The 69410-nt window shown below is 50.4% G+C and overlaps 3 protein-coding genes and 1 non-coding gene across 4 annotated transcripts; 1 reads left to right on the top strand and 3 right to left on the bottom strand.

The window, feature by feature from the left end:
• Positions 1-3404: 3404 nt before the first annotated feature.
• Positions 3405-8864, bottom strand: METTL26 (methyltransferase like 26). Its single transcript, XM_056866407.1, has 6 exons — positions 8668-8864; positions 6643-6802; positions 5678-5737; positions 5195-5262; positions 4367-4445; positions 3405-3452 (listed from the first exon to the last, which is right to left on the bottom strand). The coding sequence occupies exons 1-6, from the start codon at positions 8862-8864 to the stop codon at positions 3405-3407; spliced, it is 612 nt and encodes a 203-aa protein (XP_056722385.1).
• Positions 8865-10519: 1655 nt separating this feature from the next.
• On the bottom strand, positions 10520-10590 carry TRNAG-CCC (transfer RNA glycine (anticodon CCC)). Its single transcript has one exon. It is a non-coding gene; the product is annotated as a tRNA-Gly (tRNA).
• A 4506-nt stretch (positions 10591-15096) lies between these two features.
• Positions 15097-24416, top strand: MCRIP2 (MAPK regulated corepressor interacting protein 2). Its single transcript, XM_056866471.1, has 5 exons — positions 15097-15148; positions 15449-15539; positions 19220-19350; positions 20564-20665; positions 24334-24416. The coding sequence occupies exons 1-5, from the start codon at positions 15097-15099 to the stop codon at positions 24402-24404; spliced, it is 447 nt and encodes a 148-aa protein (XP_056722449.1). The 3' UTR covers positions 24405-24416.
• A 6140-nt stretch (positions 24417-30556) lies between these two features.
• Positions 30557-69208, bottom strand: ABCA3 (ATP binding cassette subfamily A member 3). Its single transcript, XM_056866399.1, has 30 exons — positions 69147-69208; positions 65267-65540; positions 63323-63450; positions 62842-63007; positions 61411-61670; positions 60816-60932; positions 59381-59501; positions 57337-57510; positions 55812-55993; positions 54702-54848; positions 53871-54000; positions 53239-53393; positions 52200-52355; positions 51887-52097; positions 50625-50775; positions 49359-49457; positions 48350-48542; positions 46952-47255; positions 45595-45868; positions 44095-44299; positions 42931-43150; positions 42666-42824; positions 41724-41896; positions 39839-39973; positions 37312-37506; positions 36119-36306; positions 35666-35836; positions 34221-34408; positions 31893-31966; positions 30557-30804 (listed from the first exon to the last, which is right to left on the bottom strand). Exons 1-30 carry the CDS (start codon positions 69198-69200, stop codon positions 30673-30675), a joined length of 5136 nt encoding a protein of 1711 aa, XP_056722377.1. The 5' UTR covers positions 69201-69208; the 3' UTR covers positions 30557-30672.
• Positions 69209-69410: the final 202 nt, after the last annotated feature.

The following is a 69410-nucleotide window of genomic DNA, read 5'->3' as shown; positions in this document are numbered from 1 at the left end:
CAAAGGTGGCGCCCAAGTTAATGGCAATATACACAGTAATTTGAAATCAATTTGTAAGCCGGTTTGATTCTGCCTTAAGTGGTAGAGAAAGTCGCCATATAAAAACCAACTCTTCTTCTTCAATCGATTAGCTAACTCCAGGTTGGGAAAGCCCTGGAGATTTGAGGGTGGAGCCTGGGGAAGGTGGGATTTGGGGAGGGGAGGGACCCCAGTGGGTTATAATGCCATAGAGTCAAAGCAGCCATTTGCTCCAGGGAACAGATCTCTGCCGTGCGGAGATCCATTGCAATCCTGGGAGATCTCCTGGCCCCTCGTGGAGCTTGGCAACCCTGCGATCAACTCTGGCGTCTTCATTGAGCCTCCGGCAAATGGTCAAGAGGTCATCTCACATGATGCCAGGCAGGTGAGAAAAGCAAACTTAACTATCCTGCCCTGTTTTTATACCTCGAGACACCACCGCCTTCAGCACTGTCAATCAGACGGTCGTATTTTCAGCGAAGGGACAAGCTGCTGCTGAACGTCTTCGGATCCAGGAGTTCTGAACGGCACAGCGGAGTTTTGCAGCTGACGGACCTGGGTGACTTTGTTGGTCCCTTGCAGGTGAGCCGGGAGCGGGAGACGGTAGTAGCCAGTAGTGGTATTATCAGGAGCTGATGTTTGTAGTTGTGAACATTTGGGATTGGTTGTGCCTGTGGCGGCGGTACAAGAACCCTGCCAGGGAGGCCACTTGTGCCCATGAGGCAGACTGGGCAGGGGGTCTGTTGCCAGGTCCAGGTCCCTCTTTGCCACCAGTGGGAGGGTTTGGGGGTGGAGCCTGAGGGCAGGGTTAAGGGAGGGGAGGGACTTCAATGCCATAGAGTCCAATTGCCAAAGCGGCCATTTTCTCCAGGTGAACTGATTTTTATCAGCTGGAGATCAATTGTAATAGCAGATCTCCAGCTAGTACCTGGAGGTTTGGTAAACCAAAGTTAGCGTGCTGTAAGATAATTAGCAAACAAAAAACAGCGACAACCTGCAAACAATTCTCCTTTATGCTTCATAAAGCATTTAAAGATACATCCAGTATCTAATACAATAATGGACAATGTGGCCATATATGTAACCTTGGACATTGTCCATTATCGTATTAGATACTGGATGTATCTTTAAATGCTTTATGAAGCATAAAGGAGAATTGTTTGCAGGTTGTTGCTGTTTTTTGTTTGCTAAGTACCTGGAGGTTGGCAACCCTACACTGTGGGGTGTGGCTGCGGCTGTGACCTACTGAATCAGACCCTTGGTCCATCAAAGTCAGTATTGTCTACTCAGACCGGCAGCGGCTCTCCAGGGTCTCAGGCAGGGGCCTTTCGCATCACCTCCTTGCCTCGCCCCTTTAACTGGAGATGGCGGGGATTGAACCGGGACCCTTCTGCATGCCAGGCAGAGGCTCTACTACTATTACAACGGATCTCCAGCTGATAAGAGATCAGTTCCCCTGGAGAAAATGGCCGCTTTGGCAATTGGACTGTATGGCACTACCCCGCCCTCCTCAGGCTCCACCCCAAAAACCTCCCACTGGTGGCGAAGAGGGACCTGGCAACCCTATGATAAGTAGCGTTGTGGCGAGATGTAAAAAAGGCTTTTTTGCAGTCTTGAAGGCTGCCACACTGAAATGAGCCACTAGATGGCAGTGGAGGACCACCCAAAGCGGCTCCTGCCTTTTTATCTCCCCTGGGCTTCTAGATTGCAGATTTCTCAATGGACCTTTGGCTGAACGTGGTGGGTGGTGGTGGGGTTGTTCCACTGTCGCACCTGTGAAGCCATGCAAGCGGGTTCCCGCTTTGCGTTTTTGTGTCCAGCCTTACTGGGGGGTCCCCAAATGGTGTCATCTGCTCTGACTTTGGAACTCAGTACAGGAGCAAAGTGTATACAAAGTGCAAAAAAACTTTATAAGCTACCAAAATGACATAACAATTCAGCTATACACACTAGTGTATATAGTGTGTATAGCTGTATTGTTATGTCATTTTGGTAGCTTATAAAGTTTTTTGCACTTTGCGCACACTTCGCTCCTGTACTGAGTTCCTCATCCTCCCGATATTAGTACAGTGGTGTCTATTTCTCCCCCCCCCCGACTTTGGAAATAGCATCCCATTGCTGCCACCCTAAAAGCGACCTGCGGATGTTTCCGGAAACGGCCAGCTTGCGCATCTTTAATGTAGGTGGTGACTTATGGAGTCTGCAGAAGTTCCATTAGTTGGATTAATGGGAGTGTGTTTTGTTAACCGCTTGCAGCCAGGGGTGCAGAAACTGTGTGTGTGTGTGTGGGGGGGGGGTGTTGTCATTGTGTAGCTCTAGTCCTGAAAACGGGGGACCAGTGATGGGGAGGAACGTCTTCCAGTCCAGGTGACAAACGGGAATGCGTTGGCTGCAACACCCGACCTCCGGTCTCCTCCGAAAGCAGCACCACCTCCAAAGGTCCCCAAGGGGTGTTTTTAGGCCAAAGAGGCAAAGAAAGTGGCCGCAACCCGACTTACTTCTGGTCCCCCACCTATGAGTGACGTCTGGGCTAAGACAGGGAAAGGAGATGCTGCTGTTTGGTGGTGAAATGAAGAAACTGTTTGTCCCCCCAAGGGCATTATCTGGGGGGGAGGGGTGTCTCCCCGTATTTTCCACGCTCCCCACCACCAAAGGCTCTTCTCCGCTTGTCTCCCCAAAGAAGTGTCTAAGGAGAGAAATGTCTATCTAAGTGTGGAGACACAGGCAGATAGACACAGAGAAGGACAGATGGGGGGATGAGATAACAGATTACAAGACAGAGGAGAGAGATGTAAACATACATACAGAGAGAGATGGATTGATAAGAGATACAGATCCATCTGTATACCTATCAAGAGAGAGAGAGACTGTTTCTCAAAAGCATTTATTAGGCTTTAACAGTTGATTTGCAAAACATTCCCTGCAGTTGAGAAGTAAAATCACACCAGACAAACACACTTTTTTTATTTCAGTCATTTATTCCCTGGCACAACACAAGGCACAGCCACAGCCCTGCAATCTTCCCCACACTTGTCCTCTGGAAGTCATACACTGAAAGGTTCAAATAACCAACCGGCACCACTGAAGAATACCACGGTGAAGCCAGAAGGTTACGCTTGGCAACCCTTTCCCCCACAAACTGCCAGCTATAAGATGGGGGATTTTAGCCCAAAACCCTGAATGCCATAGCAAACCACATCACACACAAAGAAAGGAATTACAGTGAAGTTCCTCCTAGGGCAATAAGGTGGGGTGCCCAACCCTTCATGCCACATGAGCTCCTATGCACAGAGCTCCCATTTCCTTCCACCGTGACTTTGAACACGCATCTCGGCACCACACACAAATCTTCAGTCTAGCTTACGGTTTGCGGAACATGAGGCACATCACAGTTTACGGAACACGAGGCACTTGTTGTTTGCAGGCATGTCAACCTAGAAGCAGAAAGCTGGGCGTCAGCTTGCAGTTTACTACGCTCTACAGATGCAGGGCTAGAAAGCATTCCCATGCCCCTGGCTCACAAGCAGGACTCTGATTATAACTTCATGCTTCACACATCCCAGCCCACCTCTCCTTCTGTTTCCTGCATGCCACGTGAGAACACCCAACACAAAACATTCACCTCCACCTCGGCAAAAACTTTAGCGGGCCAAGCAGGGACGTTCTCTTGGAGAATAACTCCACTCATTCACACACACCCCACAAACTTATCAAGTTTCCTTTCCCAGTAGTCCCACACCTGCTGCAACTGTCCCAAACTTGCAGGGCCTCCTAGAAAATCATAGAGTTGGAAGGGACCACCAGAGTCATCTAGTCCAACCCCCAGCACAATGCAGGACATTCACCACTACCTCCACCCCCAGTGACTCCCCACTACATGCCCAGAAGATGACCAAGATGTGTTCCCTCTCATCATTTGCTTAAGGTTATAGAATACAGATGGTCATCTAGCCTCTGCTTAAAAACCTCCAGAGAAGGAGATCCCACCACCTCCCGAGGAAGCCTGTTCCACTGCGGAACCCCTCTAACCGTTAGAAAATTCTTCCTAATGTCTAGACGGAAACTCTTTTGATTTCATTTCAACCCGTTGTTTCTGGTCCTAACTCTCAAGTCTTTACAAGACACACCGCTTCAGCAACGTGGAACATCCGTACCGATGTGCTTCATTTCCCTGAATAAGCCAATGTTTTAGCAACATTTTAAAAGGAAGAAATCTGACTAATCCCAGCTACTGATTCAGTCACTTATGGGGTGGGTGGATGATCCCTTTTTTTTTTTTTTAAACCAGGGAATGCCAGTCAGGTAGGGAATCTATTTTTTGTCCCACTATAATCCCAATTCTACCTACCATCCTCTCCAGGTGCATTCCATTGACCTCGGCAAGTTGCTGCAGGTACGCCACGTCCCGGAGGCCCCAAGTTGGGTTTCTGTGAGGGGAAAAGAAAGTCACAAGCTAGGATGAAGACTCCCTCAAAGAACCCAGCATCTCTGGAAACATCACACTGGTATTCCGCTCAGCAGTGTTACAGTGGGACACCCATTTTAATCTTGCTTCCCCACCCATACTATGTAAACCTTTTTTTTTGTTAAACATAACAACAAACAGAAAAGATTATTGGTAACATTTCAGAATTGTTAACCATGAAGGAGAAGGAAGCTGTGATTCTGCTCATTCCATTACAAATCCTCTTTTATAGGATTAATATTTGAAACTTTCACGTTGCAATAAACAATTAGCACATAAGCATTCTTTCATTATTGAAACTAGAGTCTTATACAGGTTGTACAAGAAGAAGAAGAGCTGGTTTTTATATGCCAACTTTCTCTACCACTTAAGGGAGACTCAAACCGACTTACAATCACCTTCCTCTCCCCTCCCCACAACAGACACCTTGTGAGGTAGGTGGGGCTGAGAGAGTGTGACTAGCCCAAGGTCTGGCTTTGCGTATAGGAGTGGGGAAACAAATCTAGTTCACCACATTAGCCTCCGCCGCTCATGTGGAGGAGTGGGGAATCAAACCCGGTTCTCCAGATCAGAGTCCACCACTCCAAGCCACCGCTCTTAACCACCACACCACGCTGGCCAGAATCCGCTATCTAAAGAGTATGCGTATGCTCTTCCACAAACTACACCTCTGGGAAGCCCTCGCTGAGACAGCCCCGGTCCGGGTCTTACCTCTGCCGCAAGCAGCTATCAAAGTCCACGTTGCTCTGAGGGGTGACGCATCCATTGACCGCATAAGGCTGTGGACCGCAGGAGAGAAACAAGCGTTAGACCAAGGAAAGCCCAAACACACGGAGCACCCATTCCGACCACACACACAGGGACAGCCACACCTCCGCCAGGAGGGCCGGCTGACCAAGAGAACAGGGTTGGATTTTCAGGCCTGAAAATGACACAGCGGCTTTATCGCTTTGCGATCTGCCTTGACTGGGTGACACAGGCTGGAAGTAAATAAATAAAAGACACAGATTTAAATCCGCAGTCAGGGAACTAATCGTCTGTCCTGTTCAGTCACACAGCCGTCTTTTCCGGCTTGGCAGCTCAACACCACTCTTGACACCCACAGCAGAGGACCAGCCAAAAACCTCTTTCGTTTTAAGATTCTCACAACCCCGCCAGCACCTCATAGTGCACATCTCCCCACTGACCACCTACCCCATATGTGACCATCACGGCGCTTTGCTTCAGTAGCTTCCCAGCTCCTCTGAATAAGCCCTGCAAGGAGGCAAAGGGAGGGGGAAGAAAACCCAACACACTTTCATGCCCTGAAAAGGTTTCCAAGATTTTTTGGACAAATGAGAACTGTACAACCCTTCCCCACCCTACCCCCGGTGTTTGTTTTATAGCCAGCAGGGCACCCGTGACCCTTCCCCGCAAGCGACCAGAGACGTTACTTGACATCTACCTGTGACAAATAGATCACCTCTGACCATGGAGGTTCTATTCCGCTATCTAGGCTACTAATAGTAGATAAAGGTAAAGGTCCCCTGTGCAAGCACTGGGTCATTCCAGACCCACGGGGTGACGTCACATCCCGACGTTTCCAAGGCAGACTTTGTTTTACGAGGTGGTTTCCAGTGCCTTCCCCAGTCACCTTCCCTTTACCCCCAGCAAGCTGGGAACTCATTTTACCGACCTGGGAAGGTGGAGTCAACCTTGAGCCAGCTACCTGAAATCAACTTCCATCGGGATCGAACGCAGGTCATGAGCAGAGCTTGGACTGCAGTGCTGCAGCCGACCACTCTGCTCCACGGGGAGTTTGATGACCTCCATAAAATTGCCCAATTGTTTATTTCCCCTCACCATTTAATCTCCCCAACAACCCTATGACAAAGGCTGAAAACAGTGACTGGCTTAAGGTCACCCAAGGACCTCGATAGCAGAATGGGAATTTGAACCCAGCGCCGCCGCCCCCCATCCTAGTCCAAAGCAATACACTGCATTAAATTCCCATGCATGCAAGGAAGCGACAGCGTAAGTTACAGGGCGAGAGACTTCCGGCTTAAAGGAAGGTCAAAATTCTAGGGGTAAGCCTGGGACGTCCCACAAGACACCCCCCCCCCCACGGCTAGGGCTCCAAATCCCATAACGGGGCCAGCGGGAGGAACGACAGCTCTCACCTCGGTACAGCTGACGTCCGAAATGTGAATCATGTTGATGTTGACGAGGAGATCCAGAGAGCAAGGCCTCAGCCCCCACGTCTCCCAGCTCCGGGAAGAATCCAGGAAGATTGGCGGCTTGACATTCGGAAGGCTGAGCGCCGCGGTGAACGCCGAGATGCTGAAAGGCGAGGGAAAGAGAACTCAGCCAACTAGCACGACGAGCTTGCAGAAGGCAGGAAAGTGGGCGTGCGGCTTTCCAGGAAGCAAGGTCTTTCTGGCAAAAACAAATGCTGCAGTCTCAAAGGTGCCAGAAGGATCCTCTCTATCTTTGCCACACAGAGCCAGCGTGGCCTCGTAGATAGAGCATTGGGTGAGGCTACTGGGAGACTCGGAGGTCTGAATCCCCACTTCCGCCACGGCAGCTGGCTGGGTGAGTCTGGGCCTCTCCCAGACGCTCAGCCTAGCCTACCTTGCAGGGTTGTGTGGGTTACAAAATGGAAAAGGAGAGAACAATGTGCTCAGCCGCTTTGAGTCCACACCCGGGGACTAAAGTGGGACCTAAACCAACTAAATAAATGCAAACACATCAGACGAGCTAGGCTCAAATACAATTATAAAACTCGTCCAGGAGAAAAACAGTCCACCGGGCCTAATCTCATTCCCTTCATGTACAGCCTACCTGCTATTTGCGGCAGGCTCGCTTACACAAGAGGAATTCCTTTTGCCTCTGTCCATTATTTTTTCCCGTTTAGACATTAGGAAGAATTTTCTAACAGTTAGAACGGTTCCTCGGTGGAAGAGGCTTCCTTGGGAGGTGGTGAGCTCTCCTTCCCGGAGGTTTTGAAGCACAGGCTAGATGGCCATCTGTCAGCCATGCTGATTCTATGACCTTAGGTAGTTCATGAGAGGGAGGGCACCTTGGCCATCTTCTAGGCACTGGGTGTGTGTGGGAGGTAGTTCTGAATGCCTACATTGTGCAGGTGGTTGGACTAGATGACCCTGGTGGATCCCCTCCAACTCTATGATTCTTGCATTTGAGGAAGCGACCTGTGATTCAGGGTAACTTACAGCGGAAATAAGCTTTTGGGGGTTTTGAAGGTGCCCTTCGTCTCCCGCTCTTCTGCAAGCAGGCACGCCGACCCGGGAAAGGGAGCCAAGTAGGGTTGCCAGGTCCCTCTTTTTTGGGGAGCGGAGCCTGAGGAGGGCGGGGTTTGGGGAGGGGGCTTCAATGCCATAGAGTCCAATTGTCAAAGCGGCCATTTCCCCCCAGGGGAACTGATCCCTTATCGGCTGGAGATCAGTTGCAATAGTAGGAGATCTCCAGCTACTACCTGGAGGGTAGCAAATCAAAAACAAGGGCACCTCTGTGCCTATACCATCAGGTTTGGAAATTAGCACGGGAGGAATGGTACCAAAAAGCACACCTACGGGATACAACGTAGCAATATATAATAGGTGACAGTGATAGAAAAGACAAAGACAAGTGTACAACACAGAATCTTAACTACTAAGTTGCTAAATATATACAAAGATACAAGGTAAGTATGAAGTCATTTTTGGTGTAAATCAATTATGTAATTAATTTACTACAACATGGATGTAAACTATATTGGTGCTATTTTAAAATAATATATCTAAATATAGGCCATACTATGGGGCTGAAGCAAAGAATGTGAAATGGCCGTCCCCCAGTTTTTGGATTTATACCTGTAATTGGATATCCCAAAGAAACTGGTTATCATCGAAATCCAGAAGAGGACCTTTGCTTCTTGATTCACACCAAAAATGACTTCACACACCTTGTAGCTTTGTATATATTTAGCAACTTAGTAGTTAAGATTCTGTGTTGCACACTTGTCTTTGTCTTTTCTATCGCTGTCCCCTATTATATATTGCTACGTTGTATCCCGTCTGTGTGCTTTTTTGCACCATTCCTCCCGTGCTAACTACCTGGAGGTTGGCAACCCTAGAGCCAAGGCACAAAAAAACCCTTTTTTGCAAAAACCCACTCCCTTTTTGCAACCCCCTCCCCCGGCCCCTCACCTCTGCATGCACTTGGCGTCCACCTCCGAGGGCTGCCAGGCCACGTTGGGCAAGCCCTGGGCGAAGTGGGCGGCGTGCTGCCCGGTGCCCGAGGCCACCTCCAGCGCCTCCACCCGCGGCTGGGTGGGGCTCACGTACTGCCGCAGCACCCGCAGGATCGGCTCCTTGTTGCGGTCCGCCGCCGCCGCCACGATCATGCCCGGCCTTTGGCGAGCCGCCCCCGAGCGGAGCGTGCGACACAACGCGATTGCTGCGGGCCACCGGCCAACCGTGCAAGGTGGTTGTTTGCTTGTTTGGGGGGGGCAAAGCAGTCAGAGGAGCAACCCCCGTGCAATTCGCCTCTGCAGCATTGCAAAGCGTTCGCGGCTTCCCTGCCCACGTCCTCCTCCGTTGCAAGCCAGCAGCATCGCGCCAGGAATGGCTGCAAGACCCGGGCGAGGCGGAAGCGCGGAAAAGACTGCATCCCCCAGCATGCACCGCGCCGGAAGCTCCCTCCGCCCCGCCTCCTCATTGGTCCTTGCAAACGACTTATATTGTAAGGGTCCTTACGCGGGTCATAGCCATCTTATAATCATCAGCAGTCGTTTGCAAGCTGTCAACTGCTGCAGACAGGGTTGCTAGGTCCCTCTTCGCCACCGGCGGGAGGTTTTGGGGGCGGAGCCTCAGGAGGGCGGGGTTTGGGGAGGGGAGGGACTTCAGTGCCGTAGAGTCCAATGGCCAAAGCGGACATTTTCTCCAGGGGAACTGGTCTCTATCGGCTGGAGATCAGTTGCAATAGCAGATCTCCAGCCGCCACCTGGAGGTTGGCAAATACAAAGTAGAAAAACAAGCATACAATAAATGCAAAGTATGTATTTGTTCAATTTAGGCATTTAGTTAACATACAATTATATAATCATTGCCTGTGCAATATTGTGCAGGATAAATCATAAACAACTTGTAATTACAAATGTCTGAATCCCATTCAAAGAGTCTTCAGACATTTGTAATTACAAGTTGTTTATGATTTATCCTGCACAATATTGCACAGGCAACGATTATATAATTGTATGCTAACTATATGCCTAAATTGAACAAAGACATACTTTGCATTTATTGAATGCTCGTTTTTTTGCTATTTTGTATTTGCTAACTAACTGTAGAGCAGGCTAACCTTTATTTCCCGCCACCTGGAGGTTGGCAGCCCTAACCAGCAGTCGTTTGCAACGCTGCCAGATGCCTTTTGCACACATATGAATCTCTTAATCAGAGGACGGGGGGGGGGGAATCATTTCTGTTCCATTTCTGGAAAGGTCTAAGCAGACAACATCACAGGAGTGCAGCCCCTAAAGGGTCTTTACCAGGGAGGAAGCCCCTTTTGCAGTCAATGGGAGTTGCTTCGGAGTAACGGCCATTGAGTGCAAAAGTGGGTCTTTTGGGTCCTTCAGGGTCTGCGGCATCTGACCCGGCGCGGGCTTCGGCCCCCTTTCCTGGAGCTTCGTCTTACAATAAAGAAACGGATGCATGCTTTAAAATGCAAACAAAATAATAAAAGCGTCCGCCCGCGGTTCGAGTCTTGGTCCTTCCCGCTTGCATACAGCCCCGATCCCTTGCACGCGGCCCGGAAGAGCCAGCCCCATTGCAATCTGGAAATCAGGCCGAGCCAGCCCTCCTAGTACTCAAGAGCAAGCGGCAAAAAAATAAAAGGAGAGTAATCCGTTCCGTTTCCTTGCAAAAAGGAGCCTCTTTGTTCCAGGACGAGATGAAAGTTTGGGCAGGGGGGGCAGAAAAGTGTGTTAATATAATAATATAATATATATATAATATATATATATATATAATAAAAGTGTGCATTTTGGCAGGGGAAAAAACTTGCGCCGCCCGGGAATCGAACCCGGGTCGCAAGAATGGGAATCTTGCATGATACCACTACACCAGCGGCGCAGTTAGGAAATTTTGGCTCTGGAGGTCCTTATACAGCTACTGAGGGCCTCCTAGAGGAACACAACTATAATGCAACGTTTTATTTTCCAACCAGGTTGGTGGGAATACCCTGGCCGTCCAAACAATTCTCTCTTAATTGCAGCTGCATAATTTAGATAATTTCTTTCCTTGCAAGCCTGGGCGAGCGGCTGCCACAGTTCATTTTACCATATTCAAGAACACACAAGCGATCTTGGAAAGGGGGAGAAACTCGGTGTTCGTAGATCTGGGTGCAAACTTGCCCCGAGAGGGGTGCCTCCTTCTCACCCCGTGCTTTTGCATACATGTGAATCCCATAAATCAGAGGACAGGGGGAAAAAATTATTTCTATTCAATTTCTGGAAAGGTCTAAGCAGACCACATCACGGGAGTGGCCAGGTGCCAGGAAATTGAGCCTATATTTCCCACCCCCCAGTTGTATCATCTGCTCCCCCCCTTCATTTTTTTTATTGAATCCAGAGGGCTTAAGAGTTCTGGTCATTTGCACCCCACTTTCTTCCTCAATGGTCACCCACAGTGACCCACAACATTTCCCCCTGCACCAAAGTATAAGATATTTGTACTCGAGGCACAGTGGGTTTTAAGGATAGATGAAGATGGGGGAAAGGAGGTAGTAAATTGTGGAGAATAATTTTTAGTAGAGCCAAAGTAGGGGGATAAACTAGAGCTTTGATTAATCAGAAGACCCGTAGACTGAAAGGCTTAAAAGGCTCAGATGATTTATAGGCAATTTATAATAGTTTATTATTAAGTAGAATTGATGGTATAATTCAGTGTTTTTGATCATTTATTGGCTTATTTGCAATTGTTCACTGATCTCCATGGAAGAAGTTTTAATCTGTAAGTGTATGTTTAAGTGTTCGTAATGTTTAAATTGTCAATTAATTAAAAAAATTTTTCCCCCTGCACCATTTTATCTGCAGGTTGAAATTATATCTTGGTGTCCTCTGCAATACTCATGTTGGATGCTGGGGACGGCAATCCCCAGGACAACGTTCCTACTGTCAAAGAGACCCTACAAACGAACCAATCTGGTAAATAAAAGACCTAGAGAAGAATTTATCTCAAATGGGAGGCTCTATTATCCTTACGCTTGGCTCTATTATGCTTACTCCTGGCAAAACTAACCAATCTAGTAAAGAAAAGACCTAGAGAAGAATTTCTCTCAAACCGGAGGCTCTGTTATACTCATGCCAGAACAATATAAGGTATGAGTTTGATATGGAGGATATCAAAACTGTGTTATTAAAATGTATTTTTGTTTAAGTTCAATAGAAATATAGAAACAGACAACAAATATAGTATACTTTAGAATGTATCAGGGTATAAGGGATATCCACACCCAGGGTAGACATGAATACTTTTGTCAATATAATTGAATAGTAGATAAATTTGTGAAGCATCACTGGAAACCCCATCCCCCTCTCCTCCTTTTTTGTTTATCCTTTTATTTTTTTGAAAATAAAAATTTATTTTTTAAAAAAGGAACATATTTATTCAGATAACAGTGGTACAGACAAATCCTATACATGCCATGCAATCTTGAGCAGCTTTTGAAGATACCTTTGAAACACACAGGCTCTTAAAAACCTCCAGGGAAGGCCAGCTTACCACCTCCCGAGGAAGCCTGCTCCACTGATTCTTTTGATTTACTTCATATATACCTTGCCTTTCACTCTAAAGCGGCTGACGGCCTTCTCCTCCACCCTGTCCTCACAACAACCCTGTGAGGTTGGTTAGACTGAGACTACATGTCACTGGGCCAAGGTCAGCCAGCAAGCTTCCATGGCAGAGTCGAGATTTGGCCCTGGGTCTTCCATGATCTATTCTAGTAAGACTGATGCTGAGAAGCAGTATGTGACAGCTAGAGTGGTGTAGTGGTTAAGGGCGGTGGTTTGGAGCCATGGACTCTGATCTGGAGAACGGGGTTTGATTCCCCCACTCCTCCCCATGAGCGGCGGAGGCTAATCTGGTGAACTGGATTTGTTTCCCCGCTCCTACACACGAAGCCAGTTGGGTGACCTTGGGCAAGTCACAGCTCTGTCAGCCCCACCTTCCTCACAGGGTGTCTGTTGTGGGGAGGGGAAGGGAAAGGTGATTGTAAGCCGGTTTGATTCTCCTTTAAATGGTCGAGAAAGTCGGCATATAAAAACCAGCTCTTCTTCTTCTTCTTCTACAGTTATCTCAATAGATGTAATGATTATCAATAGGGTCCCATGTACCCAGGGAAAGCGACCTACCCTCTTCCTCCCTCTATGCTTAGATGGCACAAATGTGCCCTCATTGTTTAAGAAAATCTCTGAGTACACTTCTGCCACCTCTTGCCCCAATTCTGGCATCATTCATAGCTGTCAACAAGCCCACGCTGCAGGAAGAAACCGACCTTGGGACTCTGCTGAAGACCAGTGCAAATAAGATTTACAGCTGACCACATTCCTTGTTACTCCTCTGTGCTACAAAACATTCTTCCTTCAAGGGGTGAGGGGGGTGCAGAGGAATCAAATCTTCTAAAATTCTTCACGCCATTCAGAAAAGAGGTCTAGGTAGGTGGGGCTGAAAGAGCTGTGACTTGCCCAAGGTCACCCAGCTAGCTTCACGTGGAGGAGCGGGGAAACCAACCCGGTTCACCAGATTAGCCTCCACCGCTCATGTGTAGGAGTAGGGAATCGAACCCGGTTCTCCAGATCAGAGTCCTCTGCTCCAAAGAGCCAAAGTGTTGTACTTACTCCAATGCAAGACTAGCTTTTTTCCCCCTGGTATCAAAAGAAGAGGGATTTCTGACCTTTGCACATTCGATAATATCCAGTAAAAGAAAAAATGAGTTTCTGATGGACAATCCAATTCAGGGTTGCCTGCTCAGACTGGCAGCAGCTCTCCAGGGTCTCAGGCTGAGGTCTTTCACATCACCGGCTTTCTTGTGCTTTTAACTGGAGAGGCAAGCGACTGAATCCGGGACCTTCTGCCTGCCAAGCAGGCGCTTTACCACTGATTAGTTCTTATTTTTCCTTAGTGTGTTTTAAGTGCTGTCAAGTCGCTTCCGACTCATGGCGACCCTGTGAATGAAAGTCCTCCAAAATGCCCTATCTTCGACAGCCTTGCTCAGATCTTGCAAATGGAAGGCCGTGGCTTCCTTTAGGGAGTCCATCCATCTCCGGTTGGGTCTCCCTCTTTTCCTGCTGCCTTCCACTTTTCCTAGCATGACTGTCTTTTCCAGTGATCCCTGTCGTCTCATGATGTGACCAAAATACGATAACCTCAGTTGAGTCATTTTAGCTTCTAGGGTCAGTTCAGGCTTGATTTGCTCTATTTTTCCTTAGGGTGAAATGCCTGCAATCATTATATGCTATGGGAAATGTATTCTTTGATTTGAAATATATTCTTTGTGATCAGTAAAGTATACTCTGCGCTTATGAATATGCCCTACTCAGTGTATAAGAGTTGGCATCTATGATGAAAGTCACACCAAGCACATATATGTTCAAGGCCTTGAGTACAAGAGGCCCAGCTTTACTAGTTAGAGGCTAATCAGAGAATCCCTAGAAGGCCCCAGTATGCTTTCATAAGCTGGCTCCCCACTCATAAGGGCCAGCTAGGAAAACTCCCTTAGCTAGCCTGGGCAGCTGCCAGGGTCCAAGATAAGAAGAACTGCAGTAACTTAGGATCAAACAGAGCAGCACCTGATACTGAAGGGTCTTCTTGCTGCAGCCGCCTTCAATTCGGGAATAGGTTATTCTAATTCGGGGGTCCTGAGCATTGGGCATTTGGGTCCTGACGTGCGTGACGTCTCTGTAACCACCCATTACCGAAGTCTACACTCATGTTTGCAATCCTTGGACGTGGGTGTGACTTGTCCTGCGTTTCGGGCCACTTTCACCAGGCGTTTGGCGTATTGGCCAATGACACAAACTGCTTTGACTCTTCAACCTCCTCCTGTTTCATGGTTACTGGGCATTGGGACCGTAAGACAGGCGTGACAAGGGGACCCCCTCATCGGAGGAGTCCCCTGCCGCTCCCAGGCGAGGCTTGGCACGCGCGAAGGGGCCGTCACAGCCAGGATCCCCCGGGGAGGGGACTCGCACAGGCAGCCATCGGGGCCGGCCGCGCACGTGGGGACAGGCGCTCTTCCGGGCCAGCAGCCCCGGTTGCGTAAGGCTCCGGGCCGGGGTGGCGCCTTTAAGAGGGGCGGAGTGGGGGGGGGGCGTGCTGGAGGCCTGGCCGGCTGGCGCTGGGCAGTCCCCGCGCAAGGAGGCTCCCCGGCCCAGGGGAAGGCGACGGCCGCCTGCAGAGCCGGACAGCCCCGCGTGGCGCTCGGGCCAGCCAGGGCGCTGCTCCAAGGAGCCCGGGCAGGGGGCGAGAGAGGGGGCAGAGGGGCCGGGGATCGCCACCCCCCGGGGGGGGCATGCCAAGCGGGGCCCCCGCGGGGAGATCGCGCCGCTCGCCTCGCCTGCAGCCCCGCGCGCCGGCGGGATGTACACCGTCACCCGCGGCCCCAGCAAGATCGCCACCCAAAGGAGGACGGGTAAGCGGGTGGGTGGGGGGTAGCACGTGCTTTCCCAATGGGGGGGGGCACAGATCCCCTTCGGCCCCCCGCCCCGGAGCCTCTCCTCTCTCCCCCCCCTCCCGAGACCCCTTTTCCGGGGATCGCCCTCCCCGCGCGCCCTGCTGTGCGCCCTGGGCGCACGGGGAGCCTCCGAAGCGCGCCTGCCCCATCCATTCCTGCTTGCCTCCCCCCGGGGGGGGGTCTCCCGCCGACGGAGCCCCGAGGGGGTCTTCTCTTCCCCCCCCTCCCCCCGTTGAGCGCGCCCCTCTCTCCGCGCAGGTCCCACGCAGCAGGTGGAGAGCAAGCTGGGCGACCTGAAGTGCCAGCGGCGGCAGCAGCAGCAGCAGCTGGGCTCCTGGCCCCTGTCCAGGTGAGCCCCCTCCCCATCTGGGCCTGGCCGGGGGGGGGAGGCGAGGGGGGTCCCCGAACCCGGGGCTGCCCCGGGGCATCTCTGCACGCGGGAGGCGGGGATGACCTTGGGGAAAGGTGACCCGGGGGTGCCCTTGGCACATGGCTCCGGGGAGGTGGGGAGGGGCGGGCGGGCTGGGGGGAGGATCTGGGTTTGGGGGGGGGTAGACCCCGATCAGATGGTGTGGGGGGGCAGCACGTGCGTCTGGAGGGGGGGATTTCCACGCGTGGAGGGGGAGTCACATGGCTAGCCTTCCCCCCCCCGGGCTGCCCGGCGCACTACCTTTGCCCTGGAGAGCGCCGAGGACACGCCCCCTGGCCGGGGGGGGCGGGGCACGGGGTCGCCTCTTGCCTAGTTCTTTCTGCCCTTGGGGAGCAGATGAACGGGGAGGGGGCATGGTCAAGAGCAGGGCAGGAGGAGGACAATATCGCTATTTTTGCCTTTGGAATATTTCTATACCCAGTTTTCTGCTCCAAAGTGGTTTCCATTATTTGTCTTGCAGCCATACCTTGATGGCACCATACTAGGGGTTGCCAACTTCCAGGTACTAGCTGGAGATCTCCTGCTATTACAGCTGATCTCCAGCAGATAAGAAATCAATTCATAGGGTTGCCAGCCTCCAGGTGGTAGCTGGAGGCGCCTTACTTTGCCGGCCATGCATGCAAGGAAGGCACACTCCTTCGTATAGTGAATGAATTGTGCACGGAAGGACTAAGAGCTTGAAAAAGGTTCACGTGAAATGGAATTATACCGGATTTCCATTACAACGTCTTGTCCCCGTTGCCTGATGGTTGCAATTTATATGTATGGACTAGAAATGAATTGAGCACTTTTGCCTATACTTACCATTTTGTAACGCTTTGTGCGTTGTTATATTGGGTCTATATTAGACCAACTGCAAATTTCATGCTTGCTCAACTGAGGTTGTGTTTGTGAGATCTTGATTCTCAATATATTTTTCTAAACAGCAATATTTTATTGTAGCAACCTTATTGTGGGTTTACTTCTGCTTGTGCTTGCACTTTGAATTCACAACTTCCAGGTACTAGCTGGAGATCTCCTGCTATTACAACTGATCTCCAGCCGATAGAGATCAATTCATAGGGTTGCCAGCCTCCAGGTAGTAGCTGGAGATCTCCTGCTATTATAACTGATCTCCAGCCGGGAGAAAATGGCCGCTTTGGCCATTGGACTCTATGGCATTGAAGTCCCTCCCCAAACCCCAACCCTCCTCAGGCTCCACCCCAAAAACCTCCCGCCAATGGTGAAGAGGGACCTGGCAACCCTATCAATTGACCTGGAGAAAATGGCCACGTCGGCAATTGGACTCTATGGCATTGAAGTCCCTCCCCTCCCTAAACCCCGCCCTCCTCAGGCTCTGCCTCAAAAACCTCCAACTGGGGGCGAAGAAGGACCTGGCAACCCTACACAATACAAATGAGAAAAAACGATCAATTGCTTCAGAACAGCGGAGTTTACCCTATTCTGGGCACAGCTACACTCTCCCTTAAGGAGAAGGCATGCAATTGGGGGGGGGGTTTCTGGTGAACTGACCCCGGGTCATTACTTCAAATAAATTATCTTGCAATAGTTGCCCATAAGAACATAAGAAAGGCCCTGCTGGATCAGACCCAGGCCCATCAAGTCCAGCAGTTTGTTCACACAGGGGCCAACCAGGTGCCTCCAGGAATCCCACAAGCAAGACGACTGCAGCAGCATTATCCCTGCTCTGGTAATAACTAGTCTTGGCTGCCACACACAGAGCGGCCCTTGAAGACCACCTGTGGTTTGACCCTACCCACTTTTCCATTGATACAAGGGACTGCAGATCCCCAGGTTCGAATCCCCACTCAGCCACAAAGCTCACGGGTTCTCTGCCTACCCTGTTCCCCAGCGTTGCCCAGAGAAGGGGAGATGGAAGCGTGCCACTGTGAAAGAGTTAGAGGCAAGGCAGGGTTTTTTTTAAATGTAAGAAATAAAGCCATTATCCTGGATTTGTCTTTGCACTCTCCCCTGTCCTGTTCCCATCACAGCCTGCTTCCCCAACACTGCCCTCCGACCGGAGAGTGCCAACTGCTGCTTGCCCGCGCGTGACTACAATTTGGGAGTGCGCATGGACAGGGCGTGGGGTTTGGGAGGAAAGAGCGAGGAGCATGTGAACGGCCTTGAGTTTTGAAAACAAATCATAGCGGATTGCGACGCCTGGAGGTGGGGGGCGGGCGGGCGAGGGAGCTTGTGCCGACGGGACTCCCGATCCAGAGAAGTATTGATTTGGGAGCCCGGGGCAGCATTGCACCCTGGACACAGGCGATGCTTCTGCACAACGGCAGCATTTATTGGAGCCTTTCCGTTTGCCTAACCCTTCAGGAAAAGACCCGGGGCAACTCGCCTAATGTGTATTTAGGAACCGGCGTCAAATGAACATACAATGGCTGACACTAAAGGGGCTTTTTGTCACAGTGGACGCACAAGAGAAAACTGGGGGGGGGCGACCATTATTCCCTCGAAGGCACTTGGGCTGATCCTGGGCAAACACCAGCCTACAAGCAGGACCCATATTTTTTTCCGGTACTTGGCCGAAGAGGTTCTCTTTGTGTCCCTTAATGCTGTCTGGCTGGGATAGCTTTAGCCAGGGTAACCCAGAACTCGGAAGCTCCCTTTCCTCCTCCCGAGACGCTTCTTCCACCATTCAGTGGTGGGATCAGGCGTCAACAGGCCTCCGGTTTGGAGGGATTTAATCATTTCAGCATCCAGGCAGGGTTGCCTAGGTGGTTTTTAATATATGCGTAACAAAACTAAGTAAAAATAGTTGTTAGAACTCGTAAAACCAATACTGTACTTACAGCGTCCGCCAGAAAAACCAAAGGAGAAACAGCTGGAGGGAACATTTTAAAAGTTTAAAAGGGGAGGGCTGTGGCTCAGTGGTAGAGCATCAGCTTGGCATGGAGAAGGGTCCCAGGTTCAATCCCCGGCATCTCCAGTTAAAGGGACTAGGCAGGTGTGTGTGTGTAAAGTGCCTTCAAGTCGTAGCCGACTTATGGCGACCCCTTTTGGGGTTTTCATGGCAAGAGACTAACAGAGGTGGTTTGCCAGTGCCTTCCTCTGCACAGCAACCCTGGTATTCCTTGGTGGTCTCCCATCCAAATACTAACCAGGGTTGACCCTGCTTAGCTTCTGAGATCTGACTAGGCAGGTAGGTGATGTGAAAGACCTCTGCCTGAGACCTTGGAGAGCTGCTGCCAGTCAGAGTACACAATCCTGACTTTGATGGCCCAAGGGTCTGATTCAGAGACCAAATGGGGGAGTTTTACCTTGTGGTTAGTGGCCATGGGCCGACCAATCTTCCATAGAAAATAAGGAGGCAGAGAAACACAGACTGGTGTTTTTTTTGGTTGGCGTCCCCGCAGATTTATAGCAACCCCATAGGGACTCCTGCTTTAAAAGCAGCGACGGAGGCTTCCCAGATGGGTCTGATCTCCAATGGGGGAGAAGCTGCAGAGCTATGGGAAACTTGATCCCGGAAAGGGGGGGGTTGAGTGATAGTGAGTTGGCAGGCCTCCCTTTTGACTTTGTGTTTCTACCAGGGGCTGGAGGGGGGGGGGTTTATTATTAACTTCTTTAACCTCTAGTTTCCTTGGTAGCTCCGCACCCAAGCTCGTCTTCAACAGGGTGAATGGCAAGAGGCCTCCGCTGATGCCGCAGCAAACAGAGCCAGCCGCAGAGGAAGGCTACACGTCGGCTCATGAAGAAAATGTCCGGTTTGTGTATGAAAGTAAGAAGAACTGGGGTCCCATCGTTTCCCCCTTCTCTGTATCTCTCTCTGAAGACTCCCTAAGGAGACTATGGTGACAGTATCCTGAGTCAGTTTCACAGGAGAGGTGGTTTTGGTACAAGTGGCCCATTTCATTGATTGTCAGTTACGGAGAAGCCAGTGTGGTGCCGTGGTTAGACAAGGATCTGGGAGACTTGGATTCAAACCCCCCACTCTACCACCGAAAGCTGGCTGGGTGACCTCGGACCAGGCACACGCTTTCAACCTAGCCTACCTATAAGGGTTGTTGTGGATAACATGGTGTAGACCGAGAACAATGCATGGGGCCCTGAGCAGCTTGGGATAAGGTAGGGATAAGAATCCTATAGATTATTGAAGGTACAGTAGGAAGCCTTAATCTTCGGCAAATCCGCCCGTCCGTCCCCAGTCAGTAATTTACAGGTTATACTTGTGAATTTCAATGGACTGAGAAGGGTGTGACAGTGCTTCCAATTGCCCTGCAGAGAACAATACCTAGGGCGCGGTCGCCAGAAAATACCTCTCTTGTAAATGAAGCACTGAAGCAAAGTCTAATGGAGTTACACCAGCCAAAATTCCCTCTTCAAAAGAACGCCAATCTTTTTCCCCACGCAGCAATGTGTCACTCGTAACAGCTGCCAGGCGAGTGGAAAATTGTGTACCTCCATTCCAGCCCCCCTTTCAGGTAGTTCCATGCATGGGGAAAGCTGCCATCGGTTGTCAACTCCCCTAGAGAGAGAGGCACCTGCTCTTCTATAAAAAGGAAGTCACTTTTCCTGCAGAGGATCTGCCAAAACGGGGGACAGACGGACACAGCATCCGTTTTAATAGAGACGCAGAATCTTTTCTGGGCAGAGGAGCCGGCGACTCTTTCTTGGGAAGGCCTCCTTTGCTTTCAGCAGCCGTTGGCAACCGAGGGACCACAGACACATATCTGAGGTCTAATTCTTGCTAAGGCCCTAAACCTATGTTTGAACAGGTACCATTTCAGAAAGGGATATCACTTCCACACACGAGTAAACGCTTGTAGATCTGTGATATCCTTGAATTTCCACTTGCCGTCACACATACCTTTAAAACGTGGAAGCCTTTTTCGTGAGCAGAGTGGGTGGACAAAGGAAACAAGACCTCCGTGTGCGCTGGCTTCCTCTGGAGTCTTCCCTGTCTCATGCATCCCTCTCTTTTCCCCTTCCAGCCTGGCAACAAGTAGAACAACAGTTGTACAACAGCCGCCCAGGAGAAAATGGATCTGGCCCCGTGCAGTACACAGAGAAAACGCCCAGCACAGAACTGAAAGGTTCGTATATAAATGTCTGGAGCGCTGGATATCGAGTCAGGCCCAATCGTCCATCTCATAGAATCATAGAGTTGGAAGGGACCATCAAGGTCATCTAGTCCAACCCCCTGCACAATGCAGGGAATTCACAACTACCTCCCCCCACACCCCCAGTGACCCCCACTACATGCCCAGAAGATGGCCAAGATGCCCTCCCTTTCATCATCTGCTTAAGGTTATAGAATCAACATTGCTGACAGATGGTCATTAGCCTCTGCTTAAAAACCTCCAGGGGAGGAGAGCTCACTACCTCCCGAGGAAGCCTGTTCCACTGAGAAACTGCTCTGTTAGAAAATTCTTCCTAATGTCTAGATGGAAACTCTTCTGATTTAATTTCAACCCGTTGGTTCCGGTCCAACCTTCTGGGGCAACAGAAAACAACTCGGCACCCTCCTCTATGTGACAGCCCTTCAAGTACTTGAAGATGGTTATCATATCCCCTCTCGGTCATCTCCTCTTCTATCTCGGTATAGTCTACTCTGACTAGCTGTCCAGGGCTTCAGGCAGAGAAAGGTCTTCCCCATCACCTATCCAGGAAAGGACGGAGATAAGAAACAAGGCCTTATTATCTAGCTGTGGGAACTGGGGAGAAGACATTGGAGTGGCCCTCCCATCTGTGGTCAAGAATAGGGTCTGGAAAGAGCTGGTAGCTGCCGGAGCAAACAAACCTGTTCTCTCTCCTTTCAAAGGCTCCCCCCCCCCAGCTCAAAGCTCCAGGGCACCCATCTGGCACGTCTAAAATAGCAGGAATTAGGAGTTTCCCCTTCCAACGGTTACTAACTAGTAATTAAAACATAATACATAAAACTAGATAGCCTCCCCACCCCCAAAAGCCCGCTGGAAAAAAAGAAGGCTTTTATTCTGTTTCCAAATAATCACCCTGCTGATTTTGGGTAGGATTTAGTTGGAAATCATGTCCCAGCGCTGAGGGCTATGACCCAAAAGACCCCATAGCTTCATGGAAGCCACAGAAAGGCCTGAGCTGGAGGCCCTGGGAAATACTTCAGTATTTTCTTGGGATGTAGAAGTCCCAGGTAGGGTTGCCAACCTCCAGGTGGCGGATGGAGATCTCCTGGGATTGCAACTGATCCACAGGCGACAGAGATCAGGTCACCTGGAGAAAATGGCCAGTTTGGAAGGTGGACTCATACCCCATTGAAGGGGCATCATACCCCATTGAAGTCCCTCCCCAAACCCCACCTCCTCCGGCTCCAGCCCCCAAATCTACAAGTATTTCCCATCCTGGAGCTGGCAACCATAGCCCCAGGGTCTAGGGAAGACTACTTCTTTCTTTCACCCTTATGTACCCTCTCCGAGAGGTTGTGCGAACAAAACCAGATCTGCAAAACACTTGGGACTATATTTCGCTGTCAGAATTACTTGATATTCTGTAATTGTAGTAGAGCTAGAACAGATACTACAAACTATTCTTATTGCCTTCCTACAATACTTGGTGCAGCGTAGGTTGACATAACCACGTGAAGTTAAAAAAAAAATTCAAAGAAGCTCCCCAGGTCGTTGAACCATTAAACATGTATGTTCATTACTAAACCAGAAGTATTTCTTAACTGTATGGTTAGGCTCTAACTTGAAAAAGTGGATCAGTAACGGGTTCATTTAGTTACTTTAAAATAATTTTTAGCCCTCTTTCCTCCCGAGAAGCTTGTAAAAACAAAGGAAATTGGCCACTTTGAACTGGGTTAAGAATCATATCCCACGTTTTCCCTTTCAATGTATAACTCTAACATGGAAAGAAAAGGGAGCGGAGGTATTGTTTTAAATCCCTTTGTAACTTTGCCCGAGGCCTCTCTGGGTGGCAGGACCTCACTTTTCCCCCACGGGGCCAGTATATTGAGAGACTTTCCTCCGATGCCGGGTTGCCACCTCCAGGAATTACAGCTGATCTTGAGGGCAGAGGCCATTTCCCCTGGGGAAAACGGCTGCTTTGGAGGGTGGACTCAAATCCTGCTTACCGAAGGCTTCACCCCCAAACCTCCAGGAATTTCCCAACCTAGAGTTGTCAACTGCCCTCCTTGGAAAGAATTCTTATTATTATTGCTTGTTGCTTTGCTTGATATTTTGTCATAAACCTCAGCTATAATTCTCTGGTGCATAATTCCCTTATTGAACTACATGCAATATAAGCATTACAATGCAATCGTTTGTTTCCCCACTTGGTTTTGACTAACATTGCTGATATTGCGTAGAGTATTTTTTAAAAAGCTTCCGCACCGTGACTCCAAATTCTCCTTAGTGGCCAGGACATAAGAAGGAACCTTTAGGCCTAGCCTTGGGCAAAATAATAAAGTGTTTTGTTTTATTAAGCACCTTAAAACAGATGAAGTTCTTAACCCCACCCTTTAAACTCAGCTCGCTAAATTCATTTACTTACTTTATACCCCACCATTCTCCCCAATCGGGGACCCTGAGCGGCTGCCGTTATTCTCCTCTCCTGCATTTTATCCCCACAACGACTCTGCGAGGTAGGCTAGGCCGAGGGAGTATGACTGGCCTTCGGTCACCAGGTGAGCGGCCGTGGTACAAGGGGTGGATTCGAACCTGGGCTTCCCCTGATACTAGTCCAGCACCCTGAACCGTAGCCTGCTTTCCCTTTTAACAATGTCACCTTCCATGCCCGCAAATTTTCTTCTCTTTCAAGAAGCCTAAGTAGCCTGGAGAGGAGAAGGCCGAGAGGGGATATTGTTGTGCCTAGAAACGTGACCCCAGGTAGATCTGATCAAGGATAACGCACTGGAGATCAGGAATTACTTTTTACAGCTTATCAACAATATGATAACCATCTTCAAGGACTTGAAGGGCTGTCCCATGGAGGAGGGTGCCGAGTTGTTTTCTGTTGCCTTAGAAGGTCGGACCAGAAACAACAGGTTGAAATTAAATCAAAAGAGTTCCCGTCTAGACATCAGGAAGAATTTTCTAACAGTTAGAGCGGTTCCTCAGTGGGACAGGCTTCCTCGGGAGGTGGTGAGCTCTCCTTCCCTGGAGGTTTTCAAGCAGAGGCTAGATGGCCATCTGTCAGCAATGCTGATTCTATGACCTTGGGCAGTTCATGGGAGGGAGGGCATCTTGGCCACCTTCTGGGCATGGAGTAGGGGGTCACTGTGTGTGTGTGTGGGGGAGGTAGTTGTGAATTTCCTGCATTGTGCAGGGGGTTGGACTAGATGACCCTGGTGGTCCCTTCCAACTCTATGATTCTATGACCCCTTTAGCAGTCTGATGAAACCTATGCATTAAATAAAATACATAGCATTACAAAGGAAAACAGTTATATTGAGATACAGTGTTGCAACGTTTCAGTTAGAGGTTAGTGAAAATAAAGATGTAATTTCCCCCCAAGTTTGCACCCCCCCAAAAAAATCTAGGACCTCTGGGGGGGGTCTGTGGACCCCAGGCCTATAGGGTTGCCAGCTCCAGCTTGGGAAATGCCTGGATATTTTGGGGGTGGAGCCTGAGGAGAGGGGTTTGGGAAGGGGGGGGCCTCAGCAGGGTATATCAATGTCACCAAACTACCGTCCTATGTCCTTTTAGCCAGCACCAAGATGTCACAGAAGGAATCCCCCCCCATACAATCTCATGATGCCCACACACCCCTTTTTTCCCTCTCTTTTCAGATTTTGTGCCAATAGATCTTGAAGACTGGTGGGTAAAACAGTTCTGGGCCACAATTGAGAACGGCTCTTAACGCAGGATGCGGTAGAACGGTTTCACAATTAAAAACGCTAAAATTTAAGGAACCCCCAAGGCCTGCCCCTGCCCAAGTGGAGAGAGAATGAGAAAAGTTGGGACCATGGCAACCCCGCCCGTCGGCTCGTACCCACGGCAAGGGGCAGGGAAGAGACCAGACTCTGCCCAGCCGTGCCACTTCAGCGCTGGGTTTTGCACAAGGAAGATTCCTGGAGGCTGCAAGGTGGAAGAGCCGTGGCGACGTGGTAGGGGACCCGGGGGACCCCCGTTGTTCTTCCGCTTTGGGCTGGCACCCAACGGCAAACCCGCGGTGCGACCTGTAGCCAGGACGATGTTCAGAATAAAAGCGCTGACAACGTCAGCGGAACGAACAACGGGCCGTCTGCGAGGAATTATTACTGGGGACAGGCCAAGGACGCGGGGAAGCACATTGCGTGACTGGAAAATCAAGGGCAAACCGATGGAAGAATTGGGTCTAGGCAGGAACGGCGTCTTTGATCTGTACGAGTAGTGTGCAAATCTACTAACAGCTTTTCCTTCCTTTTGGTTCAGGGTTTTAGCCAGAAATGAAGTAAAATTCTGCCTTTGGCTGGAAACATTTTGTTCTTCGGGAATGAGACAAGCCTCAGGTAAAGGGGTCTAAGCACCTCCATGGATTTCCATCCGACACTATCAAAGCACAGAGCTGGCCGACATATCTAGCCAGATGATATGGCCAGCATGGTGTAGTGGTTAAGAGCGGTGGTTTGGAGCGGTGGAGTCTGATCTGGAGAACCGGGTTTGATTCCCCACTCCTACACATGGAGGCACCTGGGTGACCTTGGGCAAGTCACACTCTCTCTCTCTCAGCCCCACCTACCTCACAGGGTGTCTGTTGTGGGTAGGGGAAGGGATGGTGATTGTAAGCCGGTTTGAGTCTCCCTTAAGTGGCAGAGAAAGTCAGCATATAAAAACCAATTCTTCTTCTTTCTACACTGTTCCATTTCAGACAGCAGAGACTCTCGTGTTTGCGTGCTCTCCCATGGTGTGGAGGGAACCCTCCCTGCACATTTTTTTACAGTATGTTAAGGTCTATCCTAGGCTTTGACATCCTCACTTGCTAGATTTCTGTGTGCGAGAAATGGAAGCGCGCTCCAGCACAAGTCTCTCCTGCTTGCCATTTCGAATAGTCCGTTTCAGGCAAAATGTCCCCCTGCATCCATGCAGCAGAGGATTCACAGGCATGGATGTGCTCATGAAATGCCTGCATGGCCCAGAAATGCACCCAGGCTTGGCATCTTTGCTCTGCCTTGGTTGTTTGGTAGCTGCTCCAGCATCTTGCATCGACCCGGCGGGATGTGGGCCAACTCTTCCGAGAACAGACCATAAAAAGGCATACACATCACCCTTCTGAAAATCTGGTTTTATTTTGGAGATGGGGTGGGGGGAATGTCACCGCTACAGCCGACTGCAGTACATAAGAGCCATCAAAGAGTAGATACACACACCACACGCGCACACGTCTCCGAGACATAGACAAGCCCTGCGCCCCTCACTTTGAACATGACCTGTATCTTCCTGGTCTTTTAAAAATAATTTCCATATGCAGAGATGCGCACACACAAAAACCAACAAAAAAGTGAAATATGAGGGGGGAGATCACAGAGAGGGCATATATGTCACAGGACGACGTAACTGGTTGAGTTTCGTGGCTTCATTCATCCGTGGTTAAGGTGTCCACTGGATGTCACGTGGAGCGAGTTGACCAATGGTGCTCCTCAGGTTCTGACCGCCTTCTCAGCCGTCCTTGCAGTAAAATAGTGTTTTGTAGGGCTGAAGCCACAACAGACCTCAAGACGTCTCAAAAGCACAACCCAGACCTATACACACACACGTACACACACTGTGCAAAACAGCAGCAACTTGTGCAAGAGGACGGTGCCTGCAGTGTGGGCCGACGCAGAAAACAAAAGTCAAAAGGACAGCAGCTTACGCCTCCTGGGACATCTAGAGGAGTTGGCTTGCCCGTGGACCAACCTGCAGGGGAGCCTTTCCCGCTGCAATCTGCCAGCTGCAGAAGCCCCGCGTGTTGCAAAGGGCTGCCATAAAACCGTCGCTGAAGGAGGCGGAGCCAGCCACAAAACGGCTGCCATGGCTGACCTGTAGTCACACAGTGAAGATCCTTGCGCCAAAGCAACATTAAAAAACAAAACCTGGACAGCCAATCAAATCTCCAACCCGAAGCAGTCCTGGCCAAGTAAAGGGCCCGGAGCAGCTAAGACACACAAGACGTAGTTAAATTGTGGAACTCCCTGCCCCAGGATGCGGTGATGGCTGCCAACTTGGAAGGCTTTAAGAGGAGTGGACGTATTCATGTAGGAGAGGGGTATCCATGGCTACTAGTCCAAATGGATACTAGCCATGATACATACCTATTGTCTCCAGGATCAGAGGAGCATGCCGAATATATTAGGTGCTGTGGAGCACAGGCAGGATGGTGCTGCTGCAGTCGTCTTGTTTGGGGGCTTCCTAGAGGCACCTGGTTGGCCACTGTGTGAACAGACTGCTGGACTTGATGGGCCTGGGTCTGATCCAGCAGGGCTTTTCTTATGTTCTTAAGACCGCCCCTGTATGAAACCACCTACTTCCTGCCAGACGTCCTCCCTCTTTTCAGTTATTAATTGGGGGCAGCGGCTGTTAAACGGGTGAGAAAATGCTCTCCTATTCAAAAGCGTAGTCCTCGTTCTGATGTGGTTTCTTAACATCCCATGGCCAAATCTGAGCAGCTGTGTGGCTCTGTGACGTGTCGGAGACGTGATCCCTGATAGGATGGATCACACCACCGGCACATCGCAGTGCTGCGTGACGTGACCCCTGACAGGTTGGATCACGTCGCTGACAAGAACCCCCCCCTTTTTTAAATGCAATGAAAGCAACCTGGGACCGCAAAACGGGAGCTCGGTGGTGTGAGAAGGCCAAGGGTTTGTTTGGGATGGGTGGGGGAACAGGGTCTTTCGGAGCTTGCCTTTTCACACCAGGAAAGGGTCCCCCCACAAACATTCAGCTCAGCCCTTCCAATGATCCGAGACGCCAAACCCAGAGGTGAGCCTACCACGAAGCGAGCCAAGATGGCCACTTTCCTCCGCAGATTTCGGCAGCCAGCAGATTTTGTCCCTTCAACAAGGCCCCTGCGGAACGTCAGGGTCAACCATGTCCCGTGTCCATTAATGGGAACAGGGGTCCCACGCAATGCCTGCATCAAGTTACGCAAGCGTTTTAGGCTTCCCCTGGCCAAACCAGATGGAATGTGATCCCCAACATGGAAAGTAAGAGCAAGGGGAATGAAGGACAATAAACTTATATAACATACTTATATATTTCTTAAAAAGGAACACACATTTGATATCCCTTCTTTTGAGTTCCCTCTTTGGCTGCCTGGAATTGTAAACAGAAGCCAGAGGTGGGGGAGGAGACATCAGTTCTGCCCGCTAGCCCCTTTGGCATGGACTACTACAACCTCGGGACCTTTCCCTTGTAGATCAGAGCTGACAAACAGTGCACAACACACACACACGAATACAACTTGGACAGGCCTTGGATGTTTTGAGACAGCCCCAGGGGAAAGCTAGGGCCCTCGCTTGGAACATGCATAGTTATTTCTAGGTCAATTGTCAAAAGTTCAGATTCCATGAACAAACCCTGCACATTTTGAGTGGCACTCTCTTTTACCTCACAGACACATCAGAGAGAATCCAAAGAGTACCTGGGGTGTTATTGGGGCCGCTCGATCATCAGTTGTATGTCAAGGATAATGGCACGGCCCCCATGCAATGCCTTTAAAACCCAAAAAAACTAAAACAGAACGAGAGGCGGAACGTAATCATGGATTCCTTCCTCCCTCTTTCTCCTCCAGAACTCAGACGGCAAATCATTTAAAGATGGGGAATCCAATGTCCAGAACATCAGAGACCGAATTTTCCTGTTTCCGGAATCCGCGAAGGCAGCCCCCTGGTGTGATGGTTTAAATCCACCAGAGGCACGCCTAAAACTGTCTGAGCAGAACAGGGAGTTGAAAGAAGGCTTCCCAGATACCAGATTCCACTCATATGCAGTGTTACTACAGACCCGGGGTCTCACACCCCTAAAGGGGGGATTACTGGACGGGCCCTAAGGCGATTGGGCGGGTGGGCCAAGAACTGGGGCTCCTTGCTGGTTGCAGTGCATGAAAATCAAATTCCACAAGAGTGGGAATGACTCCTCTGAAGAGATGGTGGACTCTCAGAAACATTTATGGTAATTGTTGGACTGGTTGGTTCCTGGTTTTCCACATGCGCATGGGGAGAGGGTGCCGTTGCTTACAGCAATTTTTTTTTGGGGGGGGAGTATGAGCTTCTTATTTCTTTCCCAAGCTATTGATGGTGCCCCCCTCACCTATTTGGGTCTGCCCCTAACAAGGAGTCATGTAAACTCACAGCTGCCACTGAACGGGGGGACAGAATGGAAGGCTTGGGGGTTGTTGGTTTTTTTGCTGCGTTCCCCAACCCATTCGCTTGGGGTTTAATGGGTGGTTTTTTTTTGTTTCGATTTTTGGTGATCTAGCTGGCAGCATTCACAGGGCTCAGTGCGGAGCAGGTACCATTCAAATTTGTCTAGTGTGTGTGGCTCCGTGTTGGAGGGGGAAACCACATTGACCTAAAAGTAGAGGGAGGGATTTGCGAAACTTGGACCAAAGTTTGCCTGGCCCTACCAAAGCTAGTGACCAATTTTCCCTTTTTGGATACAGGACAAAGCCTTGCTCGTACCCTTCCCTTCCACGCTGTGATCTTTTTTCCTGCAAAGAACACACTATCCCTCAACATGTTTGCTATTATTTTGAAAGAAGACGCCACCTTAGCCAGGAAGAGTCCCCTCCATCACTTACGCTCTTAAAATACACCTCCATGTCGCAAAAGAGAACCACCACGAGGGGGGAGGAAACTAACAAACTTTCCCCCCACGGGTTGTACCTCCAGTCCACTGTATGGCTGTGCTTGGGGGGGCAGGGGGGGAAGGCGAAACTCACTGCTAGAGAGTCACTCGGAGGCACAGGGGTCGCTTCCCAGAGATTTCAGGGGGAAGAGTGGGGGGACGGGATGACAATTGTTCCCTTTTGAAGCAGTAACTGTCTATTGCACGACAAAGGGCCCGCCTCACTCTAGAATGCTTTCCAACATTCAAGCCACATCAGATCCCGTAATTGGTTAATGAGATTCTGCAATCTCACCCGGCTTATCCCACTCACGGCGGCGTCAGCTGAGCTCGAGCCGTGGACGGAATGGCAAGGCCTGCCCGAGCGGCGTTTTTAATCATCTAGGAATATCCTCCGCAGGATTCCCAGCCGATGGAGGCTTTCGAAAGCCGATCACGCCCAATTGACACCACTTTAAACCGCAGCACAAACCCCACCTGTGGAATGACCACAGAGCTTGTGCGCAAGCCAGCTTCCGAATTCAAGTCAGAGAAGAGGGACGGGGCAGGACTGGGTAGAGGCGACCCTCCCCCAAGAGGCACTCGCTGGGATTCCTACGAGGATGGCGTCGATGCTGAACTGGGCCTCGTGGTTTTCTGAGAAGTAATAATGCATCACCCCCCCTCCCATCTGTCAAAAGTCTGCCTTAGATCCAATCCAGACTCGGAGTGGGAAACCTAGTCAGTGGAATATGTCCTTCTTCCTCCTTTTTTCACAGCCTGGGAAGAGGCGACTGGTCGAAGATGAGGCTTGGACGGATACATGGGCATTCAGATGCAGGCAGACGTGTGTGTGCGTTGTCAGTACCCTTTAGAGAGGCACGCAGAAGTCCATGATAATGGGCACCAATCCAGTGGGAAATCTGGAGACAGGGACGGATAAACCCAGTACCCTAGCGCACAACATGCCGAGTACCGAGTCACCAAGTTAATTTGTTGTGTGGCGGTGGGACCCCATCCTCTCCGTTGGCTTCGAAGCGAGTGAAATTCACAGGTTGCCTCGGAAGGCGGTTGCTCCGCTGTCGCTTCTCGCATGCAGACATACACCCTAGCACACAAACCCATTCGCCCCATGCATGCTCTCCTTCTTGATCCCAGAACTGTCACCGGCAGGGGTCCCCCCGCCCCGCCCCTGCCACATGGTGAGAACGTCCGTCCTTTTCCTGCATTGTCGAAGACATGGTCGATAATATAAATTACTGTCTCTATGTATACTATATATACACACAGCGGGTCAGTCCCGCGAAGCTGGTGGGGGCCTCGCCCCCTCCGGCCCCGCCTCACTTCCCTCGATCTTCTGTGTAGTGCTGAAAACGGGTGAAGCTCATGAAGACTTGCTCCAAGGAGATTTGGCTGACGGAATAATCCTCCACGTGGTACTTCTCTTTGGCTTTCTCCAGTGCCCCAAACACCTGGGAATCATGCCACAAACACAAAAAAGACACCCACCATTCGATGAGAAGAGGAAAGATGCTCTTTTCTCCTGAGCAGCAGGTGTTTTTTTTTAAATGTCAGATGTCGCACACTAAATATTCCCGGCCTTTCCCCTCTTCCCTACAGCTCGGCTTCCATTCATGGGACTGTTATTTCCTCGCAACTGACCTACCTGAAACTGTTCTAGAGAGTTGGGAGCAAAACTATTATGGATACAATTCGGTGGTTAGATTCGCTGGTCCAAAAATCTGTCAATCGCCTAGACTAAAAAGGCTAAAATGTGTTTTATTTTCATATAGGTCATTATAAAACTAGCATGTGGGGGAACACCTTCGGTATTACCTCTCGCCGAAAATAGATATTCCCCAGGTGGTAGGGCCATGGCTCAGTGGTACAACGTCTGCTCGACATGCAGAAGATCCTCGGTTCAATCCCTGACACCTCCGGTTTAAGGATCTGGCAGTAGGTCATGTGAAAGATCTCGGCCTGAAATTCTGGAGAGCCACTGCCAGTCTGAGTTCACAATGCCGACTTTGCTGGACCTAAGGTAAGGGTCCCCTGTGCCAGCACCAGGTCATTTCTGACCCATGGGGTGACGTCACATTTCGACGTTTACTAGGCAGACTTTGTTTACGGGGTGGTTTGCCATCGCCTTCTCCAGTCATCTTCCCTTTACCCCCAGCAAGCTGGGTACTCATTTTACTGACCTCGGAAGGATGGAAGGCCAAGTCGACCTTGAGCAGGCTACCTGAAACCAACTTCCATCGGGATCGAACTCAGGTCGTGAGAAGAGCTTGGGACTGCAGTACTGCAGCTTACCACTCCGCCACGGGGCTCTTGCTGGACCTAGGGTCTGATTTAATATATAAGGTGGCTTCATCTGTTCAAGAGGCATTCCTTCCCTGGCTGTGATGGAACAAAATTGTTCCCCGTTACATTCTGCCTTAGCCTGGGCCAGCAGGGGAGATAACAAAGAAAGCAAAACTGGAGAGAACCCTGCAACCGTGGGCCATGGCTTGCTTGTTTGCCACTGCTTCGTCCCGCATCCCAGCTGCCGAGCCCTTACCTGTGCCCAGCTGAGGTTCTTATTGGTCAGGTGATAATGGACCATGCCTTGGTGTTCGTGCTTCAGGACACTCCCTAGAAGAGGATGAAAAACAAACAAACATGCTCAATGTTGGTTGGCAGCAAGGAGAAGCGAAGAAGCCCAGGGTTTGTTTTTTCTTTCAAAAGTTGACGTGCCAGTGTAGATGGAAGTCTGTGGTCTACAGCTCCAGAGCCAAATGTGGCTCGGTGCAGAAGCAAACATAAGCCAGCGTGGTGTAGTGGTTAAGAGCAGTGGTTTGGAGCGGTGGACTCTGATCTGGAGAACCAGGTTCGATTCCCCCACTCCTACACATGAGTGGCAGAGGCTCATCTGGTGAACTGGATTGGTTTCTCCCCTCCTCCACATGACGCCAGCTGGGTGACCTTGGGCTAGTCACACACTCTCAGCCTCACCTACCTCCCAGGGTGTCTGTTGAGGGGAGGGGAAGAGAAGGGGATTGTAAGCCGGTTTAAGTCTCCCTTAAGTGGTAGAGAAAGTCGGCATATAAAAACTAATTCTTCTTCTTCTAAACTGCTTTCAATAGGAAATGAATGCTTTGAGTCTCTTGGGAGTTCAGCGGGATGTGAAAAGGAGTGGCAGGCAGAGTTTTTTAATGGGGCTGAAGGGTGTCACAGAGATGCTCTACAGACAGGGAAATTGTAGAGGTGAATGACTGCTGGGAATCCATGTGCGAACCATGCATAGATTTACACCAGTGCATTGAAACAACAGCGAGGGAGGCTCCTGGGCATATTTATCCCTTTTTGCAAGATCTCGCATGTGCCACTTCCTAAGAACAGACTCACAACCAGTGGTGTTTGGGCCACGGAAACTGTATGGATTATTATTCAGCATGCCAGTTATCCCTTCTCTTAGCAGACCCCTCTCGGGAGATAACCATTCAAGTAGCCAAATTTTGCCTCCGGTCTAGTGGGATTCGTGAACGGCTAATTGAAAACCTTTCCCCATAGAAGAGCTTTCCTCCTCTTCTTCAAATCATCCCTCCCAGAATCGTCAACTTTTTAAAATCTGGTCTTGTAGGTTATCCGGGCTGTGTGACCGTGGTCTTGGTATTTTCTTTCCTGACGTTTCGCCAGCAGCTGTGGCAGGCATCTTCAGAGGAGTAACACTGAAGGACAGTGTCTCAGCTCAAACCCAACCCCCCTTTTGACTATATATATTACTCTTCCAACACACTTTGACACTGAGAGACACTGTCCTTCAGTGTAACTCCTCTGAAGATGCCTGCCACAGCTGCTGGCGAAACGTCAAGAAAGAAAATACCAAGACCACGGTCACACAGCCCGGATAACCAACAAGAACCGATGAACTCTGACCGTGAAAGCCTTTGACAATATTTTTAAATTCTATTTTATTATTTTAACCTAACTTTGATTTTTATTCAGAGCTGATATTGTATCAAAATGAAACTTGATTGATTGAAACTGTACGTTTCTCGTACCGGCTGTTCATTGATCTGCCACTCTCAGTTTTGACACACTTTGGCTAATGTGGCACCTTCAGAGATTAACAGATTAGCAATTGTCGTCCTAAGGAGACTCACGCTTTTCTAAACCCATTGACTTAAATGGATTGAGAAGGGTGTCGCTCTGCTCAGGGTGGCTCTGTGCGCATGGTGCTCACTGACCGTCGGATGAACAGAGTGGCTAAATATCAATACAGAGACACAGAAGAAAACAAATTGCCGACAAGGCTGTGAACTGAAAGAGGCACACCCCGTGACATTTCTTGCCTAAACTCAAATGTCTCCAAAAGAAGAAGAGTTGGTTTTTAGACACCGACTTTCTCTACCTTTTAAGGAGAATCAAACCGGCTCACAATCTCCTTCCCTTCCTCTCCCCACAACTGACACCTTGTGAGGTAGGTGGGGCTGAGAGAGTTCGGAGATTACTGTGACTAGCTCAAGGTCACCCAGCTGGCTTCATGTGGAGGAGTGGGGAAACCAACCCAGTTCACCAGATTAGCGTCCACCGCTCATGTGGAGGAGTGGGGAATCAAACCCGGTTCTCCAGATCAGAGTCTGCCGCTCCTAAACACTACACTACACTGGTTCTCCAAAAACGTCTACAAAAGAAATTTGGTGACCGTTCCTGACTGCCGTAACTGGCCGTAACGGGATCCCCTCAGCTGTACTCTTTGAGTAGTCACTGGCTGCCTGCGTGTCTGAGGCTGAGAGTGGACATGAACAAAGAAAGGTGGTATATCAAGAGATTTCCCCCCTTAAGCGAAGGGGCAGAGAAAATGGCGCCCAGCTGGGCCTTTGTGACATCACAGGTGCCAACCTACCTGGGAAAGTTTTCTCCACAAACACCTTGAAGGCCTGCAGGTTCTCCTCTTCGTCGCTCTGGGTTTTGGCCAGCAGGGTGTACCCACTGCCAAACTTGCTCTTCAGGTGCTGAGGGCTGCCCAGGCATTTAAGCTGCCCGTTCACCATTATGGCCAGGCGCGTGCACAGGGCCTCGCATTCCTCCATACTGCAGAGGGAGAGACAAGAGGAAAGTCGCAGAGCGGGAAAGGAGGCCTGCAGGGATAACACTGCCTTTCTGGCATGCCTTGCCGGGCTGTTGTAACAATTGACAAGGAAGAGAACACACAGGAAGCACTCTGCCTGTTCAAAGGGCTATACCAGGGGTGGGGAAGTCATGCCCGGGGGGCCATTTAAGGCCCACGAAATCATTTGGTCTGGCCCTTCGTGGGTCCTGGCAGATCTCTAGCTCAGGAGGATCTAAGACTGGTGATCCACCCCCCTCCCGCGGAAAGGAATAGCCTCTGTTCAAGGCAGATGTGAGTTTGTTTTGCCGAGAAAGGGAACCTTTTTTCCCCCTTGCAGAAGAGTCATTAGCTATGGAGCTGCTAGGACCACCCAAGAAACTGTGTTAACTCTTTCCCATCTGGGCCGTGGAGAGATGTATTGGTCGGCTAATTTTTAAGTTGATCATTTTGTATGGCCCGCAAATGATGTTATAAATATCCAAATGGCCCTTGGCGGAAAAAAGGTTCCCCCACCCCTGGGCTATACAAATGCTAAGTGTCGTACAAGTAGTAGCGGCTACTGTCCATTTGTAAATACTGGAATCGTTTTGAAAGGGCAAAACATTCAAAGAGTTTTCTGCAACAGGACAGTGAAGGATCAGAATTTGCGAGATGTCACAAAAGCACCAAGGGTATAGGGATCTAAATTCTGGAATGACAGACAACTATGGACGCTTGAGAAATCTCATCTCCTGGCAAATCTGGTCTCTCTGCCTGTAGAGCTACTGTTGGAGAAACCACCAATTTTCCAGGAGGTAGTCCATAAAATCTCCCCCATTAATGCAGCACTTTTAATTTGCAGCCCACTACTTTTTGTTCACAACAACCCTGAAAGGTAGATCAGTCCCAACTTACAGAGAAGGGGTTGAGGCTGAGAGAGAGAAGGAGGGAGGGAGGCTTCCCTAAGTAACACTCCGATCGATCTGACTGCCTTTCTGGCCTCATGGAAATATTCCATGCAGCCGAGCATGCCGTTATGTCGGTGGCAGCTTGCTTATTATATTTGGTGACAGCGTCGTTTGTTAGCCAGGCACTGGTGGGGCTCTGGAGTTGCTGGGCAAACCGAGCAGCATATCAGAGCTGCTCCAGCTGGCCACTTGTTCTGAACTGAAGGCGACTCCAAACGGGCTCACCGGCCCCGCAGTTTTATTCCTCCTGCTGCCCTCACTAGCCCACGGACAGGCAAGAGGGTCCCCCACCTGTGCGAAGTGATGATGATGGACTTCCCGCACTCCCGCGTCCTGGTGACCGCATCCCACAGCAGGCGCCTGGCCACGGGGTCCATGCCCGTGGAGGGCTCGTCCAGGAAGATGACGGGCGGGCCGCCAATCAGGGCGATCCCGGCGCTCAGTTTCCTTTTGTTGCCGCCGCTGCGGAGGGAGAAGGCAGCTGTGAAAACCCCAGAATGTGGGAAGAAGTGGGGGGAGAGAACTTGACAGATTTCGCCAATCTCATATGAGATCACCAAGCGTTGCTTGGGTGAACATCACGGGCCCTCCAGCCATTTATAATGTGGTACATGTGGCAATTTGGGCAAGTGGGGGGGGGGGGAGGGAAGTCATACTACACACATCCAAAGTCTTACGATAACACAGTCAGTTGCAGCGTCTCCTGCGTCATGGTAAAAAAGGGTTGTGGCATCCCCGCCTCACCTGTACATCCGCACAAGCTTGTCCGCGTGCGGTTCCAGCAGCAGTCCCCGGAGCATGTTCTCCACACAGCTGCCGATGTAGCGCTCGGGGATGCCCCGCAGCCGGGCGTACATGCTCAGGGTCTCCCTCCCGGTCATGTGCTCCAACAGAGCGTCGAATTGAGGGCAGTAGCCAATCCGCTGCTGGACCTGAACTCAACGACAGAGCGGGCGGGGGGGACGGGGACTAAGTCAGTGGCCGTCTTTCCGATGGAAGCCTCTCCTGGTCAGGCAAGGTGGCAAACCTGAAGTGGTGGTGATGGTGTGTGTGTGTGTGGGGGGGGGGGAGCCATGTTGGGTTTTTTACTTGTGAGTCTGATTTTGACCAAAAAAAAAACCTTTTTATGTGCCAGAGAAGGAACCGAGCTCTCCCTATACTCAGCCATGATGGGCACTGTCAAACATATTCAACTGACTTGTACAAAGACAGTCCCCGTTGGTCCATCCAGCTCAGAACCGTCTTTTCTGATTGGCTCACGGGGGACGAAGGCAGAACAAAGGCTTTCCCAAACTGTGCCGCTTCAGATCCTTTAACAGGAGAGGCCAAGTTTTGAACCTGGGACCTGCTGCATGCAAGACAGTGACGTGTTCCATTGGAGACTAACTGCACGTTATGTTTTTCCTGCATACGTCCCTGGATCAGGTCGCAGATGTGTTCCGTGCTTCCCAGGCGTGAGGGGGCCCGACTCAGATCAGGACTGTGGCATGCTGGGACAAGGGCTATTTTCCTGAAATGGGCTATTTCCCTCCTTCCCCCCTGGGCTATTTTCCTGAAATGAAATGTCCCCAGTGAACCACTATGTGCCCAATTGGGGGCTGTGTGTTTTCCCACAAAGGAGGAAACATCAATTTGCCACCCACCTCCCCTCTGCTGGTATGGGTACAAAATGTAGAAACTGGGAAGAAGAACAGCTGGTTTTTATACCCCCCCCCCTTTTCTTTACCTTTAAGGAGAATCAAACCGGCTTACAATCACCTCCCCTTCCCCTCCTCATAACAAACAGGTGGGGCTGAGAGAGTTCAAAGAGAACTGTGATTAGCCCAAGGTTTTTTTTTCAGAAGCATTAGAGCAGGAAAAAAAAAAAACAATGAAGTTCAGTGGCAGGATTCTGAAGATTTTGACTTAATATTCGCCGTGGAGCCCCCATGCGTTACCTTTTTGATATTGGCCAGAATGCTGTGGCCATCCACGTAAGCGTCTCCCGAAGTGATGCTCTCGTCCCCCGTCAGCATCTTAAAGGTCGTGGTTTTGCCCGCCCCGTTGAAGCCAAGGAGTCCGAAACACTCGCCCTTGTGGACGGCCAGGGAGAGTCGGTCCACGGCTAGCCGCGAGTCCCTGCTGCTGTACACCTGCAGGAGTGGGAAGCAAAAGGTGGGGGAGATGCTTTGCACCAAGCCAGACTATCTGAGCATGTGAACTGTGTCGGAGCTCAACGAGCCGGGTCAACCCTCAGTTCCACTCCAAGACAGCTCGAGTCAACTCCCTGGCCATTTATGCAGCGTCAATTTTGATGCTCGCTCAAAGCTGTTTTTTTTAAATGCAACTTTAAAAATGCTTATTCAAGGTCCCAACACGAAAGGGGAAATTCCACACACCCCTCGCCTGCTCCTTTGCTCCTTCCATTAGCAACCTCCGTTTGCACAGCTTAACGCATGGCTTTAAATTCTGCATGTTTCCTTGAGGGGATTCTTCACGGCGGAGGAAACATAAAGGTCGCGTTAAAGGGGCTCTTAAGTAATGCAAAGCAGGTATGTGCCGGCTTCGCAGTCACTTCCTGAACTACGGCTCGTTCACAGTGAAAAGCTCAAAAAAATATGCGGGGCAATTCAGACTGGAATGCACTGCTAGTTACCAAGCATAAATGGCCCCTGGGTTCCTGACATCAGCTTCCTCCTTCCATGTCTTACGCTTCTTTGCTGCATTTATGTTCTGATTTTACAATCCCTTAAGTATCCACAAGACAGGTGGACTATCAATGAACTAAGTCAATTGATCGATTAAGAACTGCCTCCATCTCTTGCTTCCATCTGTCATGTTTCAAACAGAGCAGGACCTACTGACGCTTTCCAATAGTTTCCAGGACGTGTTCCAGGGTGCTGCTGCAGCGAAGGGCTAAGCCGAGGGGTGGCGAGACTAAACTGGGAAACAGGACGTTCCCATTTGGATCTTGCCCTTTTCATGAACTCGCTTCTGTCGCCTTCGGCAAGGGGCTTTTCACACCTTCCGCCTCCTGTCTGTTGTACAGGGATATTAATAACATTGACCTACTTATCTGGCGATCGTAAGGATTACTGGGATCGTGCGAGGCAGCCACCTGAAGCGCTCGATGGACGCTCAGTGGCACTGCTGTGGTCAGCCGTGTGTTAAATTCAGCCGTGCCAATAAGTAGCAGCCCACCCTATGGTTGCTAGCCTCCTCGTGGGAAGACAACAGAACAACAGCAGAATAGGCTAATAAGCACACTAGGTTACAATGATGCTAATAAAAATATAATGCAATATCAAAACTCAAAAGTACAAAATATACAAACGTGTAACAGTCAGGCATAAACCCACAAACCCACGATAAATATAGGGGAATTGAATTGAGTCCAACACGATGCTTATAGGTTTCCAGAGCTTGTTCAGTGTTGTTCTCAGTCTCAGCCACAATACAATTAAGTTGTCAAGTAGAAAGCGGTAACAGTTCCACACATCCAATATTGGCAGAGAAAAATTCAAGAACCCATCAAATCAAAGACAGGGACCAGGTATTCATTCTGTTTCGAAATACCTGTTCGTCAGGGTTCAATAGTAGCTAGTTTCCCGCAAGGAAATGGCAACTCTCAAAAATGAACTCTATGCCAACACATCCTCACTGAGCTCCTTTCCCTCTCCAAACCTCATCCTTCCCTAGCAGTGCTCCCCAAATCTCCAGGAATTTCCCAAGCTTGAGTTGGCTACCCTAGCCCACCCACCTACCCTCCCAAAACTTTATCAGCCTGCCTGCCTGCACACAACCCCTGTGTTGAACATCTCTGGAACATAGCCAGCCTCAAAGGGACGTCTGCCAACTCACAACTAGAAAGCTGGTTGCCTGGAGGAAACTGTGACTCGCCAAAGGTGACTAGGCAAGCACCTGATTATTAAACCACGTGCAAGATCTCAGTGTTAGAAGAAGAGTTGGTTTTTATATGCCGACTTTCTCTCCCACTTAAGGAAGAATCAAACCGGCTTACAATCCCCTTCCCTTCCCCTCCCCACAACAGACACCCTGTGAGGTAGGTGGGGCTGAGACAGCTCCAAGAGAGCTGTGACTGGCCCAAGGTCACCCAGCTGGCTTAATGTGGAGGAGTGGGGAAAACCAACCTGGTTCACCAGACTAGCCTCCGCCGCTCATGTGGAGGAGTGGGGGAATCAAACCCGGTTCTCCAGATCAAAGTCCACCGCTCCAAACCACTACTCTTAACCACTACACCACCCTGGTGCTATTGAATGAAGCCAGTTCTAGTGCAACATCCTACTTTCGTTCTCAATGGAAGAAAGGCAATCTCTATTGTGCTACGCGCGGGTTCGAATCCCACCCTCGTTGCTGCTGCGTGTATGTTTCTAGAAAGCAGCGCAAAGATGCCATCATTAAGAAATTAATAAAATAAGCTCGCTTTTAGAAACTGCACAGGGAGGGACAGAGGCTTCGACTCACCTTGGTCAGCTCCTTGATGACCAGAGGACTGTTCAGGGAAGAAAGCGCTTCTGGCGGAGACTCCAAGACCTTCTTTCTCTCATCAGCGACGTCCCGGTCTTCCGGCAACACAGGGATTTTGTTCAGCAAGAGCATCTATTACGGGGGGGGGGGGGGAAGCAACAAATGAGCATCGAGCCGCTAACGTGCCACGATCCAGCAATTTTCTGCAACTAGCAACAATGTTTGTAAAGCACGGAAATCTCACACTGTAGCTGGATTTGCTGCAAAATAAAGTGCCTTTGCTGAATTTTTTTGACATTGACGTAATTGCATATGTAAACGGGATGCGCTTGGAACCACCGAACACGTGCTATTTGAGTGTAATCTTCATTATCACATTCGTACAGGCTCATTGGTCCCATTATAGTGGACTGCCCCAGACCTTTAAGAAAGCAGCGTTTAGAGCTCCTCCTATCGGATACTACGGCTAACCTATCTGCAAGCAGGGCCAGGTTTGCTTGGCTAGCAATTAAAATCAGGCAGTGTGTGCTTAAGAACATACAGTAGCCAACAAAATAGAGAATGAATACTGTTTGATCACACAGGTTGAATGCACTTTTATTTATTTATTCATCTTCCTAGTTTTAGTCTCTGCAAGTTTAGGCTATTATCATGCATTCTAATTTTATTCACATTTAGTATTCGGATATTAATTAGCTATGCACTTTGATAATCTTGCCGTTTTTAACCATTTTAACTATTAAATTGTTTTAATAGCAAATCTATTTGTATCTGTTTTTATCCTGTACCTTTTAACCCTGCAAATTTGCTTTATTTGATGGTCTATGACTGCAAATAAACTATTGATTGATTGACACTGACAGTTTTTTCTAACCATTTCCAAACCTCCCCCCCCCCAAAGGTCTTCCTCCTTCTCTCTCATACAGAAGAGAATGCCTCTTCTCAGGCGGTGGCCTGAGGTTTGTGCACATCATATGAAAACCGAAGCAATCACTTCATTATGAAGATCTGATTGATCCATGAAGCACCAGACCAATTCAAAGCTCACAAAAGCAATCGAGAACACAACGAATCATTCTTATGCTAGATGTGAAGCTTGATAAATTGTACACATTTTGCAAAATTTATCCAGAGTCCTGGTTTCTAATCTTTTTTCTTTTTTTCTTTTTCTTTTGGTGCTAATTAAAAAACAAACAAACACTTTTGACTCAATGTAAGGTGTGCCTTGACTCTGGATTTCAATGGAATTAGGCCCATATAAGTCCACACAGGATCAGACAGGTAGGGTTTCGCAGACTGATGTTCATATTCAGGGCAGTACAGTTTTGAAAGAGATTGAAACCAGAATTCTGCAGCAAGCTGAATTCTACCACCTGCGAACATTATTTGAATTTGTATGATTTATCTTGGTTTGTATAATTTACAGTGCCCTCCCAAGTAGCGGCACACCCTTCTAAGTCCACTGCAATCCTCAGACGGGCACAACTCTGCTTTGGACCGCCCTGTCATTCTGCAGCTTTTCAATAATTTTCCCCTAATTGATTTGCTCGCGATAGGGAGAACAGCCCCTTGACAGCTTCAAGCGTCCCTTTGCATCCATGAGGACTAGAAACTTAAGAATCAGGACATGCACCCAGTCCAGATGAGCAGGCTGACGGGTCTCTTGCCCGGGAAAAAGCATTTCAGGGAGTCCTCCCCCTTGCATTCACTTATTGCATTTTTTAAAAAATCCTGCCTTTTCTCCAAGCGATTTCCAGGAAGAACCCAACACAGCAAGAGGAGCGCAGGGAGCACAAGAGACGTCCGGCCACGGCCTTCCTATGCCGACAGGGAGTCCCTGCAAGCATACGGACTGCTTGTGGCCGACGGGCACCACGCTCACCCATTTCCGCCGCCGGCACATGCCACAGACGATGGTCCTTGCTCTCCAAAGGAGGTTGGTCTCGATGAGGAAGAGGAGGAGGAGGAAGCAGAGCCCTTGAGCTGCCATGGAGGTCAAGTACTTGCCGATCCCAGGGCTCTCCCATGCGAAGTAATTGGTTTGGTAGCTAATATCTGGGGGAGGGGAAGAAGAGAAGAGAGAGGTCAGTTCACAGGCAGGGTCCCACAGCCAAGACGACGGGAGGATCCACCCACAACTAAGCACCCCTAAGGAGTCCACTAGGCGGCTCGAATTCCATGCCCGGCCCCACGGCAGCGGGCCGGGCTTCTTACCCATTTAAAGTTTGAAAATAGGTTGAGATCGTTTCGTAATCATTCCCTTTACCACTAGAGCTCCTTTCATCAGATATAACACCAAATTTGTCTGTTAGGATGGCTAGATTTGCCTGGCTGGCAACTAAAATAAGACAAAATGCACTTAAGGCTCTGGAATAACCAATCTGTGATTAGAATCTCCACTGTTTTATGTGTATCTTGGAGGATTGTATCCCTTTATTCCAGTTTTTAATCTCTACTACATTTTTAGCCTTTGTATTATCAATCCATAACTATTTGTGTATGTATTTAATTTCAATTTTTTTAGGATATTTGATGGTCTATGACTGCAAATCAAGTTTGACTGACGGGATGACTTCAGTAGGCGACAGTTTTGATCATGCCTGTGCCCCCGCAAAGACACAGCCTGTGGGTGTCAGAGGACAGCCAAAGATTTAAGGAGGAAAGGGTGTACTCGGCTTGGGGTTGCCATTTGCAGAGGCAGCCCCGCGCCAGCCGTCGGGTTCTAATCTGCCTCAGGAAGCCACTTTCAGCGGCAGCCCCGCGCCAGCTGTCGGGTTCTAATCTGCCTCAGGAAGCCAAGGCGTGGAGGGGTTCAATAACTCACTGAACATTTTGCAGACCAGGACGGCCTCAAAGGAAGAGGTGCAGAATTGGATGAACTCGTAGTTCTGGTAGAAGTCGCTGATGCTCTGCCCCAAGCAGTAATTGGGCAGGACCAGGAAGACTTTATCCAGCAGTTTTGAGAGATCGACCATCCCAAGCTCTGGAAGACAAACGTGGGAAAAGTCAGCGGGGCGACCTCTGACAGGTCTGGCTAGTGGGAAATGGACATTCTGCCAAAATAGGGTTATGCGCTCTGGCCCCTTCACCTGGAATGCTCATGATGGTGACCGCCAGGAAGGTGGCCGTGCCCGAGAAGATGTTGAAGATGGTGAGGCGGGTGTAGGCCGTGGCTGCCACAGAAAAGCAGAAGCTGAGGAGGTACATGAGGGGGATGGTGGCCCAGCCGTAGAGGAGGAAGATCTGCATCACGTCAACCAGGTGGCTGTCCTGGGTGAACGCCTTCACGTCGAACGCTTGGAATATCACCTGGAAGATGGACCGGGGGAAAAAGGTCAGATGGCTGACGGAGTGCAAACTAACTGGGATGACGGACAGCATCTTAAAAGTCTCCAGTTTTATTGGGGGAGGGGGGCTGATGAGCGCCTTGCCATGCTCTGCTGAATCCTAGAATCATAAGAGTTGGAAGGGACCACCAGGGTCATCTAGTTCAACCCCCTGCACAATGCAGGAAATTCACAACTACCTCCCCCCCACACACCCAGTGACCCCTACCCCACACCCAGAAGATGGCCAAGATGCCCCCCCCCCTCTCGTGAACTGCCTAAAGTCATAGAAGCAGCATTGCTGACAGATGGCCATCAAGCCTCTGCTTAAAAACCTCCAGGGAAGGAGAGCTCACCACCTCCCAAGGAAGCCTGTTCCACTGAGGAACCGTTCTAACTGTCAGAAAATTCTTCCTAATGTCTAGACGGAAACTCTTCTGATTTAATTTCAACCCGTTGGTTCTGGTCCGACCTTCTGGGGCAACAGAAAACAACTCGGCACCCTCTCCATGTGATAACCCTTCAAGTGCTTGAAGATGGTGATCATATCCCCTCTCGGCCTTCTCTTCTTCAGGCTAAACGTACCCAGCTCCTTCAACCTTTCCTCATAGGACTGGGGTTTTTCTACCCCGCCGCCGTCACCTGGCTCTGTTCCTTCCCAAGCCCAGCTGGCTCTTTCCCTGAAGGCCCGGTTGCTCAGTAGAGGAAGCCCTGGGGGTGCAACCCCTGCCAGCTGCAGGACCAGAAACCTAGCTGGTGGGAGGGCAGCAATCTTGTGCCGGGAGCCGAAGGGGGCAGTGCAGAAAGTGAGTCGGCAACCAAACGTGCCCCGCTGACAAAAAAACGTTTCGGGGATGGGGAGGCCCCCGCCCGCAAAGGGTACCTTCAGGCGCTGCGCTGGGAACCGGGGGGGGGCGCCCCACTCACCAGCATGAGCACGCAGGGGGTGAGGAAGTTGATGAGGTCCCACAGGAGGGCCGACAGCCAGAAATTGACGACGTAGACCCCGCTGACGAACTGGACGTGCTTGGCCTTGATGGCCCTCTCGCTGACCAGCAGCAGGGCGAACGTGCTGGACAGGGACGCCATCCCGTACAGCAGATTGACGGCAATAGCGAAGCCTGTCTGGCCTCTGGCGGGGCGAGAAAGGCCAGAGGGTGAGGCGGGACAGGCCAGGGTCCTTCTGAAATTATCTGTCACAAAAGTCTGAGCTACATATTTTTAAGGCAGAGCCAAAAGTCACACCCTCAGGACTCCCAAGGGACTTCACCACGCCCGGGTGGGCTGGAAGTGGGGGGTCTTGAAGGCAGCAGGCAGGGAAGAGTACGGAGTACTGACCAGGCAAAGGCAGGCAGCCAGGCTCCTAGAATTTGGTATACAGCACCCGTTGAAAACTGCACCACACACACACACACACACACACACACACACACACACACACCTGCCACCTTCACTTCCACTTTCCACACCTCATCCCCACTGTGAGGTGGAGAAGCAAAAGGAACTGCTGAGTGCCCCCAGGGCCTGGACCGTGGTACAGAAGCACCATTAATCCGGCAAACAAAGAGCTGTGCAGGTGTGCCCCAGCTCCCTTTTCAGTGTCCCTCCCTGGATAAATCCCCACCTTCATGCAAGCCAAAACAGCTCCTTAACCTGTCAAGTAAGAACCGCTTTCAGAGGATCAAGCCAGGAAGGGTTTTTTTTGCGTAATGGAGGAAGGGAGGAGAGAGCCGGTTCTTTGATTTCAGGTTATCTAAGTGCATTAAAAAAAGGTAAAGGTCCCCTGTGCAAGCACCGGGTCATTCCTGACCCATGGGGCAACGTCACATACCGACGTTTCCTAGGCAGACTTTGTTTGTGGGGTGGTTTGCCAGTGCCTTCCCCAGTCATCTTCCCTTTACCCCGAGCAAGCTGGGTACTCATTTCATCGACCTCGGAAGGATGGAAGGCTGAGTTGACCTTGAGCCGGCCTGAAACTGACTTCCGTCGGGATCAAACTCAGGTCGTGAGCAGAGCTTTTGACTGCAGTACTGCAGCTTAACACTCTGCGCCACGGGGCTTTTACATCTAAGTGCATGAGAATGAGTAATTCAAGTTATATCTGAAGGCAATGGGCCCCCAATCTTTTTGAGCCTGTGGGCACCTTCGGAATCCTGGCCCAGGGTGGTGGGCACAACCACGAAATAGCTGCTGAGGTAGGTGGAGCTAACCACAAAATGTCAGGGATTGAGGTTATTCGTAACTCTACTAGTAACTCTTCAACAGTTCAGGCAGACACTGTTTAGCAGGATGCCTTTTAATCTACACAGGCAATCCAAAGCCCTGCTGAGCAAATAGCTCCACCTAGCCCTAATGTAAGAATTCTTGAGGACCAGCAATGTGAGTCAGACTTCTTTGCAAAGGCCGACAAAGGGGAGGGGGACTCACTCCATGAGCTGGTCCTTGGCGGTCTCGGTCACGTTGCGGGGCTGCGGGAAGTTGGCCACGGTGATGGAAGCATTGGGGCCCACTAGGAGCTTCAGCAAGGCATTGTCAGCCAGCAGCAGGGCGGCGGCGGAAGCATGGTAGGCCTGGTTGTTGAAGAACCCCGTGACCCACGTCCGGTTCTCGCCCTCTTCGAAGGAAGCTGCCGCGATGCAGTGCTCATTGAAAGCTCCCCCCTCTTCGGCTGCTTGAGAAATCAGGTATCCCTGCAGATCGCCTGCAACAACAGCAAGCTGCTAAGTAGGTCTTCCTGCCGAGAAGCCGGAAGTCCTGCTTCCGACCGCCACTAGTTGCGAAAGATGGCTCGAGTCCTTTTGCGGAGGAAGGTTTCTTCTACAACCACGAGGATGGACATTTTGCTCATTTGAACAAAAACAGGGATTTCCCGGTAAACAGACAGATGCCCACGGCGGGAAGCTATGCTGGCCTGCAGCGTGACGGCCCCACGCTAAAACAGCCTGCCTGAAAACTGCATGCCTAGCCCAACAAGGCCTGGTGCAATGCTGGACACAATGCAGCCTTTTATTCAGATATCAAAGACACCAAAAAGAACTGGTGGCTGAGAAATCCAGCTCCTCTTTTGGCTATAATAGCAAGAATAAGAGTTGGTTTTTATATGCCGACTTTCTCTCCCACTTAAGGAAGAATCAAACCGGCTTACAATCACTTTCCCCTCCCCTCCCCACAACAGACACCCTGTGAGGTAGGTGGGGCTGAAAGAGCTCCGACAAAGCTGTGACTAGCCCAAGATCACCCAGCTGGCTTCATGTGCAGGAGTGGGGAAACCAACCTGGTTCACTAGATTAGCCTCTGCCGCTCATGTGGAGGCGTGAGGAATCGAACCCAGTTCTCCAGATTAGAGTTCACTGCTGCAAACCACTGCTCTTAACCACAACACGCTGGCTCTCCATGGCTCTTTCTGTTTGTAGGCTGGATGTGAGATGTTCCCTCATTCACCTCCCACCTCCTCGCCTCTGCCACTCCACTTCCATGGTTCCCCTGTTCCACCATCTTCCCGATTCTCAAGGTACTTTCCCCACCGTGCGCAATGCGCACCAAGCAAACCAGTTTCCTGTCCAGCAGCCACTATCGTTACGAACATTCCATGACTGAGCCTTCCCCCTTGTGAACATTTGGTGACATCACAGCAGCTAAGCCAATGGAGCCTATAGACAGCCAACATCCTAGCCAAACATTTCTAGAAAATATCTGGAACGCGTGTCTTGCTCCAAAAGGCGTTAAAACACAATAACTGTTCTCTCCTCTGCCTAGCGCCTCCTACTGCGGTCCTGCCACTCACCTGCCACCTCCAGCGGCCGCTGGTGCTGATCACGAACCAGATCCGAGTACTGCATTGCTAGCTGTTGGGCCAAAGTGGAGTCTTGCGGGACTGAAAAAGGCACTGTGGTCCGGCCGTAGGGATTTAAGGTCAGCCGGAGTAGCGGGGAGTCCCTCGGCCCCGGGAAGGTCTTGGCTACGATCAGGGCGAAGGCGGTGAAAATCAGAGGCACCAGGAATTGTGCGGCCACCATCTTCCAGTTGCGCCAGGTGTACACGGCCCTCTTCATGAACATGGCGTAGAACTGCTGGCAGCAGAGGTAGAACTGAGGAGAGGACGAGAGCGGGCAGAGGAAGTACAGAATAGGTAAGGCGGGGTGCATTGACAGAGCATCTAACTTTGACCCATCTGTGATTTTTCTCCTAGGACCACAAGGACTTCCTTTCCCCTCCCCACAACAGACACCCGGTGAGGCGGGTGGGGCTGAGAGAGCTCTAAGAAAGCTGTAACTTGCCCAAGGTCACCCAGCTGGCTTCGAGTGTAGGAATGGGGAAACAAACCCAGTTCACCAGATTAGCCTCCACTGCTCATGTGGAGGAGCAGGGAAACCAGGAAACATACTAACACAATAGCTTGAATGTACGGCACAACTACATGCCAGAGAATCCAAGTCAAATAACATATTATGGGGAATTCCATGGACCGTCTACAAAAATGAAAAGCAGACCTGCGGGCTGGAGCCTAGGAAGAGCAAACGGGGGAAAGGGGAGCCCCTTAATCCTTTCCCTACTGGCTGCTTTTAGCACAAGAAACCCCATCCTGCTGTCTCCCCTTACCCGGCAAGGAAAAGATACAGGGATGTATGTTTTTTTCACCAGCAGGGGGAAAAGCAGATTGGAAATTGTTGGCGGAAAAAGAGCCAGCGAGCAAAGGGTCCAACATCTGCTTTTCATCGAACTTAAAAAAAAAAAAAAGCAGTCTGGGGAAAGCAAGTTACACAAAAACGATGCACAAGGCACAATTCATTCCCGTTCAGTTCTGACCATCCTTTTTGAAAAAGGATATTACAAGTGTGGAGGGCGTACGGAAAACATGACCTGCAGGTTAGAAGGACTGAGCGTGTGAGAGAGGCTATGGTTTGATAATTCAGAACAAATGAAGAACACATTGAACACATGAAGCTGCCTGATACTGAATCAGACCCTCGGTCCATCAAAGTCAGTATTGTCTGCTCAGACCGGCAGCGGCTCTCCAGGGTCTCAGGCTGAGGTCTTTCACAACACCTACTTGCCTGGTCCCTTTAACTGGAGATGCCGGGGATTGAACCTGGGACCTTCTGCATGCCAAGCAGAGGAAATTGCGCCTTTTGCTTTTCTGTTCGTGTCCCGTCGCCCCTCGAGCGCCCACCAGGCAACGCACCCCGGTGTTCAGCTTCACGTTGGAGCAGTCTTCCGTGATCAGGGCCCCGCTGTCGTCCGTCACATCCGTCATCCCGCTCAGGCTGCTGGAGTCGTCGGTGGCCCAGTCATTGGACCGCCGCTCGTGCTGGTACTGCAAAGCCGGCAGCTGGATGGCCTGGATGTCCATGGAGGAATCCACCAGCTTGCCCACTCTGCAAGAAAGAAAGAGGCGGGCGCCCACCTAAGTGAAGGACATCTGCAGTTCAGGTTTTTTAAAATCATGTTACATAGAATCACAGAGTTGGAAGGGACCACCAGGGACATCTAGTCCAACCTTCCTGCACAATGCAGGAAGTTCACAACTACCTCCCCCCACACACACCCAGTGACCCTCCCTACTCCATGCTCAGAAGGTGCCCAAGGTGCCCTCCCTCTCACTATCTGCCTAAGATCATAGAATCAGCATTGCTGACAGATGGCCATCTAGCCTCTGCTTAAAAACCTCCAGGGAAGGAGCGCTTACCAACCTCCCGAGGAAGCCTGTTCCACTGAGGAACCACTCTAACTGTTAGAAAGTTCTTCCTAATGTCTGGGCGGAAACTCTTTTGATTTAATTTCAGCCCGTTGGTTCTGGTCCGACCTTCTGGGGCAACAGAAAACCACTCAGCACCCTCCTCTTTATGACAGCCCCTCAAGTACTTGAACATGGTTATCGTATCCCCTCTCACCCTTCTCCTCTCCAGGCTAAACATTCCCACCCCCTTCAGCCTTTCCTCATAGGACTTGGGTCTCCAGACCCCACACATCTCAGAGCTTGAAAATTAAATCTCTCTTTCAAAAACAAATGCAGAGTCTAGCTCTCAAGGTGGCAAAGGAGTGCTTTAACAATGCAGAAGCTGTCAGTCATTTACAACAACTTGCTGTTAAAGGCACAGGCAGAAGCCAATAGGCCAGAGCAGACAAGCCAAGGAACTGCCGAGGGCATCCCTGCTTCTCCCCATGATGTCCACACCCTTGGCAGGGCCTACCTGAGGAACACTTCTTCCATGGTGGTGACCGAGGCGCCGTAACTGGCAATGCCTAGCTCGTCTCGCCGTAACTCCAACTCGGTGAACAGAGCCTCAAACCTGGAAAAGTAGGAAGTTTAAAGGCTCGGAAGTGGAGGCGGGGGGAAGCAGTGCACGAGACAAGCTGTTAAGTCTTCTCTGTAGCCTGTGATGGAGGTGCCGTTTACCCTTGAGAGCAGGAGTCCCTGACTCTTTTGGATCTACAGAATTTTGGGAGGGGGTGGTGGAAGCCACCCTGAAATGGCACCAAAGCCAAAAAGGGCTGCCTCGGGAGGTAGAGCAAAACACAGATCTCTCCCCTCTTCGCTTTGGCAAAAGAATCACAGAAGCGGAATAAAAATAAATGAAAGAAACCCTGGGGGTGGGGAGAGGAAGGAAGTTGGATGTGACTTGACAGCATGCAATTATTTATCATCATTATTATAGGGATTACAAAGACTTCAATTTCAATTTCAATACCTTTATTGGCATACTAAGTACAATCAATAAGAATAAAACTAGCTACTGTACATCATTTTACCTCGTCTCTTAATTACATCATCAAAAAATTTGGCTACAGATTCGATGAACAAAGACTTGTGAATGTCATAGAGTCACAGAGTCGGAAGGGGCCGTACAGGCCATCTAGTCCAGCCCCCTGCTCAATGCAGGATCAGCCTCGAGCATCCCTGACAAGTGCTTGTCCAGCCTCTGCTTGAAGTCTGCCAGTGAGGGGGAGCTCACCACTTCCACAGAGACATTCAAGAAGGCACAGCCAAAACACCCCAGATTTATTTCAGCATTAAACAGCAAGGGACCATGCCCGCGCCACATGGGGAACGAACAGAGTGTTTCCCATTCGCTCGCCCACCATGTGCAAATTCCCACCACCACCCTCTGACCAGGTGTGGGGCTAAACGTGAGCACTTTCAACCCTAGTTAAAATATACCTAGGGATGCTCCAAAATTAGAGGGGCATACAAGCATCACTGCGATAAGCCTTTAGCAACAATCTGAGGGAAAACAGGGTTTGGCAAGTAACCACCTGGAAAAAAGAGAAAGACCTCCCTAGTCAACATCCCCAAAGAGGTACAGTTCTACTCTGTAGGAAGTCTGGGGTGCTTCGCCGTGTTACCCTGATGCCACAGAACACCCTGGCTCCTACCCCTTCACCACCCACACGACCCATCCCCACGACCCGCTGGCAAGTGTGGACCGGGTTCCGAAGGTGCCAAGGGCGGTACTGACCTGTGCGTGCTCTCCTTGGGAAGGATGAACGAAAGCTCTGCTCCAGCGTTGCTTTCCATGGTGGCTTTGGGCACGTAGTAGAAGATGAGGCGAGAGATTTCGCCCAGGTTACAGCGGGGCTCCTTGACCATCACCATGTGGTATCCTGCACCTGGAAAGGATCGAAACCAGAGCAGGTTTTCTAACGGACTGCGCCAGACTTTGCTGTACTGTATTTGGGGCAGCGCAGGGAAGTGAATGGGAGAGATATGTCACAAGACATGGGCTGGTGTGGTTCAAAAGAAGGCATATGTTCAGTGCGGTGGAATAGCAGAGAGAAAACGTAGAAGTCGCTATCAGAACACATGGTTCTGTGTTTTCCATGCATGCTGAATCTGGTATTGGGTACAGCATTTGAAATCCCAATAATTTCAGCTTACTTGCTTGCTTGCTTGCTTTTCTTGCCTGCCTGCCTGCCAGCCAGCCAGCCAGCAAGTTTCTAGCCCTGATGGCTGAAAAGACTGGGTTAAAAAAAGACAAGAAGTGAGGAATTCAACAGCCTATGCTGCTCCCTCCCGTAAGTAGCGGAAGCAGAATCCACTGGGCAAAATTTAAAGCAAATATACCAGAGGGAATAGACATCCATCATGATCAGTAGCCACAAATGGCGCCAGTCCTCCATGAATCTGTCCATTCCCCTTTTAAAGCCTTCCAGGTTGGTGGCCATGGCAACATCTGGGGCAGCGACTTCCACAAATTAACCATGCGCTGTGTGAACACGTACTTCTTTTTGTCTGTCCTGAATCTCCCACCTTTCAATTTCAGCGGAAGACCCGGGGTTCTAGTAATACGGGAGAGGGTGAAAAGTTTCTCTCTGTCCATTCTCTCTATGCCACGCGTAGTTTTATAAATCTCTACGTCTCCCCTTATTTATCTTTTTTCTTGGCTCAGCAGTCCTAACAAGCCTCAATAAGTCGGGTTGCCAGCTCCAGGGTGGGAAATACCTGGAGATTAGGGGGCTAGAGCCTGAGGAGGGTGGGGTTTGGGAAGGAGAGGGACTTCTGTGGAGTACAATGCCAGAGAGTCCACCTTCAATTTTCTCCACGAGAACTTATCTCTGTTGCCTGGAGATCAGTTGTAGTAGTGGGCGATCTCCAGCCACTACCTGGAGCTTGGCAACCCTACTGAATAAGAGAAGGAGCCTTTGAGGTGGCCGACCTGTGGCGCCCTCGTTTCTGTGCCGTTCCGCCCGCAGCCGGAACTGGGACGAGGGTCCCCCTCACCGTATTTATGCTTGAGGAAGAGCGAAGACCCGCAGCACTGGAGCTCTCCCTTGGCCATGATGGCGATGCGGTCCCCCAGCAGGTCCGCCTCGTCCATGAAGTGCGTGGTGAGCAGGATGGTGCGGCCGCTCCGCTGGTGCTGCAGGAGGTCCCACGTGGCTCGGCGGGAAACAGGGTCCATGCCCGATGTTGGCTCGTCCAGCATCACCACCTGCGCAACATCGAGGTAATGAAAAATTTCCGTTTTAAAAACGACCGCCCAGGCTATAAGCACCACCCGCCACCAAATAAAAAAGAAACCCCTGGGACTTGCCTTCGAGTCCCCGATGAGCGCAATGCCGATGGACAGTTTACGCCTCATCCCCCCAGAAAGCGCCTTCGACAGAGACCTGCGTTTCTCTTCCAGGTTAAGGATGCGCAGGATCCGGTCGATCTCGTCCGGGCGCTTCTCCACAGGGAAACCTTTCAGCTGAGACAGACAGAGAGGCCGACAAGGAAAGAATCAGGCACACGGTTTGCTGTTTTTTTTGGGGGGGGGGTGCTTTTACATAAATAAAAGCACACGGCAAGTTTCTACTCCTCAGGGTTGAAGAAGGAAAGAGTATCAGGAGTTGCATAAAATGTGGACCTCAGCCTGTAGGCACCCTAGTACTCTAGAACAGTAAGGTACATGAGCATGTTCATAGCCTACTGCAATGGAGAGATGCAACCAAAAAGACACATTTAAAAATCAACCAAGTGAAAAAAACCAAAAATCGGCTGATTTTTTAATAACATCTATCATATTTTTATCCCGGTCTTCCTCCGAGAAGCGGGAATGCATCTCTTTGCGCCTCCATTTCACCTTCACGACAGCCCTGCGAGGTAGGCCGAGAGCGAGCGACTGGCCCCCAAGTCACCCAATGGCCGAGGGGGGACCCAAACCCGCACGGCTAGTCCGGCACTCTAACCGCCAACATAAACCCAGCCTTCCCTCAGTGCCTCAAAGAGAACAGAGGGGCTGGAGCTCCCTGAAACGAGAGATAAAAGTCCTCTCCCTTTGACTTTACACAGGGGTTCAGCTTTTGGAAAATTACCGCCACTGTGCACAGAAGGAATTACTTGGCATTGCTACTTGTAGGATGCCCGCTGCAGAATTAAGTCCTGTAGATTTAAATCTGCAGAATTAAGTCCTGTAGATTTAAGCCCTGCTGCAGAATTAAGTCCTGCAGAATTGTCCTGCTGCAGAATTTAGTCCTGCTGCAGAATTAAGTCCTGTTGCTGTCATCTGTGAATGTATTACCCAACGGAGTGAGGAGGGGCGTGGGCGGATTGGGGCAAAACAACACTGTTGGGCCTTGATCCGAGATTACCCCAGCGTAGAAGAAAAGGTGCTCTTCCACGGTCATTTGATCAAAGAGGACATCGTGCTGTGGGCAAAGGCCCAGGCTTTTTCGGATCAGAACCATGTCCTTGGAGATCTCGTAGCCGTTGATGTAGGCCTGGCCGTTGGTCGGAGGATACAGTCCTGGGGCACAACAGAAGGGGGGAAAAACAGGCTTCAAGTGAGTGATAAATTTATTTAATTCTTTTCGACCCTGCTTTTCTCCCCGGAGGGGACCCAAAGTGTCTCATATCACTCTCTCCTCCGTTTTATCCTCACTACAACACTGTGAGGTAGGTTAGGCTGAGAGAATGAGACTGGCCTGTGGTCACCTAGTGAGCTCCCAAATCAGGATTCGAACCCGGGTCTCCCAGACCCTAGTCAGACTCTCTTAACCACTATACCTCACTAGCCAAAATAACTTGCAGCTATTCAAACACAGAAGGTTATGATGGTTTCGCATGCGATCTCAGGGCGTTATAAATTTAACAGCAGCTGGTACCACTGAGTTTATTCCGTCACGCTACCCTGAAATTCTCTCATCCTTTTAAAATGAAATAAAGTTTCTGCTCCTTGCAAGGTCTGATACACACATGGGCTTACACCGCTTGCAAAAATCACCTGTCAGCATGGACAAAGTCGACGTTTTCCCGGCACCGTTGTGCCCCAGAAGAACAGTGATTTGCCCTTCGTACATGTTAAGGGTCAGGTCCCGGACTGCCTCTCTGGTCTTGCTCCCAACCTTGAACGCCTGCAGACGATCGAGAGAGAGACGGAGACCCACGTTCACGTTCTTTTTTTCCTAACTGTTTTAAGGGTTCACATCTCTCACACAAGGGCCCGCCGTAAGGTCTATTTTGGCCCAGACGTGGGGCCCAGTGTCCCACTGGGACCGCCCACTGTAGCGGAAGACCCCTAGGTGGAAGTCCGCCCTGCATTATGGAGCTTCTCACTGAGAGGTGCTGGCGGAGAAGCTTCCAAGGAAGTCCTCTTTCCTAAGAACACAGTTCAAAAACTTAGGATCTAATTTAAGAGATCCTTGAGGCTGGGTTTTGAATGCTTGCCCCAAGCAGAGGAGGAGGAGAAGGAGGAGAAGAAGGAGAAGAGTAGGTTTTTTATATGCCGACTTTCTCTACCACTTAAGGGAGACTCAAACAGGCTTTCAGTCACCTTCCCTTCCCCTCCCCACAACAGACACCCTGTGAGGTAGGTCGGGCTGAGAGAGCTCTGAGAGAACTGTGACCAGCCCAAGGTCACCCAGCTGGCTTCGTGTGTAGGAGTGGGGGAACCAACCCGGTTCACCAGATTAGCCTCCGCCGCTCATGTGGAGGACTGGAGGAATCCAACCCAGTTCTCCAGATCACTGCTCCAAGCCACTGCCCTTAACCACTACACCACACTGGCTCCTGCCCACTGTCTCCACCTAGAGGACAGCAGCCCGGAAGAACCCACCTTGAAGAGGTGTTTAATTTTGATCCCCGACACCAGGTCCGACGGCTCCTCTTCTATGTACTGGCTTTTCAGGGCTTTCTCCGGGTCCTCCTCTTCTTCCTTCTCCTTCCCCAAGACCGTCTGGGGGTTGCCACACCAGTACGACGGCTGCGGAAGGCAAAGCCAAAGCATCTTTATTTCCACAGCGCTTTTTGTAATTTGCAAGAGATTTCATCCGTGCTCACAAACATTTAGTAGGGAAAGGTGCTAATAAATTCTGATTCAAGGACTAAAACTGGGAGAGCCGCTCCTTTGAATAATAAAGCTGATGAGGCCCCGTCATAACTGTGAACCAGGAAAACCCATCAATCCCTAGTCAAAGTAAGGGTTCCTACATGCTCTGGGGAAACCCTCCCCTTCCACACACCCCCACACACACATATGCAGAAAAATATTACTAGGTGTATTGACCAAAAGGAAAAGCCCTCCTCCATAGATACAGAAATAGAGAATAAATATATCACATTTTATCACTGAGGTTAAACAGGACAATATTTGTACTTGATTTAAATTTACTTTTGTACTTGATTTTAACTGTTTTCTTGTTGAATCTGATTTGATTGTGTCTACTTGATTGTAATGGCCTTTGGCCATATAATAAATATGTAACTACCTACCTACCTATATCATGTTTTAGAATGTTAGAGGTTCAATTGGGATAAAAGACATATTCCCACCCAGTGTATATAATTTTTCTTCTCTATAATTGAACAGTAGATGTAATATTTTTGATGCATTATTGTAATTCCCTATTTCCCCCCCTATCCCTTTTCTTTTATGTTCCCTCCTTTATTCTTTTGAAAAGAATAACAGAATCATAGAGTTGGATGGGACCACCAGGGTCATCTAGTCCAACCCCCTGCGCAATGCAGGAAATTCACAACTACCTCCCCCCACACACCCCAAAAAAGAAAAGAAAAGAACTTCTTCAAAACTGGCCTCATAGAGACTTCCTGCCAAAAGATCTATCACGGTGTGCAGCCTTCTGATCACGGGATTATTTCACGTCGCTGCCGCTCTCTGGATACATGCCAACCAGCACCCTGGTCTGTCGGAGAGAGCCAGACTCACCATGACAAAGAAGTACCAGGCATGCGGGATGCCGTACTCTCCGGGGAAGACGGCCTCCATGTACCAGGCCACCAGCCCGTACAGGGCCGAGTCCAGAAGCAGCATTCCCAGGACGTGAGCCATGGTGAAATTATCGTCCACGCTGACCGGCTTCATCAGATCCCGCCACTGAACGCCGGTGCCTGGAACACGGGGAGAAAGACAGCTTTACCCTGATGAGTATTTGTATGGTATTTTTTTTTATTATAACCCTCTTCTCTTTCCCCTGGCAGGGACCCACAGCTGTTTGTCACATCATTCTTCCCTCCTCCACCCTATCCTCACAACAACAATCCTGTGAGGGAGGCTAGGCTGGGAGAGTGATGGGCCCAAGGGCACCCAGAAAACCTCCGTCGCAATAGCAGGGGGGGGATTCGGACCCAGATCTCCCAACAACAATCCTGTGAGGGAGGCTATGCTGAGAGAATGATGGGCCGAAGGCACCCGGCAAACCTCCACAGCAATAATGGGGGATTCGAACCCAGATCTCCCAGATCCTAGTCTGAAACTGTAAACATGACACTTTGCTGGCTGCCACTACAACTGTGGAACTCCCTGCTCAGGGAGAGTCGTCTGTCTCCCTCTATTGGTTGCTAGTGGCTGAAGATTTTTTTCCCCCCTTTGGCATCCCCCCCACATAACTGTTATTGCCCTCCAGCCTGGTTTTGGTGTTCTGTGTCCATGTGTTTTTACTGAATTATTTTATTGTTGCAAATGCTGCTTTTAATGTTAAGGTGGTTTCACACTCACTGCCTTAGGGACCCTAACCAGGTGGAAAGGCAGCATTAAAAAATGTTTTAAATCAACAATAGTCAATAATAAGCAACCCATGCGGGCAGTTTTTAAAAAAAATACCACTGGCCTAACGCATTTATGTGGGGCTTCGGTGGAAGATCTCCCCCATTATGTCCTGGCCTGTCCTTTATACACTGAGCCCCGGGACAAGTTTCCGGCAAACATTCTTTCTGGGTCACAATTGTCATCTGATGTTGACAGATTACTCCATTCGCTGTCAGGTAAGGACCTGTATATTTCCAAAAAAATGGCACTGTATGGCCCGGTGGCCAAGAAAATCAGGGCAAAGCAAACCATGAAAGGTGGCAAAGCAGGTTAGAGCCGAATGGGCGTATTTCAATTTTTAAATTTTTGTATTCTTTTAATGATTCTGGTTTGGTGTATTTTAACCTGTTACTATACTGTTTTAGATTGTAATGGCCTATGGCCTTACACAATAAACTTGACTTGATGCTTGAATAGACAACCCCACCGCTTTATCCCCACCTGATGCGGAGAATATACATGTGCGCCGTTACAGCTACGCATGCGCACGCTGAAGTGGCTTGACTGACGTCTCCCCCCCACCTCCGCCCCAGCTTTGCACGCTCTAACAAAGGCAACCAGTCAAAAAGTGTCAATTTCTGATTGGGCGGGTGACAACCTGGCTGGCCGGCCAGCTTCCATGACGGCAGGGAGCACTCCGACTCACCCTTCCCTTCAAACATGCCGATCAGCTGGGCTCCCATGGCCATGCCGACGTTGGAGACGAGGCAGGAGGCAAGCTTCTGGGGGTGGCTCATGCGGTCGTAGCGCGGGGAGATGAAGAAGTACGGGATGTAGGAGAAGAAATACAGGAAGCCCCCGGCCGCGGCGGCGACGTTTGCTGTGGGCGCAGAGACAAGGGATGACGTCCGGTGCAGGTGCTGTAGAACGGGCATTTCTGATGCCCTGAAAGTGGGTTCGCACGACCAGTCTGGTCGGGGCCAGCCGCTGTTTCTCCCCGCTTGGGTTGACTGCACTTATTTGGAATGCGTCGGCTGGGGCCCTATCAAAGCTCGGCTTGGTCTGCTCTGACTGGCAGCCGCTCTCTGGGGTCTCAGGCGGAGGTCTTTCACATCAACGCCTACCTGCTCATTTTTTAACCTGGAGATGCCGGGGGCTGAACCTGGGACCTTCTGCATGCCCGACAGTGGCTCTGCTGCTGTGCCACAAGCCATGTCAGAAAGGAAGTCTTTCAACAGACTCCCATTCCTCCTTCATACCTGCACCCCCTTCTATTTTTCTTAGTTTGAACAGAAGCTACACTGGGCTGCTTGGCAGTCCTGGAACCCAGTGAGCATCACCCGCTCTCGACCCTGACTCTCCTTTCTTAAGGCACCACGACCACAAATATGTCCAAGGCATGCATGGAACTGCGCACAGTCAGTGTTACAGGCAGAAAAGCAGCAGCAGAGATTCGAACCTGGGTCCCCTCAAACCCTGGTCCGACACTCCCAACCGCTACACCAAGCAGGCTCTCTTGATCTGCCGCGATCAGCCGGCGAATTGTTTTCATAGCGCAGAGACAAGAAGACTCGCCGTTTTAATTTCTAAGGGTTAGGCTGCTGCTAAGGGAGAAGGGAAGATAATAAATTGGGCATTCCTCCCATCCCAGGAAGATAGGAAGGAGAGCTGGGAAGGGGTGTCTGGGCAGACCCACCTAAGAGACAAAATTTGCCACAATGCATTCAGAGTGCTTCTGTAAACAACAGAGTATACATGCTGCCGCTCAGGACTCAGAAAAGTGTGGGCGAGGGTTTTCCACATAGCTGCTCCTTCATCTTCAGCCGCGCCGGAGTCCTGACTTTACTTTCACCCCGTAAAACCAGAGGACAAACCCAACAGCCCAAAAAAATAAAAATAATAATAATCCCAGGCTTCTTTACGCTTAGGAATTGGAAGCAATTAAGTTGTGGAATGCTGTGGTGCCTTGCCTCGCACAACCTGCATACCTGTTGGGGCCAGGTAGACACTCAGAGATATAGCTATTACTAGCAAAGCTGAGTCAATGGGAGGTGTTCCCGTTGCCCTGTAGATTGTGGGCAGGCATCCCATGTCTGAAAGCTGATCGGAAGAAAGTAGATTCTTTTGAAATGGGGTGTTGTAGGAGAGGGTTACGGATACCGTGGATGGCCAAAAAAAACAAATCAATGGGTTCTAGATCAACACAAGCCTGAACTGACCCTGGAAGCTAAAATGACTAAACTGAGGCTGACGTACTTTGGTCACATTATGAGAAGACAAGAATCACTGGAAAAGACAATCATGCTAGGAAAAGTTGAGGGCAGCAGGAAAAGAGGAAGACCCAACAAGAGATGGGTTGACTCAATAAAGGAAGCTACAGCCCTCAATTGGCAATATCTGAGCAAGGCTTTCAAAGATAGGACATTCTGGAGGGCTTTGATTCATAGAGTCGCCATGAGTCGGAAGCGACTTGACAGCACTTAACACACACATCCCATGACTAGCCTAAAAACTCCTCTGGGCCAGGGGCTTCCCTGGATCAGAGAGGAGGTGATGTGAAAGATCTCCGCCTGAGGCCCTGGAGAACCACTGCCAGTCTGAGAAGGCAATACTGACCTTGACGGACCGATTTGATGTAAGGCGGCTTCGTGGCCGTTCACACAAGTGATTTTCCCCAAAGCGAGCAAAGGGAGTTTCGTGACTCACCAGCCCCTTGTCTTGGTGGGAAGCAGCGAGAAGACACAGCTCACCTTTGGAGAAGAAGGTGCTGACCATGAAGCTGAAGGAGATGGTGGAGACGGAGAAGATGGTCAGGAAGGCGAACACCAGGGTCGGGTCACTGTTTGTGAGCACGGCCCCCTGCTCGCTCACCTGCAAAACCAAATAACTTGCGTTAAGCCCGGCTTTGGCCGGCTTTGGTCATCACCGCTATGCAGAAAGCAGAAATCCTGTAGATGGACAGAAAACAGAGACCAGACACAGGCCTTTCTCCATGGAATCAGTCCGGAAGGCAAACACCATCACCTATGCCAAGACCGGCAATCTATGGAAAGTGGAAGACTGGGCAGATTAATCAACTAACGTTTTAAGTTGATCAACCAGGGAAGGGCAACTTTAATCAGGCAGGGAAAATGTTATTCCTGGAGTTGAGTGTTAAGGGACACTTGAGAAGGTGCAGAGAAGAGCCACCAAAATGATTAGGGGACTAGAGTGGGTGCCCTATGAGGGGCGGTTAAAACGCTTGGGGCTGTTTTTCTTGGAAAGAAGGCGGCTGAGGGGAGACATGAGAGAGGTCTATAAAATTATGCACGGTATGGAGAGAGTGGACAGAGAGAAGCTTTTCTCCCTCTCCCATAATACCAGAGAGTGGGGTCATCTGCTGAAGCTGGAGGGCGAGAGATTCAAAAGGAAGTATTTTTTCACACAACACATAGTTAAATTGTGGAACTCCCTGCCCCAGGATGTGGTGATGGCTGCCAACTTGGAAGGCTTTAAGAGGGGAGTGGACATGTTCATGGAGGAAAGGGGTGCTCATGGCTACTAGTTAAAATGGATACTAGTCATGATGCACGCCTATTCTCTCCAGGATCAGAGGAGCAGGCCTATTATATGAGGTGCTGTGGAACACAGGCAGGATGGTGCTGCTGCAGTCGTCTTGTTTGGGGGCTTCCTAGAGGCACCTGGTTGGCCACTGACTGCTGGACTTGATGGTCCTTGGTCTGATCCAGCAGGGCTTTTCTTATGTTCTTACACTTTTTTTCTTTCAAGAGGCTGTTCTTAGTTCGGATGTATTACTTAAAACAGGGCACGGAAGAAGAAACATGAAAGACAGCTTTTCTTTTGGCGATGGTTGGCTTATGACACCCAAGTTCCAAACAGTCACTATATTGAAGGTTCGGTAATATGCAAATAATTTTCAACTGAAGTCCAGTGTTAAGAGGCAGATACAGAAACTGACACGGAAATTAACTACAACCTCTTTCATGGACTGAGAGCCCTAGCAGGCGGAGGCCTTCTAGTCTCAAGAAATGCAACAGAGAAAATTGTTCTGCGTGCTTAAGTCTCACCGAGATCAACTGAATCCAGGGGGCACGGTCACTCCGGCTCAGGGCCTCGGCCCTGTTTCCCAGCCCCCAAACCTCAACGAACAGGCTGGGCCCTACTCGCCTGCTGGAAGCGCCTCACCTTGACGCAGAAGAGCACCGTGACAAAGAAGATGGACACCAAGAGGAAAAGGAAGAACATGAGGAACCAGGCGCTCCAGTGAAGCCAGTTACTGAGACCCATCATGCGCATGTACTCCTGCGGACACAGAAAACGCAATGTGATTACATGCAACGGCAGGCAGGCGTCACGGTTCCTTTCCGAGGATTGCTTTTTCCTGCCGTTATTTAGCCCTGGGAATCCCAACATCACGTTCTCCCCCTTTCCAGGAAGTTATAGGGTTTGGCTGTCGCTTCAAGCAAAGAAGAGGACAAAGGGAAATGGGCAAATGATCCGTGCACGTGTCCTTTTAACCCCTAGAATTAGCTTTTCATTTCCTGACCAAGAGAACGGCACATGCAGGATGACACTCAATTCCGACATCATCCCTACAATCGTACAATCATCTCACACATACAAAACCAACATGAGCCCAGTTAGCTGTCTTCTGATGCGCAAAGATTGTCCATAAGTGCTAGAAACTTAACATACGTTGGAGGGGGGGAGTAGATTTTTCCATTAACTAAGGGATAAACAGATGATCCTTTGGTCCTTTGACACCTCTTGTTACCGTTACCTTCAGCTTCTTCTCTTTCTCGTGCACCACGGCGCGCACAATGTTGAGTGAGGTATAGGTGAAGCTCAGCATGAGCAGTAAGGGGAGCTGGTTCTGGACAGCCAGCAGGAAGAGGTCGTTGATGTAGGGCGGGTACGGGAAGCGCCGGACGACCACGGCAACCCTCTCGAGCAGGCTGGCTGCGGAATCGCCGGCGTGGTACCGGATGATGGCCTTATCCACGGCGTGCTGCACAGCGAGGAAGCCTTCCCGGTAGTAGCCTGAGAAAAGTGAGAATGGGGAGCCAGAGAGGATTATTTAGAGAAGCGTCATATGGATGTAAGAAGAATCATAGAGCTGGAAGGGACCACCAGTGTCGTCTAGTCCAACCCCCTGCACAATGCAGGAAATTCACAACTACCTCCCCCCTCACACCCCCAGTGACCCCTACTCCATGCCCAGAAGATGGCCAAGATGCCCTCCCTCTCATCATCTGCCTAAGTTCATAGAATCAGCATTGCTGACAGATGGCCATCTAGCCTCTGCTTAAAAGCCTCCAGGGAAGGAGCACTTACCACCTCCTGAGAAAGCCTGTTTCACTGTCCCGAGGAAGAACCCTGCTGGGTTGGACGGGTGGTCCATCTAGTCCAGCATACTGCTTCACACACTTGCCAACTGGTTGCCATAGAGCAGTGGTTCCCAAAGTGGGCGGTACCACCCCCTGGGGGCAGTGGGATTACCTAGGGGGGCACTAAGAGGCAAGAGGGCAGCAGGGGGGCGCTCGAGGTGGGCCCCTTCAACTGTGTTGTTCGCTAATTTACAATAGATCGAGCTATGGCACCATGCTGGCAAATTTGGTGGAAACTTTGGTGGAATTTTCCCCCAGACTTTGAAAAGCTGGTGCTGCTGGATCAAGTTCATCAGCTTTGTTGAATAAATTTCAAATAAAAAAAGTTTTAATTTGATTTTGAATAGATGTGCAATGAACTGTTACCGCTTTGAATTTTATTGTTATTATCTTCTTTAGTGAGTCATGCAAACCCCTATTTTTTAAAAAAATGCTTTTTATAGGATAGGGTAGGGGGTTGCTGGGGTTGAGTTTGTGGAATCAAGGGGGCGGCGGCCCAAAAAAGTTTGGGAACCACTGCCATAGAGGAACAGCGAACAGGGAACAGAGGTCAAGGGCCTCCCCGATGTTGCTTCCGAGCACTGAGTTTCAGAGGCTGACTGCTTCTGAACATGGAGGTTCCCTTTAGCAGCCATGGATGGACCTCTTCTCCTTGGATCTATCTAACCCCCTTTTAAAGCCATCTGCGCTGATGGCCATCGCCACCTCCACAGGCAGCGGATTCCACAGTGTCATTACTCGTTCTGGTCACCCTAACAAGAGCAACGCCCATCCAGCCGAAGGCTTATCCTTCTGCAGGAAGACTTAGCCAAGATCCTACGTACCCGGCGTCCCTCCGTCGTCATACTTGGCTTCCCTGGGTCCCGGCAACTGGAACAGCGGGAGGAGGTAGCTAGTGTGCCAGTCCCGATCAATGTTTGGGCTCAGGCCCGTCTGCTCACCCCGAGGGGCATTTCGAGGGCTGTATTTAAACCTCAGCTGGTAACTAACCTATAAATGCAAAAGGTAAGCACTGAAATGGCATAAACAGGGTAAGAGGACATAGAAGAAGAGTTGGTTTTTATATGCCGACTTCCTCTACCACTTAAGGGAGACTCAAACCGGCTTGCAATAGCCTTCCCTTCCCCTCCCCACAACAGACACCCTGGGAGGTAGGTGGGGCCAAGGTCACCCAGCTGGCTTCGTGTAGGAGTGGGGAAATAAATCCAGTTCACCAGATTAGCCTCCGCCGCTCATGTGGAGGAGCGGGGAATCGAACCCGGTTCTCCAGATCAAATTCCAGATCAGAGGAGGAGGCCTACCCACCTGGATCGGCAAGGGTTCCTGGCTGTGCGCAAAGCAGTCCTCGAAAACTAGTCCGGCCAGCACGTTGCCCGAGCGGTTATCAAATCGGATGTAGTCTTCAAAGTCCTTCTCGGAGGGGAACCCTCGAGCTACAGGGAGAAGAAAAAAACAAAATCCGCATGGTGGATAAAAAAGGGGGAACGCGAAAACATAAGTCCTGTTTGGGCCAGGGCAAAGGTCACATGAACACATGAAGCTGATTTATACTGAATCAGACCCTTGGTCCATCAAAGTCAGTATTGTCTGCTCAGACCAGCAGCAGTTCTCCGGCTCTTCAGGATCTCAGGTAGAGGTCTTTCACACCACCTCTTTGCCTGGTCCCTTTAACCGGAGATGCGGGGGATTGAACCTGGGGCCTTTTGCATGCCAAGCAGATGCTCTGCCGCTGAGCTACGGCCCTTCCCCTTTGTCCAACATCCGGTTTCTCACAGCAAGAGGTTTCTGGGAAGTCTATCCACAGGGGACGAAGACAACACCGTTCCCTCAATGACCACCTCTCAGCAACCAGTATTCAGAAGTCATCCCCACCCCCAAAGGAGAAGGTCCCCTTTCGCTTATCCTTTTCATCTTAAAATTGCCCAGCTGTCTAACAGACGATCCCAGCAGCTCTCAGTTAACACAAGACTCCCATGAATAAAACCATCACTGAAAAGGTTTTTTTAAAAAGGTGGAAAATAAATGTAGAGCCCTGCGGGATCAGGCCAAAGCCTATCTAGTCCGGCATCCTTCTCCAGCCAATGGTAGACCTATTCTCCATGAGCTTGTCTAATTCCCTTTGAAAGCCATCTAAGACGGGGGGGGGGGGGTACCATGGCATGTTGGGGCAGCAAATTCCAAGTTGGGGCAGCAAACTAGTATCCAAGATAACGCACCGTGTCCAGAAGCCTGAGTTCTAGTCTTATAAATCAGGGAGGAGGCAGGTTTTTCTGTTTGCTCGCTGCTCACCGTTCTCACTTCTGCAAAGCTATTTTATGCCCCCCCCCGCCAGTCACATTTCTCAGCGCACAAATGCAAAGCAACCACAAATCTTTGCTCAAAAGGAAAGTGCTCCAATCCCTCAAATCACCGCACTTTCCCCAGCTCCAGGATGTTTTTGTAGGGAAGTTGGTTACCTCCCAGCGCTGTGTCCCAGGAACACCCAGACCAGAAATGCCAGTTCCATTATGAAACCGGGCAAGTTATTTCCTTCTTCTTGGAAACACGAAGTGTTCTCTGCAGCAGAGACGTCAGGAGAAAGTCTTCAGGCCAAACTGTCTTTTATTAATTTACTTAATTTATGTCCCACTTTTCGCCCCAGCGGGGACCCAAAGTGGCTTACAACATTCCCCGTTTCCCCTTCACAACACAGGGAGGGGCCGTGGCTCAGAGGCAGAGCATCTGCTCAGCGTGCAGAAGGCTCCAGATTCAATCCCCATCATCTCCAGTTGAAAGGACCAGGCAAGTAGGTGATGGGAAAGACCTCAGTCTGAGACCCTGGAGAGCCCCTGCCAGTCAGAGTAGACAATACTGACCTCGATGGACCAAGGGAGGGGAGGGGCTGTGGCTCAGTGGTAGAGCATCTGCTTGGCACGCAGAAGGTCCCAGGTTCAATCCCTGGCATCTCCCATTAAAGGGACTAGGTAAATAGGGGATGTGAAAGACCTCTGCCTGAGACCCTGGAGAGCCGCTGCCGGTCTGAGTAGACAATACTGACTTTGATGGACCAAGGGTCTGATTCAGTATAAGCAGCTTCATGAGGGTCTGATTCAGTATAAGCAGCTTCATGAGGGCCTGATTCTGTATAAGCAGCTTCATGAGGGCCTGATTCAGTATAAGCAACTTCATAAGGGTCTGATTCAGTATAAGCAGCTTCATGAGGGCTTGATTCAGTATAAGGCAGTTTCTCATATCCTGACCAGCACTGACCTTTAATGTTGACATGCTGGCCCTGCAGGGCCTCCTTCACCGCCTCGGCGATGCTCCTCACGGCCGTGTTGTTGGAGGGGACGTACGCCAGCTGCCAGGGCCTGCGCCCATGCCAGTCGCGGAAGAAAGGCGGCAGGCCGTCCACCGACTGGTTCTTGTAGATGGTGGCGTTGGGATGGTCGACCGAATGCACCCGGTGGCGAAGGGCGATGAGGATCGCAGCGAACAGCAGCGGCAGGCAGATCTCTATAATCGTGACCAGAATCTGCCGCTTCTGCAGGAGGAAGACGCAGAGCGTTCAAGTGAACCGTAATGCTCAAGATGGAAGTTGAGAACATCAGAACATCCCTGCTTGGATCGGACCATCTCGTCCAGCGCCCTGCTCCACACAGCGACCAACCAGTTCTCTCTGTCCACTCTCTCCACTCAGTGCATAATGTCATAACCCTCTATCATGTCTCCCCACCCTCAACCACCTCAGTTGCCCTCTTCTGTAACTTGTTCCAGCTCTGCAATACCCTTTTTGAGATATGATGACCATATTAATTCTCATTCGCCTAAAAGGTAAGAGCAGTCTTCCTGCATCAGTCCGAACTCTCTCCTGTTCAGCTTTACCCGCCTGTGATTAATTTCTCCCTCAGTGTATCCGATGCCAAAGGTAACACCTCTTGCCAAATCTATGAGCAGCGCATCCAGTCTTATTTACATGTTGGGTGTCTCTGGATCAAGCCTAAAGAATGCTGCTGCCACTTGGAGGATCTTTCCAAGCCTTTCTTTTATACAGAGCAATAAGCTCGAAGGAGATCGAGACATCTTTCATTAAGGAAGCACTTCCGTTTTGTCACATTTTTTTCTCAGCGCCAAAACAGCAATTTCCTGTGACTGGAGAAACGACCCTCAATCCCTTTTCATGCCCTTTCTGCAGCAGTTGCTACCGAGACCTGCAAGCTCCCCTGACCAAAAACACGCTCTTCCCCGCACCTTGGCCATGACAAAAGGGTTTGTTTATTGTGTGTTGTGTACCGTCAAGTCGCTTCTGACTCATGGGCCATTTTTGCATGGTCAGTTTTGTTGCTGGCAGAAAGCTCTTTTCAAAAATGTGACTTTAAAAATGCCTTTTCACGGTCCCAACGAAAAAGGAGTTCCACTCCCCCCCCACTCGCCTGCTCCTTTGTTCCTGTTTGCATAGTAGTTAGCATGTACATAGCTATTGCGCCTCTGTTGTTTTGCATGGTTCCTTGAGGGGGATTCTTCACGGCAAACACCAAAGGTCACGTTAGATAGGCTCTTTAGTAATGCGAAGCAGGTATTGCGCCGGCTTCGCAGTCACTTTCGGAACGACAGTTCAGCGTGCAAAATTTTAAAAAATATGCCGGGCAATTCAGCCTGGAGCGCGCTGCTAATTAACATGCAAAAATGGCCATGGCGACCCTATGAATGAAAGTCCTCCAAAATGTCCTATCTTTGACAAAAAAAGGAAACAAAATTATAACTCCCACCGAAAAGTGGTCACCGCTGCACCATTTGCACACAATGCGCACGTCAGCGCCAAGGTGACTGCCCCTATGGGTGCCCCTATCTTGCTGCAGTTTCTGGCCGAGGGACCCTGGTAACCTTTTCCGTACACGTTTTTCCTCCCCGCGCCCCTTTAGTAATATTGTCTGTATGATTGGCCTAGATAGCTGGAAGCGGGGTTTTAACAAGAATCTAATGCTGTTTTCATTCTGCCAGCCCACCTTCGATCTTCCGCTGACAACAAGAGGGTTTTATTAGCTATTATGCGCAAGCCATCATTACAAAGGCTGGAAAGGTCACCATTAAGGCTGGAAAAGTAGGTTGGATCGTGACAGGAAGGATTCGGGACTCCTCTTCCCACACGCATAACACACCCTTGTAATTACACTGAAATTAAATCACCAGGAACAACTCTAAGAACCAAACGGATTCATGTGGGATTTCCAAACTATTTTCTGATTTGCTTATGCCAGGGGGTCCCCAGCCTTTTGGAGCCTGCGGGCACATTTCAAATTCTGACCCGGCACGGTGGGCGCGGCGACAGAACGGCCGCCACAGGAGGATCAAAATGATCGCCACAGCGTAACTTCGGTAACACGGGGCAGATCCTTGTGCTGTGGGGGCAACTGCTGCCAAAGCAACATTTTAAAAATATATCTGCACAGCCAATCAGTTCTCTAATAGTCAATCAGAAGCCCTGCTGGGCAAAAGCCCTACCTGGCCCCGCCCACTTCCTAAAAACACTTGGTGGGTGCCAGAAAAGGTGTTGGCGGGTGCCGTGGCATTCACAGGCACCACACTGGGACCCCCAAGTATCGGCTGGAGATCTCCCGCTATTACAACTGATCTCCAGCTGACAGAGATCAGTTCGCCTGGAGAAATTGGCCACTTGGGCAACTGGACTCTATGGCATTCAAGTCCCTCCCCTCCCCAAACTCCGCCCTCCTCAGGCTCCGTCCCCAAAACCTCCCACCGGTGGCGAAGAGGGACCTGGTAACCCTACCAGTCATGTACGGGGCTATCAGAGGCTTGACTTAACAAACCTCTTAGTTTTCCTGATTGCCAGGGATGGAAACAGAGCGTCACAGCCATAGCAAGAATGCTGCTGAAAACAGCACCCCCAATATTGAGTTCTCCCCTTTTCACTGCACTGTGTGTCCCCCCCCCCCCACCTTGTTTTACATCCTAGGCTGCTGCTGGCGTAGGCGGGAAAAATGCACACTGCGATGACATCATGTGCAAGCCGGGCAAAGTAATTAAATTCCTTTCCTGCTGCTGTCTGCCTGGCAAGTCAAAGCAGGAGCACGGGAAACAGCACTACGTGTGTTCCCCGGGCGTTTGCTCGGTCCCGACCAAGAAGCAACTGAGCCACAGCGGGGATATGGTCCTTTGGGCTAGTCGCAGCTCTCGCCCAACTCTCTCAGCCCGTCCTACCTCACAAGGTGTCTGTTGTGGGGAGGGGAAGGGAAGGTGATTGTAAGCCGCTTTGATTCTTCCTTAAAAGGTACATAAAATCGGGATGTAAAAACCAACCCTTCTTCTTCTTCCTGGACAGCTCGCTGCTCAAGAACCCCAAGCGGTAGGGGGGCACTACAAGGCTGGAGACGACCGTCACAACTTAAAATCATAAGAATCTTAGAGTTGGAAGGGACCACCAGGGTCATCTAGTCCAACCCCCTGCACAATGCAGGAAACTCACAACCACCTCCCCCACACACCCCCAGTGCCCAGAAGAAGGCCAAGATGCCCCCACTCACACGAACTGTCCAAGTTCATAGACTCGCGCTGCCATGGCCTCCTACGAGGGTCCGAGCTAGCCTCCGGGGTCTGGCTACAGCCTGGGAGGAGGAGTGTGCTCCCTCCCCATTGGTCCCACCGCAGCCTGGCTCCAGTGGGCCCTCTGGGCCACACGTCAGAGCCAGTGGGAGGTGCACTATGCCCTCAACTGGTACCACTGCCAGTGCAGACCTGGGCAGAAGCAGCGGGAGTGTGGGGTACGGGCCCTCCTCCTGCGCCCCACTCCGGTCCTGACCCTTGGGGTGCCCAAATGAGCAGAACTGGTCCCGCAGGGATCATGGCTACCGGACCCCCCTGCGGGGTACAGAGAAGAAACTCAGAGAAGAAGCAACCAACACATCCCGCCCTTCCTGACTCTAGTTTCCTGGATAGCACTGTCTCTAGTTTCCAGATTACCACTGCCTTTTTTTTTTAAACAAGTTTATTATGTATTTTTATTTTCTCTTATCATGAGCTGCTTTGGAGTCCCATTGGTCGGGAAGGAAGGCATCCCCCAAACCCTTCGGACAACCCCCCGTTCTCACCCACTACCCTCCGCAGTCCCCCCTCCGCCTCCTGTTGGCCTTACCTGCAAGATGTAGTTCTTCCAGAGAAGAAGCCTGAACTGCCGTAGAAGAACCATCTTTCCCTCGGGAAGGGAGGGCCCCAGCTTTTCAGGACTCTGCGGAAGAAGAACGCCGGGAGCCGTCAGTGCAACATCGGAAGGCGACCGGCCGTCGGCCAGACATTTTAAATGATATTTCTGTTCTGCGGGGAAGAGGAACGGGGAGTTCAAGAGCGCCCTTGCCTGAAATACGCGGCACTCCCCAAAAGCTGCTAACAGGTACAGATG

This window comes from Euleptes europaea, chromosome 21 (genome assembly GCF_029931775.1).
Source record: "Euleptes europaea isolate rEulEur1 chromosome 21, rEulEur1.hap1, whole genome shotgun sequence".
Classification (NCBI taxonomy): Eukaryota; Metazoa; Chordata; class Lepidosauria; order Squamata; family Sphaerodactylidae; genus Euleptes; species Euleptes europaea.
This window is presented reverse-complemented; position numbering and strand designations above follow the sequence as displayed.

What these genes read in the sequence shown, in the direction of transcription:
- METTL26 (XM_056866407.1), bottom strand. Translation starts at nt 8,864, where the DNA reads ATGATCGTGGCGGCGGCGGCGGACCGCAACAAGGAGCCGATCCTGCGG. An exon ending in GATAGCTGCTTGCGGCAGAG is followed by an intron (nt 4,446 to 5,194) that starts GTAAGACCCGGA and finishes TTCCCCTCACAG; the next exon opens with AAACCCAACTTGGGGCCTCC. An exon ending in GAATGCACCTGGAGAGGATG is followed by an intron (nt 3,453 to 4,366) that starts GTAGGTAGAATT and finishes TTCTGCTTCTAG; the next exon opens with GTTGACATGCCTGCAAACAA.
- MCRIP2 (XM_056866471.1), top strand. Translation starts at nt 15,097, where the DNA reads ATGTACACCGTCACCCGCGGCCCCAGCAAGATCGCCACCCAAAGGAGG. An exon ending in CGCCACCCAAAGGAGGACGG is followed by an intron (nt 15,149 to 15,448) that starts GTAAGCGGGTGG and finishes CTCTCCGCGCAG; the next exon opens with GTCCCACGCAGCAGGTGGAG. An exon ending in TGTCCGGTTTGTGTATGAAA is followed by an intron (nt 19,351 to 20,563) that starts GTAAGAAGAACT and finishes TTCCCCTTCCAG; the next exon opens with CCTGGCAACAAGTAGAACAA.
- ABCA3 (XM_056866399.1), bottom strand. Translation starts at nt 69,200, where the DNA reads ATGGTTCTTCTACGGCAGTTCAGGCTTCTTCTCTGGAAGAACTACATC. An exon ending in AAATTAAACACCTCTTCAAG is followed by an intron (nt 54,001 to 54,701) that starts GTGGGTTCTTCC and finishes GATCGTCTGCAG; the next exon opens with GCGTTCAAGGTTGGGAGCAA. An exon ending in GACTTTGTCCATGCTGACAG is followed by an intron (nt 53,394 to 53,870) that starts GTGATTTTTGCA and finishes GTTGTGCCCCAG; the next exon opens with GACTGTATCCTCCGACCAAC.